Genomic DNA, 72,089 nt, shown 5'->3' with positions numbered 1-72,089 from the left:
GTCCAAGGATTTGAAAGTGTTATATCTGTCAGTTTTTTGGAGTACGTTGCCCCTTTCCTCATTCTACTCGCCGTCACATGTAACAGCTTCACTAAAAATATGAGCGTACGTCAGAAGGTTTGTCGAACTCAGCTCCTCTGAACTGCACTACATTGCCAACAGAAACAATGTCACGTAACGTATTCCTTGTAAGAATTTCGTTTAATTTCCCGAGCGCCTTTCAGCAGTTTGTAAAATTCACTGAGTGAGGCATTTTGTAATGCTTATTTCACTACCAACTTCATTTCAACAGTGTAAGTAAATGCGATTAGTCTAGTAAACAAATTTGTTCCGGCCTGAACAAATAGCCCTCTTTTCAGGAATATGTATGGGGCACACTGAAATATTGAGGTAAGATTCCTTTTCATATTTAAGCTGTATGTAATTTGTCTGTGTGCAATGTGAACGACTGTGACATCTGCTCGTAAAGGTAAGTGCTGCGCTTGTGTTGTTAGGGTAAAGGAAGGCGGATTACGGTTTAATACCCCGTTGACCTCGAGTATATTAGAGCAGAAGCCGGTGTTCGGGAAGGATATCCGCCGTCACCTTATCAAAGGAACTATTCCGGCATTTCTTTAAGCGATATAGGGAAATCATAGTTACCGTAATTTTAGGTGTTCGGAAGAGAATTTGAATCGCTGTTTTCCTGAATACGACTCCAGTCTTTTACCATAGCAGCACTTCACTCGTGGTGTGTTGCTGGGGGCAATAAAGAAAGTGTCAGGCGGGAAGAGGGCGAAAACCGTTAACTGGTACGACGTTTATATTCTTGAACACGAGGGCGGGGGTCACCCAGCTCAACGTCCCCATACAACGGACGAATTACCAGGAATTATCAGTGGCTTCCATTGCACTCACTACACACACAGCAAGGAGATTTTTGGAATTTACATCTACATCTACAGCTACGTGATTACTTTGCTATTCACAATAAAGTGCCTGGCAGAGGGTTTAATGAACCACCTTCAAGCTGTTTCTCTACCGTTCCACTCTCGAACGGTGCGCGGGAAGAACGAGCATTAAATTTTTCTGTCCGAGCCGTGATTTTTCTTCTTTTATCGTAATGATCATTTTTCCCTATGTAGGTGGGTGCCAATAGAATGTTTTCGCAATCGGAGGAGAAAACTGGTGACTGAAATTTTATGAGAAGATCTCACCTCAACGGGAACCGCCTTTGTTTTAATGATTGCCACTACAATTCACGTATGTGACACTATCTCCCGTATTTCGCGATAACACAAAACGAGCTGCCCTTCTTTGAACTTTTTCAATGTCATCCGCCAGTCCCAGCTGATGCGGATCCCACACCGCAGGGCAATACTCCAGAATAGGGCGGACAAGCGCAGTGTAAGCAGTCTCTGTTTAGTAGACCTGTTGCACCTTCTGTAAGTAGGCTGTTAAGGTTTTTATATTGGTAACGCCACCGCCACGTAGCGCTCTGTATGAAAATCACTGACTGTGCTGGGTGCAGTCTGTGCAGTGTTGCCAACTCTAAAAAACCCGAGTCGCTAGATTCAATATCAAAAGTCGCTATAGAGTCGCTAAAACTGATTTTACTAGGGGTGCACTGATAATTTCGTGCTATGAATAATGCAATAAGCCAGTGGGGGGGTTAGCAAAATATTAATACAAGTTGTCTCATACGTAATTGCTATATTGTCTTAATTAAATGACGCATCACTTGAAACAACATACATATAAAATACGCTAACGTTTAATTAAACATGTTATCATAATTGATGCAACACATAAAATGTTGTTTCGATCACAGTAGTCAAATATACTAGAAATATACAACTACACTCCTGGAAATGGAAAAAAGAACACATTGACACCGGTGTGTCAGACCCACCATACTTGCTCCGGACACTGCGAGAGGGCTGTACAAGCAATGATCACACGCACGGCACAGCGGACACACCAGGAACCGCGGTGTTGGCCGTCGAATGGCGCTAGCTGCGCAGCATTTGTGCACCGCCGCCGTCAGTGTCAGCCAGTTTGCCGTGGCATACGGAGCTCCAACGCAGTCTTTAACACTGGTAGCATGCCGCGACAGCGTGGACGTGAATCGTATGTGCAGTTGACGGACTTTGAGCGAGGGCGTATAGTGGGCATGCGGGAGGCCGGGTGGACGTACCGCCGAATTGCTCAACACGTGGGGCGTGAGGTCTCCACAGTACATCGATGTTGTCGCCAGTGGTCGGCGGAAGGTGCACGTGCCCGTCGACCTGGGACCGGACCGCAGCGACGCACGGATGCACGCCAAGACCGTAGGATCCTACGCAGTGCCGTAGGGGACCGCACCGCCACTTCCCAGCAAATTAGGGACACTGTTGCTCCTGGGGTATCGGCGAGGACCATTCGCAACCGTCTCCATGAAGCTGGGCTACGGTCCCGCACACCGTTAGGCCGTCTTCCGCTCACGCCCCAACATCGTGCAGCCCGCCTCCAGTGGTGTCGCGACAGGCGTGAATGGAGGGCCGAATGGAGACGTGTCGTCTTCAGCGATGAGAGTCGCTTCTGCCTTGGTGCCAATGATGGTCGTATGCGTGTTTGGCGCCGTGCAGGTGAGCCCCACAATCGGGACTGCATACGACCGAGGCACACAGGGCCAACACCCGGCAACATGGTGTGGGGAGCGATCACCTACACTGACCGTACACCACTGGTGATCGTCGAGGGGACACTGAATAGTGCACGGTACATCCAAACCGTCATCGAACCCATCGTTCTACCATTCCTAGACCGGCAAGGGAACTTGCTGTTCCAACAGGACAATGCACGTCCGCATGTATCCCGTGCCACCCAACGTGCTCTAGAAGGTGTAAGTCAACTACCCTGGCCAGCAAGATCTCCGGATCTGTCCCCCATTGAGCATGTTTGGGACTGGATGAAGCGTCGTCTCACGCGGTCTGCACGTCCAGCACGAGCGCTGGTCCAACTGAGGCGCCAGGTGGAAATGGCATGGCAAGCCGTTCCACAGGACTACATCCAGCATCTCTACGATCGTCTCCATGGGAGAATAGCAGCCTGCATTGCTGCGAAAGGTGGATATACACTGTACTAGTGCCGACATTGTGCATGCTCTGTTGCCTGTGTCTATGTGCCTGTGGTTCTGTCAGTGTGATCATGTGATGTATCTGACCCCAGGAATGTGTCAATAAAGTTTCCCCTTCCTGGGACAATGAATTCACGGTGTTCTTATTTCAATTTCCAGGAGTGTATATTTGTAACAAAAGAAAGCAAGAACTCAAATTAGGTTACAAAATATATACATACCGGTATGTGAGCTATTCATCGTCGTCACCCAGGAGATCGAATAACTCTTCTGTTTCGTGCTCTGACATAACTGTAGTTGATGTAGAGGGTTGAACGTCGCTCAAGAGATGATGTTGCAGATCGACTGGTCTTGTCGCAAAAGAGTAACTTTTGTTCGTTCCAATAAGCTCCAGTACGTCTGACGGTATGTCAAAAGATGCACCATCTTTATTTTGTTTCTTCAGCTGGTCTCTCAATATTATAAAAGGATTAATTGTCTTTAACGGTAATCTGTCACGTTGTTTAGTTTTTATAATGTTCATAGAACTGAATATTCTTTCCACTCCTGCATTTGAATGCGGTAGGCATAGAACTAGGGGTAAAATACAGGGAGCGAAAGGCTATTTACAGTTTGTACAGAAACCAGATGGCAGTTATAAGAGTCGAGGGGCATGAAAGGGAAGCAGTGGTTGGGAAAGGAGTAAGACAGGGTTGTAGCCTCTCCCCGATGTTATTCAATCTGTATATTGAGCAAGCAGTAAAGGAAACAAAAGAAAAATTCGGAGTAGGTATTAAAATTCATGGAGAAGAAGTAAAAACTTTGAGGTTCGCCGATGACATTGTAATTCTGTCAGAGACAGCAAAGGACTTGGAAGAGCAGTTGAACGGAATGGACAGTGTCTTGAAAGGAGGATATAAGATGAACATCAACAAAAGTAAAACGAGGATAATGGAATGTAGTCAAATTAAGTCGGGTGATGCTGAGGGAATTAGATTAGGAAATGAGGAACTTAAAGTAGTAAAGGAGTTTTGCTATTTAGGGAGTAAAATAACCGATGATGGTCGAAGTAGAGAGGATATAAAATGTAGACTGGCAATGGCAAGGAAAGCATTTCTCAAGAAGAGGAATTTGTTAACATCGAGTATAGATTTAAGTGTCAGGAAGTCGTTTCTGAAAGTATTTGTATGGAGCGTAGTCATGTATGGAAGTAAAACATGGACGATAACTAGTTTGGACAAGAAGAGAATAGAAGCTTTCGAAATGTGGTGCTACAGAAGAATGCTGAAGATAAGGTGGGTAGATCATATAACTAATGAGGAGGTATTGAATAGGAATGGGGAGTAGAGAAGTTTGTGGCACAACTTGACTAGAAGAAGGGATCGGTTGGTAGGACATGTTTTGAGGCATCAAGCGATCACAAATTTAGCATTGGAGGGCAGTGTGGAGGGTAAAAATCGTAGAGGGAGACCAAGAGATGAAGCAGATTCAGAAGGATGTAGGTTGCAGTAGATACTGGGAGATGAAGAAGCTTGCACAGGATAGAGTAGCATGGAGAGCTGCATCAAACCAGTCTCAGGACTGAAGACCACAACAACAACAAGGCATAGAACAGTCATTGCTAGCTGTGAAATCAACGAAAAAGGATTCTCCCCTGCGGAATTTTTATACTGCAAAACCTCACTCCAAAATCGAACAGAGTTAGTAGTGTTATTCCACCTATTATGCCATTCTTGCAGCATACCGTCTATGAAATCGCCACTAAAACCCAATTCTTTGGCTACACCCGATACAGCATTATTTTTATTCACTTTTAGTGTTTCTTCAATATTCAGCATTGACATTTTTTTCAGGATCGTAACGTTACTTGGCAGTCTTTGTTGAATTTCTTTTATGAGTTTCAGACTAAACTGAATGCATCCCTTCTTCAAATAACTTTATTTTCTTCAGACAAACGTGACTCAGACAATTCCTGTTCAAACATAAAGCCAAGGTTCGGATTTGCGTACATACATTCGCTTGGAACTGGTGGTGTCAACAAATCAACAGTAGGAAAAACTATATTTTGTCCGAGTGACTGCATGAGAAATACAAGTGTATCTAGTAATTTAGTGGGGTCATTGTCTTCTCCTTCAAAAGCTTTTATTGCTATTTGTACGTCTTTTAATGCATGTCTAAGGTAAAACATGTAAAGATAATTTGAGTCGTCACAATACAACTTGTACAAAAGATCGGCGCTTGCCGCGCCCGGGTTCGATTCCCGGCGGGGTCAGGGATTTTCTCTGCCTCGTGATGACTGGGTGTTGTGTGATGTCCTTAGATTAGTTAGGTTTAAGTATTTCTAAGTTCTATGGACTGATGACCATAGATGTTAAGTCCCATAGCGCTCAGAGCCATTTGAACCATATTGAACTAAAGATCGGCAGTGAAACAATTGTCTTGAACAATGGCAAGTGAAAAATGTAGCTTTAGTTCTTCCCACTGCTCCAGAATTCTTCGTATTGCTGGTTCAATTGAAAGCCAAAGTGTTGCACAGACCTTCAAAATTTTTAGTGGCTGTTTTCCACAATTTATTGTCTCATAAACCTTTTTATATTCCTCTTGTCTTTTGGGTGAAATGGAGAACCAATTGTAGGTTTTCTGTACAAAAAACTCTGTTTCTAGGTATGGTATTCACTGAGGCGTGCGAAACTGCAAGCTGAAGAGAGTGTCAAATGCAACGGATCAATACCAAATGCTTCAAACCATATTCTCTCTTGAGTTGTTCGAAAAGCCCATTGTTCATTCCAACCATTTCAGAAGCATTATCTGTGCCAATTCCTACCATATTAGCGATTGGAAGTTTGAGATCTTTCAAAGAATTCACAAGAACAGCAGCCAGATTTCTTGCATCTGCAGTTTCTACTACAGCGAATTTGAGAAATGCTGATCTAATGCTTTGGTTGTTTACACTATAGTACCGTATAACGATACCTAGCATTTTAGATATTGATACATCTGTGGATTCATCTATTAGTACACTGTATTTTTGGTTACCTATATCTTCAACCAATGATTGTGTACAATATGGAGCCAAAACTTCAGTTATAATGTTAGTGCACTTTGTACGATGTAATTGCATGTTTTTAGCGCCCTCATCACCGGAAAACACCTTCTTGCACAGTATTCCTAAATGATCTAAGGTTAAAATAGAACAATGTTCAGCAATAAATAAAGAAAGGGTGTCTTCCGCTCTGCTTGCTATTCTAACTGTAGTTTTCGGAACAATTTTCACAGGTAAGGTGGTTTGTGTTTTTTTTTAAATCAATTTTTTGTTTATGCTTAATAGTTTTCGAATGCTTTCTAATATCACACAATTTAGCATAAAACTCTGTTGCACATACTTGACATCTTGCCTTGGATAAGTCTCCAACGACTGGTTTCAGCCACCCATTGAAATCAGGTTCTGCTTCCCACGCATCCCGATATTTCTGAGCGTACTTCTTCTTCTTCTGCGGTAAATCCATAATGTAAGCCACTACAACATAAGTTTCACCAATTTATAATCACTGAAAATACATTAAAACGCAGGCGAACTAGAGGTCGTGAAACAATCTACTCACTCGGTAACTCGATATCAGTCCTATTGTTCATTGTTTAAAACGTAATAATGTCTGAGATACCCCCACCGAATTGTTCTTGCGTACTCCAAAAGTCGCCAGATAAGTCACTAAATAATTTTTGTCGCTAAAAAGTTTTTTTTGTCGCTAAGACGAAGGCAAAAGTCGCCATTTCTAGCGACAAAGTCGCTAAATTGGCAACACTGAGTCTGTGGCTGGTTGGCATTGTTGTAATATTCGCTATTGTAGTGTTGGGCTGTTGGCTGTTAACAGCTCGTAGTGTTGCGCAGTTGGAAGTGAGCCGACAGCAGTGGTGGATGTGGGGAAGTGAGATGGCGGATATTTGAGAGCGGATGATATGGACGTGTGTCCATCAGAAACAGTACATTTGTAAGAATGGATGTCATGAACTGCTGTATATATTATGACTTTTGAACACTATTAAGGTAAATAGATTGTTTGTTCTCTATCAAAATCTTTCATTTGCTAACTATGCCTATCAGTAGTTAGTGCCTTCAGTAGTTTCAATTTTTTATTTAGCTGGCAGTAGTGGGGCTCGCCGTCTTGCAGTAGTTCGAGTAACGAAGATTTTTGTGAGGTAAGTGATTTGTGAAAGGTATAGGTTAATGTTGGTCAGGGCCATTCTTTTGTAGGGATTATTAAAAGTCAGATTGCGTTGCGCTAAAAAAATATTGTGTGTCAGTTTAGTGTTGATCAGAATAGGTAAAGAGCGAAATGTCTGAGTACGTTCAGTTTTGCTCGGCTGTTTGAAAATCAGATAATATAAGAGATTTATCAGCACAGTAATTCAATAATTTTTTTAAGGGGACGTTTCACTTCTAAGTGTTTCGCCAATGAATAGGAGTCTTTGGTTTGCTCTACCCGCAACGTTATCTATGTGATCATTCCAATTTAGATTATTTGTAATTGTAATCCCTAAGGATTTAGTTGAATTTACAGCCTTCAGATTTGTGTGACTTATCGCGTAATCGAAATTTAGTGGATTTCTTTTAGTACTCTTGTGAATAACTTCACACTTTTCTTTATTCAGGGTCAATTGTCACTTTTCGCACCATACAGGTATCTTATCTAAATCATTTTGCAATTCGTTTTGGTCATCTGATGACTTTACAAGACGGTAAATGACAGCATCATTTGCAAACAATCTAAGACGGCTACTCAGATTGCCTCCTATGTCGTTAATATATATCAGGAAAAATAGAGGTCCTATCATAGTTCTTTGGGGAACTCCAGATATTACTTCTGTTTTAATCGATGACTTCCCGTCTATTACTGTGAACTGTGACCTTTCTGACAGAAAATCACGAATCCAATCGCACAGCTGAGGTGATACTCCGTAGGCACGCAGTTTGGTTAGTTGTGTGCAAATCTAAAAATGTGGAATCAATTTGATATCCTCTGTCGATAGCACTCATTACTACATGAGTATAAAGAGGTAGTTGTGTTTCACAAGAACGATGTGTTCTGAATCCGTGCTGACTATGTGTCAACAAATCGTTTTCTTCGAGGTACTTCATAATGTTCGAACACAGTATATATTCCAAAACACTGGGCCTGTATTTCATCTAATTACTCCTACTTCCCTGTTCGGGTATTGGTGTAACTAGAGCAATTTTCCAGTCCTTAGGTACGGGTCTTTCTCTGAGTGAGCTGTTGTATATAATTGCTAAATATGGAGCTATACTCTGAAAGGAACCTGACAGGTACACAATCTCGACCGGAGGTCTTGCCTTTATTAAGTGATTTAAGCTGCTTTGCTACACTGAAGATATCTACTTCTATGTTTCTCATCTCGGCAGTTGTTTCTGATTGGAATCCAGGAAAATTTACTTCGTCTTCTCTGGTAAAGGAGTTTCGGAAACCGTGTTTAATAACTCTGCTTTAGTGACACTGTCATTAGTGACTTCACCGTTGTCATCCCGCAGTGAGGGTATTGATTGCGTCTTGCCGCTAGTGTGCTTTATGTATGACCAGAATCTCTTTGGGTTTTCTGCCAGATTTCATTGTGGAAATTATTAAAAGCATCTCGCATTGATGTACGCGCTATATTTCTAACTTCTGCAAAACTTTGCCAATCTTGGGGATTTTGCGTTCTTTTAAATTTGACATGCTTTTTTCGTTGCTTCTGCAACAGCGATGTGAACCGTTTTGTGTACTATGGGGGATCAGTACCATCACTTATTAATTTATGTGATATATATCTCTCAATTGCCGTCGATACTATCTCTCTCAAATCATTCCATATATTTTCTACGCTTACATGGTCAAATCGAAAGGAGTGAAGACTTTCTTAAAAAGGCATTAAGAGCATTTTTATCAGCTTTCTTTAAATAGAAATACTTTGCGTTTCTTCTTGGTGGTTGTAGTTGTTACAGTATTCAGCCAGCAGCATCGGCCTCGTGGTCGCTAATCCCTTATTCGTCACAATACCCACTATTTGTCCAGGATTATTTGCTGCTAAGAGGTCAAGTATGCTTTCGCAACCATTTACGCTTAGAGGCCCTCTGCTGTTCCCGATCTACATTAACGATATAGGAGACAATCTGAGCAACCCTCTTTGATTGTTTGCAGGTGACGTTGTCTGTAAAGGCAGATGATCAAAACTAATTGGAAAATGCTTTAGACAAGATATCTGATGGTGTGAAAAATGGAAGTTGACTCTAAATAACGCAAATGCGATGCCATTCACATTATTACTAAACGGAATCCGCTAAATTTCGATTACACGATAAATCACACAAATCTAAATGCTCTAAATGTAGCTAAATACTTAGGGATTTTAATTATAAATAACTTAAATTGCAACGATTACATAGTGGTGAAAGCAAATCGAAGACTGCAATTTATTGGCGGAACACTTGGAAAATGCAACAGGTCTGCTACAGAAACTTCCTGCACTGCGCTTCTCTGACCTCTTCCAGAATACTGCTGTGCGGTGTGGGATGTGCATCAGATAGGATTGACGATGGACATCGAGAATTCGAGTTGATAACTACAACTTTATGACTACTTCTCGCAAATGTTGATATTCCTTCTCGTGCTACGTATGTAAATGCACTTCAGCTCCTTTTTTTCGTTGGTGTTTACACCGTCTTGGATATGGGAACCACTGTACTGAATATTTAGCAATTTTCAGCCTGTCTCAGCTTTGCTCCGTGGTTCTCGGAAGTAGTCAGTACAGCACATTTCGTTTACTGTTGTGGTGTGGCATTTTTTGGTCGGTACAAGTCTGTTCGCTTCGGTAGAATCGTGGTGTCAGCGCTGTTTGCTCTTTACTATTTGCTTGTGATAAGTAGAACGTTCACAGGTCCAGCGGCTGTTTGCGCAAAAACAGGCAGTCTAGCGATCTATCGTCACAAGCCTTTAAAACTGAATGGGAATCACAGAGGAGAAGGATGGGAATTCTCAATACGTATTAACCAATCGCGTAATCAATGGGTATTGCAAACTTGCTCGGACACAACGTTACAATACATGCAGAAACAATCAAAATTTAGTTGACAACAAGAGAGCAACGATCGATAGATGGGGTTCATTGTTCTGTACATCAAAGAACTCTGTGCTAAATTTTCGGGCGTGGAGCACGTAAAGATATTGATGGCACGAACAGTAAAATATGTAAAGACGCACACCTTATTCCAGTGTTAGTTGTAACGTAGTTACTTATTCTAGGATTGAGAACAACTGTGTAACGTGAAATGACATGTTTAATGTCGCAATTTTTAGCGCAAAAATACACGCTTTTACACAGTTTTTGACAACATAATAACAGCTGTCAGGATAACGCATCTCACCAACATCAAAAAGTGAAATAATCCTATAACAACAATATTAAATATTAACTCTCAGAAAGAATATTAATCCTAAACACAACAATATTACAGTTTAATTAGAAGTTTCTTTACAAAATTGTTCCTACAGATACGTTATGATGTTGGTCAGTACTACGTAAATTGTCCGATTCCGGTTCAAAGTTCGGTACTATTTAGTATGACAATCAAGTCTACGGTGGATGGTTAGTTATGTGACAAATTGAGCGAAAGATTACCCAAGGTCGCTCGAGTTTACAGTGGACGCAAGCTGGTGAACCATTAAGTTTACGCCTCTGCACGCAGTATTTCCCTTAAGCTGCGACGGGCTGCCGTCTGCTAGGCCGCTCTCTTCCGCTGAAATTCTTTGTTGTTGTTGTTGTGGTCTTCAGTCCTGAGACTGGTTTGATGCAGCTCTCCATGCTACTCTATCCTGTGCAAGCTTCTTCATCTCCCAGTACCTACTGCAACCTACATCCTTCTGAATCTGCTTAGTGTATTCATCTCTTGGTCTCCCCCTGCGATTTTTACCCTCCACGCTGCCCTCCAATACTAAATTGGTGATCCCTTGATGCCTCAGAATATGTCCTACCAACCGATCCCTTCTTCTGGTCAAGTTGTGCCACAAACTTCTCTTCTCCCCAATCCTATTCATATTTCCTCATTAGTTATGTGATCTACCCATCTAATCTTCAGCATTCTTCTGTAGCACCACATTTCGAAAGCTTCTATTCTCTTCTTGTCCAAACTATTTACCGTCCATGTTTCACTTCCATACATAGCTACACTCCATACAAATACTTTCAGAAATGACTTCCTGACACTTAAATCTATACTCGATGTTAACAAATTTCTCTTCTTCAGAAATGCTTTCCTTGCCAGTGCCAGTCTACATTTGATATCCTCTCTACTTCGACCATCATCAGTTATTTTGCTCCCCAAATAGCAAAACTCCTTTACTACTTTAACTGTCTCATTTCCTAATCTAATTCCCTCAGCACCACCCGACTTAATACGACTACATTCCATTATCCTCGTTTTGCTTTTGTTGATGTTCATCTTATATCCTCCTTTCAAGACGCTATCCATTCCATTCAACTGCTCTTTCAAGTCCTTTGCTGTCTCTGACAGAATTACAATGTCATCGGCAAACCTCAAGGTTTTTATTTCTTCTCCATGGATTTTAATACCTACTCCGAATTTTTCTTTTGTTTCCTTTACTGCTTGCTCAATATACAGATTGAATAACATCGGGGAGAGGCTACAACCCTGTCTTACTCCCTTCCCAACAACTGCTTCCCTTTCATGTCCCTCGACTCTTATAACTGCCATCTGGTTTCTGTACAAATTGTAAACAGCCTTTCGCTCCCTGTATTTTACCCCTGCCACCTTTAGAATTTGAAAGAGAGTATTCCAGTCAACATTGTCAAAAGCTTTCTCTAAGTCTACAAATGCTAGAAACGTAGGTTTGCCTTTTCTTAATCTTTCTTCTAAGATAAGTCGTAAGGTCAGTATTGCCTCACGTGTTCCAGTATTTCTACGGAATCCAAAGTGATCTACCCCGAGGTCGGCTTCTACCAGTTTTTCCATTCGTCTGTAAAGAATTCGTGTTAGTATTTTGCAGCTGTGGCTTATTAAACTCATTGTTCGGTAATTTTCACATCTGTCAACACCTGCTTTCTTTGGGATTGGAATTATTATATTCTTCTTGACGTCTGAGGGTATTTCGCCTGTTTCATACATCTTGCTCACCAGATGGTAGAGTTTTGTCAGGACTGGCTCTCCCAAGGCCGTAGGTAGTTCCAATGGAATGTTGTCTACTCCGGGGGCCTTGTTTCGACTCAGGTCTTTCAGTGCTCTGTCAAACTCTTCACGCAGTATCGTATCTCCCATTTCATCTTCTTCTACATCCTCTTCCATTACCATAATATTGTCCTCAAGTACATCGCCCTTGTACAGACCCTCTTATAAAACTAATTAAACCTTTGCTGAACTTTCCAGCAGAAACTTTCCCTATGTTTCTCGTTATGCAAGAAAACATGTACTCACAGTCAGCCCTAGTCTTTGTAGGTGGCGATATACAAGCGCATGGTTGGAGCAGCGTGCATATTATAGTGCCCACTCAGTTCTCGCAAGAACAAGTAACTAATTGGCTGGTTCGTTTCTCCCCAGTTGGAGCTAAGCGTTGCTATAGCTAATTTCTAGCTGGATTTCATCCGCTGTGAACACAGTGTTCACACAAATTTCTTCTCTGCATCGTACAGAGCAAGTGCTCTGTTCTGCACTTGACGCCAGTTCAGAGAAGAGTCCCTGAAAATTTCTCTCTTCTCCTATTCATGGTCGAACTGCCTCCCCCACCTGGGTTCATTCGTCTTCACGTCACTGCCTATTTCGACCAATAGAAGCGTTCCTCTTATTTTGTGTAAACTCTCTCTACCAATCGCAACGTCCCTTGTATTAAACTGTGTCGAAACTTCAGTATTTTTCTCCTTCCTAGTTCGTTTCTGCCAATCGGACGTTTTGTGCCCGTTCTAGGCGTCTAAAGTACATTGACCTTCACGTGTATCGCACTCGTTGGTCATGTGATCGAAATGCATCACTGGTTTGGTTCATATCCCTGTGGAATTCCGAAACGCAACTTTCTAAAGCTCTTTCTCTGTCTCTCTGCAGATGTGCTACTACATGCGTTTCTCCCACCTGAGTCACCTAATTGGGTTGTTGACTTTACGCCTGCCACCCATTTAAGTGGTTTCTGTGGTAACCCCTGTGGCGCGCCTTCGCTTCTGCCTTTGTCCCTCTGGCATTCAAACTCAATCGCCTCGCGCTGCTTGTTCCACGTTACGCTCAAAGACATGCATTATATAGGAATGGTGTGTTAATTACCGTCGATTGACTGTCATCCCATTTTGCATTACGTACTGATGGGCAAATTTGCTCATAACCGCCGAATTCACCTTCTCATTGCGATGCATAAAGCTCTCATGTAAGGTGCCGATCTGACCTTCATTTAATTGCCACCTTACACAGTTTTCGATGGAACTGAACGAAGAATACAGAGACTTTATACAGAGTGGTCCATTGATCGTGACTGGGCCAAATATCTCACGAAATAAGCGTCAAACGAAAAAACTACAAAGATCGAAACTTGTCTAGCTTGAAGGGGGAAACCAGATGGCGCTATGGTTGGCCCGCTAGATGGCGCTGCCATAGGTCAAACGGATATCAACTGCGTTTTTTAAAATAAGAACCCTCATTTTTTATTACATATTCTTGTAGTACAAAAATAAATATCAATGTTTTAGTTGGACCACTTTTTTCGCTTTGTGATAGACGGCGCTGTAATAGTCACAAACATATGGCTCACAATTTTAGACGAACAGTTGGTAACAGGTAGGTTTTTTAAATTAAATTACAGAACGTAGGTACATTTGAACATTTTATTTCGGTTGTTCCAATGTGACACATGTACCTTTGTGAACTTATCATTTCTGAGAACGCATGCTGTTACAGTGTGATTACCTGTAAATACCACATTAATGCAATAAATGCTCAAAATGATGTCCGTCAACCTCAATGCATTTAGCAATACGTGTAACGGCATCCCTCTCAACAGCGAGTAGTTAGCGTTCCGTAATGTTCGCACGTGCATTGACAATGTGTTGACGCATGTTGTCAGGCGTTGTCGGTGGATCACGATAGCAAATATCTTTCAACTTTCCCTACAGAAAGAAATCTGGGGACGTCAGATCCAGTGAACGTGCGGGCTACGGTATGGTGCTTCGACGACCAATCCACCTGTCATGAAATACGCTATTCAATACCGCTTCAACCGCATCCGAGCTATGTGCCGGACATCCATCATGTTGGAAGTACATTGCCATTCTGTCATGCAGTGAAACATCCTGTAGCAACATCGGTAGAACATTACGTAGGAAATAGCATACATTGCACTATTTAGATTGCCATCGATAAAATGGGGGCCAATTATCCTTCCTCCCATAACGCCGCCAAGGTCCCTGATGTTCCACTTGTCGCAGCCATCGTGGATTTTCCATTGCCCAACAGTGCATATTACGTTCTGTAATTTAATTTAAAAAACCTACCTGTTACCAACTGTTCGTCTAAAATTGTGAGCCATATGTTTGTGACTATTACAGCGCCGTCTATCACAAAGCGAAAAAAGTGGTCCAACTAAAACATTGATATTTATTTTTGTACTACAAGAATATGTAATAAAAAATGAGGGTTCTTATTTTAAAAAACGCAGTTGATATCCGTTTGACCTATGACAGCGCCATCTAGCGGGCCAACCGTAGCGCCATCTGGTGTCCCCCTTCAAGCTAGACGACTTTCGTTCTTTGTAGTTTTTTCGTTTGATGCTTATTTCGTAAGATATTTGGCCCACTCACTATCAATGGACCACCCTGTATATTGCTGCAAAGTCAAGAGACATGCCTGGAACGATTTTTGGATTCAAAACCTGTTATTGTTGAATTTATGAAGGAAAATGGAGTGCAGGAACGGAAATTATAACATCCGGAATGGATCGCACATGTGGTGTTTTAAGTGGACTTGACTGCAGATTGCCCACAGTAAGACACTGCAAGGTGAGAAATAAGCTATTTCTGGTTTGATGGAGATGTATTTAGAAAGAAAATCGCATTGTAGAACGGACAAATTTTGACAAACACAGTCGAGTTTCCTAATCGTACTGACGTTAAGGAAAACGTGAGTTGTGAAGAATTCATAGTGGCCTTGTGAGAATTACAAGGATACTTTCCTGAACGTTAAACATATTCGTAATTGCGAATGTCAGCGTCCATCAAACGTAGAACGGAATGATGACAATGCAATTTTGTGGCGAACTGGGACTCTAGATCTTGATTTCCCGCTTTTGCGATCGGTCCCACTGTCGTTTGGCTAGCCGTGCACTACTCCCGGCCACACTCAAACTTCCATATGCGCCTGGAACCTATACTTGTACATCCATAATGCATATTCCTGTAGAGGTGAGGCATTTTACTTGACAGTCGCTTACCCGGTGTCGGCGGGTAAATACGATATTTCTGTGCCTTTGTTATTCTAAATTGCGATTCAAAGTTCCTTTGGGCACGCATGTCCAAAAGGACGTTTGAATCGTAATTTAGAATAACAAAGGCACATAAATATCATAGCTCCCTAAATGTTTTGAGGACGCTGCAAATCTTACATCCGTTTTCAAGCTGTTTTCGAGATGGTTTGCCGCCTCAGTTGAAAACTGTAATGTGCATGTGCTGACATAAGTGACTGATCTGCAAAGTAATTACAATTTTAAAGACGAACCCTGTTACGCTGTAAATGTCCCGGGCATTTGCATTTCTTTCCTCGGGTAGAGATTCAAAATCTCCATTATGACGTCTACACGTTCATCTACACGGATACTCTGCAAATTACGCTTAAGTAGACGGTTCATTCTCTATTATTCCAATCTCGAACAGCGCGCGGAAAAAACAAACGCCTCCATAATAATGAAATAATACTGAAATTCGTTTTGGGTGTGATTTATGTTGTTGGGAAATGTGAAGTATAAATCCAAGTCGCATGCAGAGCAAATGCATTTCCATTCAAATGTAGTGTGTTCGCGGTTGAACCCTCTTTCCACTCCCCAGAGAGCATTCCGTGAGGGCGTAAGGCCATCAGTCTCCTAATCGTCTCAGGAGAGCATGTCCATCTGTCTGCGTCTAGAGTAAATTCCCTTATATTTATTTAATTGTATGGGTATGGCTAGGGCCCCCCGTCGGGCAGGCCGTTCGCCGGGTGCCGGTCTTTCAATTTGACGCCACTTCGGCGACCTGCAGTCGATGAGGATGATAGGATGATGATGGGGACAACACAACACCCAGTTCCTGGGCGGAGAAAATTCCCAGACCCAGTCGGGAATCGAACCCGGGCCCAAAAGATTGACAATCCGTCAGGCTGACCACATATTTTTTTTTTTTTTTTTTGTAATCTCGTTTTTGTTCGTTTTCGCTCGTTGCATTTGCTCGGGGCGGATGTTGCAAGACATCCGTTTCAGTTCCTCGTTGATCCATTAACTCAGTTTTTTTTATTACAGAGGGCACCTACCCCTCTGACCGAACACGCTGAGCTACCGTGCCGGCTGTAATCTCACTTTGTTCGCTTTTGTTCGTTGCATCTGCTCGGGGCGGACGTCGTAAGACATCCGTTGAAGTTCGTTGTTGATCGATTAACTCAGTTTTTTTATTACAGAGGGCAGCTAACCCTCCGACCGAACACGCTGAGCTACCGTGCCGGCTATAATCTCACTTTGTTCGCTTTTGTTCGTTGCATTTGCTCAGGGCGGACGTCGTAAGACATCCGTTGAAGTTCGTTGTTGATCGATTAACTCAGTTTTTTTATTACAGAGGGCAGCTAACCGTCCGACCGAACACGCTGAGCTACCGTGCCGACAACCATTCAGCTATCGGGGGCAGACAGTAAATTCTATGTGCAAGTGTGATAAAGCTTTCTAAGTGTATGCGTAGCGTGTATCTGAACCAAGATGTGGGTACCAGCCTGTTATTCACCTAGTGGGACGTGGGGAATCCCTAAAAATCAGCCGGCCGCTGTAGCCGAGCGATTCTAGGCGCGTCAGTCCGGCACCGCGCTGCTGCTACGGTCGCAGGTTCGAATCCTGCCTCGGGCATGTATGTGTGTGATGTACTTAGTTAGTTTTAAGTAGTTCTAGGGGACTGATGACCTAAGATGTTGAGTCCCATAGTGCTTAGAGCCATTTGAACCTAAAAATCACATCGAGGCTGTCCAGTACTATGGCCCTCATCGTTATTCCACCAGACATATTCTAAATGGGACCGGCGTACTTCCACACCCCGGAAGCGGGCGCTTTAACACACGCAATTATCTGGGAAGGTGTTTATACATTACTGGCCATTAAAATTGCTACACCACGAAGATGACGTGCTACAGACGCGAAATTTAACCGACAGGAAAAAGATGCTGTGACATGCAAATGATTAGCTTTTCAGAGGATTCACACAAGGTTGGTGCCGCTGGTGACACCTACAACGTGCTTACATGAGGAAAGTTTCCAACCGATTTCTCATACAAAAACAGCAGTTGACCGGCGTTGCCTGGTGAAACGTTGTTGTGATGCCTCGTGTAAGGAGGAGAAATGCGTACATCACGTTTCCGACTTTGATAAAGGTCCGATTGTAGCCTATCGCGATTGCGGTTTATCGTATGGCAACATTGCTGCTCGCGTTGGTTGACATCCAATGACTATTAGCAGAATATGGAATCGGTGGGTTCAGGAGGGTAATACGGAACGCCGTGCTCGATCCCAACGGCCTCGTATCACTAGCAGTCGAGATGATAGGCATCTTATCCGCATGGCTGTAACGGATCGTGCAGCCACGTCTCGATCTCTGAGTCAACAGTTCGACGACGTTTGCAGCAGCATGGACTATCAGCTCGGAGACCATGGCTGCGGTTACCCTTGACGCTGCATCACAGACAGGAGCGCCTGCGATGGTGTACTCAACGATGAACCTGGGTGCACGAATGGCAAAACGTCAGTTTTTCCGATGAATCCAGGTTCTGTTTACAGCATCATGATTGTCGCATCCGTGTTTGGCGGCATCGTGGTGAACACACATTGGAAGCGTGTATTCGTCATCGCCATACTGGCGTATCACCCGGCGTAATGGTATGGGGTGCCATTGGTTACACGTCTCGGTCACCTCTTGTTCGCATTGACGGCACTTTGAACAGTGGACGTTACATTTCAGATGTGTCACGACCCGTGGATCTACCCTTCAACGACCCCTGCGAAATCCTACCTTTCAGCAGGATAATGCACGACCGCATGTTGCAGGTCCTGTACGGGCCTTTCTGGATACAGAAAATGTTAGACTGCTGCCCTGGCCAGCACATTCTCCAGGTCTCTCACCAACTGAAAACGTCTGGTCAATGGTGGCCGAACAACTGTCTCGTCGTAATACGCCACTCTTGATGAACTGTGGTATCGTGTTGAAGCTGCTTGGGCAGCTGTACTTGTACACGCCATCCAAGCTCTGTTTGACTCAATGCCCAGGCGTATCAAGGCTGTTATTACGGCCAGAGGTGGTTGTTCTGGGTACTGATTTTTCAGGATCTATGCACCCAAATTGCGTGAAAACCTAATCACATGTCAGTTCTAGTATAATATATTTGTCCAATGAATACCCGTTTATCATCTGTATTTCTTCTTGGTGTAGCAATTTTAATGGCCAGTAGTGTGTTTAACTTTGTGGCCGGGTACCCATCCTGTCGTCGGAATCGTCTGTTGCTCAAGGATGGGAAGTCGAGTCTCTTCCTGCCTGCAAATTTGTGTGAACTTTATACTGCGTGTGGTCGCATTTTAACTGTCCGTGGTACGTGTTATGTGAGGAGGAGAATGGGTCTAGCGTAACATTTTCCTCAACGAACGTTGGAGACCATCTAAAAAGCACGCTCCCGCTGGCCTGTGCACTAACCGTGGTCGTTAATTTGGGTTTGGCTAACGTTTGGGCTGTCCCACAAACTAGTGCACTGTGCATTATGCTATACAGACAGCTATGGACGATGCTTCACCAATACCGTATTTTACGGACTATAAGACGCAGGTTTTTCTTAGAAGAATGGTCCCCAAAATCAGGTGCGTCTTATACTCGAAATTACTAGGTCTTCTACTTTGCTTCCACCGTTTTTCTCGAAATGCGAGGTTTTATTGAGAAAAACTTACAAAAAAATTATGATTCACAGTATTTCCGATCGCTGGACACAGCATTCTTCCATCTTTCGGATAGCGTACGAATTCCGTGGCGAGAGAACTGGGCGTCATTTGTGGGGATCCATGAATCGATTCAATTTTGCACTTTTTCGTATGAAGGGCTTATTTCAATAGTGGTACAAGTCCATTTTTGTTCATATTGAGATGATGATGATGATGAAGTCCCATACTCCATTACAGAGCGTAGGGGAACGATGCGGGAGACCCGCACCGCCGTACTAGTGGAGGCGGTTTGCCATTGCCTTCCTCCGACCGTAATGAGGATGAATGATGATGATGAAGGCGACACAACAACACCCAGTCATCTCGAGGCAGATGAAAATCCCTGACCCCGCCGGGAATCGAACCCGGGACCCCGTGCTCGGGAAGCAAGAACGCTACCGCGAGACCACGAGCTGCGGACCATATTGAGATAGAGACTCCTAAAGTTAAATGAGCGCTGAAAAATTTGCAGTTGAGATACCAGAAATATTCAAGCATATGGCTTCTTGCTAGAGATGAACCTTTCTTTCTGTTTGTTTGGCTCATTCATTTCAGAAGCATTATAGACAGAAAAGTGGAGGTAATGGACTTGTACCACTATTGAAATAAGCCCTTCATATGATCGGAAGTGCTAGTCAGCCAGACTGTATGTCACTGATCGAAAAAGGTGGTAGCCAGTGAGAGCAACGTATGGAGAATACGGCGGGAGGCCTAGGACCTCTAATTTCAGCGTTTTCATGTATATTTTGACGTGTTTTGCGACGTGGGGTCGAGCACTGATCTGCTGCAAAATTACCTTTACGTGTCTATCGCTCTATTGTCGCCGTTTGTGTTTCAGTGCTGGGCTCGGACGCATCGATTGCTTTCGATACTGATGTCCTGTGACTGTCTTCGTCTGTTTCAGGAGCTACGAAAACGTTTTGTCGTCCACCGCCATGCCGGATTTCGAGATCAAAATCACCGTTCTTAAGGCGTTGAAAACATTCTTTGCACGTTCTTCCACTAATAGCTCCCTCACCATTGGTCTTGCCCAGCATTTTAAGAGCCACAGCCTCGGATTTCTTCACGTTAAAGCAGAAAATTAAAACTTCCCGCAAATGGCGAGAAATGGGTACGTAAGTTGACATGCTTAATCGAGAATAACCTTATGACGCAATCACGGCATTATATTTACAGATGCCTAAGCTTATTGTATTACACCTATGACCAACCATCTGAACCCCACTTGCCGCTATTGCCGTCTATTCCAAAACGACGGAAGCAAAGTTGAAGACCTAATAATATAAAAGTGTCCAGTGTTTGATTTAAAATTCCCGCCAATCTTAAAAATCTCCATGTATTCGAAACCTATCTATATCTGACGGCATTGAATCCAACTGGCAGCAGCAGTGCACCGATGCGACGAACGTGAGTTGCGGTGATTCACAAGTTTGCTAACATTGTCCCTCTCCCACCCCGCCATCGCAAACCCAGAACACTGTGTAGCCTACGATGCGTCACTGCAGTCTGTGGTGCCAGTGAATTTGAACTGAAAGTGAATTGTGTTATCGGCAAAGGTACAATATTTTCGTTAATACGTAGTTTCGTAATGGAAAAAAGTAAAAGGTATTCATATGATGCGGGTTATAAATTGAAAGTAATATCACATGCAGAAGAACATAGAAACAGAGCAGGTGAGCGGCCTTTCGGCCCTCCTGCGACAGAAAAAAACCACTCGCTATTGGCGATCTAGTAAAGAAGAAGTGAAAAATATGAGGAAGACTAAATGTGTGAATAGAGGACTGAAAGAAAAATGGCCAAAAGTAGAAAATGCCTTTTATGGATTTTTAAAGATCAATGCGATTTTATAAACTAAGAATTTTTTTAGTTTGGCTTTACAATCTAATAATAGAAATGGTATAAATGTTATTTAACAAAATTGCATAGAAATTAAGGTGCGTCTTATAGTCCGTAGTATCTTGTACTCTGTAAGATACGATAGCTAAAATAAATTTCAACACTGTATTCATTGCAGCTGTCGATCTCAGCTTACACTGAGCAACGTATATCCATGCTATTAAGATCTGTAGAATAACTCAGAACAGCTCCCTGGTAGATTACGTTGCAATTAATTTAAATAATTTTTAGTTATTAAGTTCTGATTGTAGAAATATAAACTGCTGTGATACCATCGATATAAAGAATAATGTCTTTTGTTTCCCTTAAGCGAACAGAAGCACCATAAAACGCACAACATTTTTTTAAAATACAAACCTGCAGTAATTGGTTTACACTCGTGAGCAACTGAATGGTTACACCTCTCATCAACACGCTGTTTCCAGAAACAGCTGACTGTCTCAATGAATACCGTGACTAAATTTATGTAACGTATGCTAAGAGTATGGCACGCTCTTTATGACAGCAGCAACGCGTCGTAGCTTAGTCTCCATGAGACGCCACAAGCGTTGATAAGCCACACCAACAGATGGCCATTCATCTCTTGCCCGCTACTAACGCCCGATAGTATTGCAGATGCCTTAATATTTAGAGATGGGTCGAACTCGTTCATTCCGTGAACTACTTCATTCATTTCACTCTTTGCCGTGAAGCGTTCAAATGAAGTAGTTCATTTATGAAGTACGGAAGCATGGCGAAGTTGCCTAGTTCGCCGCTCAGCTGCGGCTACGCTCGCTTCGCCTCGCTCGTTTTTCTTTTTTTTTCTTTTCTTTTTTTTTTTTTTTTAATGTGTGTGTAGTGTGGACTGAAGAGATCATCCTTGATGACTTATTCTTCTAGGATGGGATGTAAGGATAAAACGAAAACACTTTATTTATTACGCATTCAGTTAGGCTTGGGCACGCAATGGGTCCTTTAGCCTGCTGTCTTTGGTGATGTCTATCTCCTGTGGAGGGTGAAATGTGTCAAGGCTGTTATGTGTGACTGCTTCCTCGTGTTATGACAGATTGCCTATGGGGGGTGAAACGTTATTGACTTCGGTACGCGATACTTGTGCCATCTTGCATTGTTTACCGTTCCTACCGATTGTAATTCTCGAACTTCGTCGCTAAGGGCATCGATCTTGTCAAAAACTCGTAGAGCCTTGTCATGGACCTTCTCTTGTATAGTGGTCTCGTGGAGTGCGGTGCGGATGTCGACGTTTCTTGTCCACCATGGAGCTCCTGTGATCCATCGATAGCAAATGTTTTGCAGCGCTTGGAGTTTGTTGTAGTTGGAGACGCACGTAGTTCCCCACGAGGTGGAGCCATACAACATTGTGGGTTCCACCGTTGCCTTATACAATTGGAGTTTAGTCTTATGGTTGAGATCCTTACTCTTCAGGAACGGAATCAACGACCTGGCCATCTTCTGGGCTGCCGTCTTCTTGTCGTCAATATGCTGCGTAAAGAGTAATTTTTTGTCAAGGTAGACACCGAGATACTTCACTCCCGGTGACCATGGGATAAATTGGTCAGCTATTTGGAGTCTGTCGTTCAGAACTGGTTTCCTCCGTGTGAACAGAACTGCTGCCGTCTTCGTCGGGTTGATCGTTATCTTATTTTGCAGCGCCCAGCGTTCCATTACAGCAAGTTGCCGTTGCATCCTAGCGATTAGCTGGTCCAAGTGTCGTCCAGTTGTCAGAAAGGCCGTATCGTCCGCATAAAAACTCGCCGTAACAAGGGGGACTGTTGGGATGTCATTTATATATAAGTTGAAAAGTAGAGGCGAAATGACAGAGCCCTGCGGAATTCCTGCGGAGATCAGTTTCATTTCGGAGTTTTTATCGTCGACTCGGACATACAGTTTCCTGTCCTGCACAAAGCTGTCTATGAGTCTAATGTAACAATCCGCAATAGGGGTAGTACGATGCAGTTTGACGGTAAGGTTGGGCCGCCACACCTTATCGTAAGTTTTTTCGATGTCAAGGAAGACACCAATCGTGAAGTGCTGCTTGTTGTATCCTTCTTATATCCGTTCGGTGATCCGTAGAAGTTGAAGTTCGGCAGATAACTTGTCCTTGAAACCTATTTGTTCGGGTCGTATAACATCATGCGCTGTAAGCGTGTCATGGAGCCTCTGCAACAGCACTCTCTCGAGCACCTTGCCAAGGGTCGGCAAGAGGCTAATTGGCCGGTAACTGTTGGGTTCTGTTGGGTCTTTACCTGGCTTGGGTATTGGAACTACTCGAGCCGTCTTCCATGCCGTAGCTGCAGAAGGCAGCTGTTGAGAATTCGGGTAAGGAGCACAGTTGGCTTCCTGGGCAACTGTTTCAAATCGGTGTTGCTTATGGAGTCGTTGCCCGGCGCATAATTCCGAGTCTTCCGGATAATTTTACGGATCTCTGCTGGTGTGGTGAGTTGTGGGCGGCTCTGCACAGGCGCAGCACGAAGAGCAGTCCATGCTGCTGTAACAACGGCTTCCTGTTCTTGCAGGCGGACGTCGTTCACGGGGGTCGCTGGTGTAGACATCTGTTCTTGGTAAGTCGTAGCATACAGCTCTGCCTGGGCGAGTTCGTCATAGAGGAGGCCATCTGGTCCTCTGATGGCTCGTTTAGGTGGCCGCTGGTGTCGTATGTTCTTGACTACCTGCCATTCGTTCTTCGTTCGAAGTAAGAATTCATCCATCTTATCTTCCCAGACCTGCTGTCGCCACTCGGCCACTCTCCTGTGCAGATCTCGTGTTAAGACGTATGTTTCTCGTCGATCGATCGGGTTTCTATAGCGGAGCCAACGTCGCCTGCTCCTGTTTCTCTGTGTCTTCAGTTCTTGGAGTAGAGGCGGGAACTCGTCGAAAGCTACTACAGGGTAGACCGTGTGAGTAGTTGCCCTCCGTTTGTCTACCTTTATCTTCTGCGTCAAAGTTTGTACCGCGATGTCGGGCAGATATTGTTGTCAAGATATGTCCGAAATTGACCCCAGTTCAGAGTTTGTGAGGTTGGGGGCGGAAGGTTGGCCGTTGCGTTTTCCACTATACTGATAACAGGTCGGTGGTCAGACGAAAGATCGTCGACGGTGCGGAGCTGGAGGTTCGTCTCAATATTTTTGATGACAGCAATATCTAGGACGTCTGCTTCTTGCCGATCGACGTAAGGAATCCGTGTGGGCTCTCGTGGGCCATGGAGTGTGATGCCCAGTTCTTCTTCCATGGCAATCAAAGTTCGTCCACGAGGGTTCGTACGCCGGGAATTCCACGCGACGTGCTTGCTATTAAGGTCACCTCCTAGGAAGATTTTGTCAAAATTGGTGAAGATACTCCGTAGGTCGTCTGGCTCCAGGTTTTTTCCGGGGCTGTTGTACGCCGCAATGAAAGTGATGTTGCCTGCCGCCGATCGAACCGTTACTGCTGTTGCCTCCAGATGTTGGAGGTGTGGTAATGTTTCATGATGGTGCCGCAGTTCCCTTTTAAGCAGAACTGCGGTCCCTCCACCTCGTTGGCCTTGTCTGTCCGTTCTATAGACGTACATGTTACGAAATCTGAGCTCAGTTGTTGGACGAAGGTGCGTCTCCGATACAAGTGCGATGTCGATTTTGTGACTGTGTAAAAATTCAGTGAATTCTGTTTTCTTGTGTTTCATTCCGTTGGCGTTCCATATACAGATTTTCAGGTTTCTCGTGGTCCCAGGGCGATCCATCTTAAGGTGTTCCAAAGGCCTTCAATACACTTTCGATTAAAGAAAGTATCCCCACTAGTTGTTGCTGCACGGCGGTGAGAAGTTTCGCGACATCAGAGAGCGCTGGAGCTATAGATTGCATCAAATGAGCTGGTGAGACGTAGGTTTCCGGTTCCGGTCGGTGTGGTGATGCTGCGTGGGCGTATGAATAATGCTGGCGGTGCTGTCGAGGTGGAAGTGCTTCAGGAGGAGGCTGTGTTACTGGCTGCCGTGTCGCCGCCGGCTGTTCTTGTGGCGTTTGCTGACGGTGGGGCGGAGGGTGTGGCGTCAGGTTGGAGTTCCGTATTACACGAGTCCTCCGTTGAGAGGGCTGCGGGGATGACCGTTGTGTGTATTTCCTGAGAAGTTCCTGGTACTTCTGGCAGCCACGCCACGTGGCAGGATGGTCCTTTTCACAGTTAGCACATTTCGGCGGAGCCCCTCGGGGATGAGTACATGCTGAAGATCGGTGTTGCCCTCCACATCGAACGCAGCGAGCAGGGAAGCTGCAATAATTAGCTGTATGTTCGAATCGCTGGCAGTGGCGACATTGAACAGGTCCTTCTTGTCTGTTGTAGGTTTCAATAACGACTTTAGTATATGGAAGGTATTTGATGTCGTAAATCTTGTAGTTTTCCTTTTGGGCTGGCAACGTGACACAGTAAGCATCTTGAGGTCGTAATTCCTTCGTCTTGTCGTCTCGATTTTTAAACTGGTGGACGTGGATGACAGGGAAACCCTTCTCTATCAGTGCGTCTTTCAGTTCTTCCTCCGTAACTTCGGCAGGTAGACGTTTGACAACCACTTTGAGGTCCTTGTCCTCCGCGGCCTGATGTGTAAAAAAGTGGATGTCATTCGACACAAAGAAATTGATAGCCCGCCGTTGATCTTCATAGGAGTCAAAGTGATATTTGATCCTGTCTCGTTGGTAGATGGCCTTAAGACTGCCGTCAATATTCGCTTCCAGCGCCTTGTTGAGTTCCATGTAGTTCTCGGTATGGTAAATAGTAACGGGCGTTACTTTGCGTAGTAAGTTCCGGCCAGAGCCATCTGTCCCCTCTTTATCTGCTTCGAGATTGACATCACTCGTCTGGTCCATACGTTCTGGAGCATCTGTAGTATCTTCCGCCGCAATAGCCACATAGCGGTTGGAAGTTTTCATTTCTTCTGGACGTTGTCGCTTCCGAGAGTTGTTCTGCTTAGGAAAAGCATTGAGTCGTTTTCTTTGGCGAACAAGTGTAAAATCGCCCTCTCCGTCGGTGGGCTGCATGGTCCAAACTTCTTCAGAGGAGACTCCCTCCATTTCGTCGTCGTCTGGTGGAGAAAATTGTTCCACGTCGTCTACTTGGTCTTCATGCTGTGAAGGAGGAACTGTACTAGTGCGGTTGTCGTATACTTGCTGACTTTGCAGAATCATGTGTTGTATTTCACGTCTCAGTTCCCGTTGTTGCCGATCGTTCTGTGTTAGCTGATGTCTCTCGTCAGAGGGGTTTGACGTATGTTGTCCTCCGCTCTGCATTCGCGTATCGCTCGTCGTGGTCCTGTCCTCATTATGTTGCCTGTCAGAATCCGTTGTCGTTGCAGGGGTCGTCGCCACTGTATCCGTCCCGTGGGGAGCGGGCGCCGGGACGGCCGGCGGGGCAGGCCCCACCGACCGGCCAGCGGCCGGCCCCGGCGCGACCGAGCCGGCTGGCTCGGACGCGCGCGTTCCGTTGTCCGCACTCATCGGCATCGCGCGCTCAACTCGGATTTGCCTCGCTCGTACAATAAAGCTTCGTAATACTTCATAATTTTACCAACAGATGGCCGAACTATGCAGTAACGTGCACGCAACGTTTCACGCTCTTATAGCGTTTGAGTTAAATAGAGCATGTTCGAAGGGGACAAAGGAAAGATAAACAGAGAAGCCTGTCACATATAAAGAAAGTATTACATTTAATTTTGCTCGACATTTTCTCAGGAAGCGCCCAAGAAAGTCTTTATCTGCCAAATGAAACATGATTTGTTGTATTCATGGATTGAAAACTAGGACTACCAACGAAATCCAGTCCAATTTTATGTTCCTTTTAAAATTTAATCCAAAATAGAATGAGTATGTTTACCACTGTCATAAAGTCTATGTACCTACGTTAAGTAATTATTCAGAAGTTTTCCTGTAGATTTTATTTTTGTTGAGAATAATAACCCTCCAGATTCAAAACGTAAACTGTCACCTGTAGTCATTGGTACGATTTCAGGTAAAATCCCTCTTTCAGTGTTATTAACAAACAGCCAGCCTCTTCGTTTGTATCTTTAATATTCATTTGTCTGCAAGCGCTGCCAACGGTAGGCTACCCGTAGACGCGCCGATGTAGTGGGAGAGGGAGAGGGGAAGAGAGTGAGTGAACTAGAAAAAAGTGTGGAGTGTGCTATCTGTGAAGAGTTTGAAGTACCAGTTCATTGAAAATGTGTGGTTAGTTCACACTTCACTGGAATGAAGCGTTCATTTGAAAGACTCATTCACGAGCTCCCCATCACTATTAGTATTAGTGAGGTCAGTTTATTGGAAGGGCACGCACGCTACCTGATGTTTGGCTAGACGTCCTCGATTAATTTTGAAACAATTCGTGTGGGATGGGCTAGTGCATTATCTTGCTGAAATTTCACGTCATTTGTGGAGTGCTGCAGGTGATGTAGATGATACACGATATAACACATTCTTCTATCAGGTTCTAGTTAAAAAATGTTCGATTAACATACTTGTAAATTACGAGTCTGTGTTAAATTCAATTGAATGCTTGTACTATGTACTTACCTTGCTGGTTTCGACGACTTTCCTCAACCAATTCATTATTAATTGGGGTGCATAATACTAGCTGCTTCATTGCAGAAATCGCAGGAGTCAACGCGAAAAGCCGGTAACAATTTACACCAACATATAGTCTGCATTTTGTGTTAAAGTTTATATTGTTCCAGAACATTCGTATAATGGACAAATTAAAGAAACTGACTTTACAGATCGTGAACTCGAACTAACTGAAAACAACTCCCACCCTACTGCCACCGCCAAGCTCTTAGGCTGGCTGCTTATATGGTTTCTTAACAGTTCAAGTTCTTTGAAAGTACTGTTCAGCAAAGTCATATTAATTGAGTTACAGTTAAAATCGAATGTTTCATAAGAAATTAGAGTTGCAGTTTTGAAGATAATAAAAAATGTGATTTAAAATTACTTTTCAAATTTAGTATCGGAATTCCGTCTGAGAAATGTGACTAACAATACTTGATACAAAATAATTAATATCTCGTTAATTACAACAGAAGTTTTTGATGTTAACATGTTTTGGAGTACTTTACATAATGAGGAGATAGATTTTGAGGTTCAAATTTTACGTTAGATTCTCATTTTGACCAAATGATCGAAATAATAGTTTGTTTAATGCCAACAAATTCTAGAAGTCGTTATAACAGATCCAATTACAATGAATATGATTTGAGTTTTTATAGAAATATAATACTTTGAGAGTGAACGCAACTTTCAATTCTTCAGTTAGCCAGAAATCTACCCAAAACATTAGTTTTCACTTTTTATGAAATAACCAAATTTTAAAAATTAACTTGCCATTTAATGACTGAACTGATTTTAACACTAACGTTTCTACGTGATTATTGTCTCACAGTTACACAAATGAAATAATTAGTTTTTCTGTAAATTTCGTAAAATTGATTATTACAAAAAGATACTTTCCATTTAAAGATTCCTGTTAATTGTATTCAAATGAACTGTATTTGACTATGTGGGAGTGTTACATTTTATACATCTCGTGTTACATTTTATACATCTCGTGTACAGTTCTACTTGATACAATAAATAGCACCAAAAGTTGTATTTTAACATTCGCTATGCTGTGAAATACATATTGTATAATACGTAAAGGCGTGGTACCGAATACTTCATATAAGGGTTCCCCTAGTATGTCCTATCACAACGGGATCAAACATAGGTTGCCACATCAATAAAGTGGATGACGTATCACGGAAACCACTTCCTCTCATGTAAAACACCCCACCTACCGGGGAATACATGTATCACATGCTTGAACATGCTGGCAGTCGGACTGTGTTGTCTCATGTGAACTTTGACATGTGCACCGTGAACCATCAATCAAAACGATCTTTTTAGATGCTCCGAGTGTCCAGTATTGGTGTTCCTCTCCCGAAGCTAACCTCTATGCCCTATGACGTGTGGTGAATAAGGGTAGAGAATGCTGTGTAGTGATTCTTGTGCCCCTTAGACAAGAAGTGGTTACTTCTAGAAGGATAAGTGCTCACCAGTTGTTGATGTCAATAATTGACTCGTTATATGAGTTGATGCAATGAGATCTGTCTACACGCTACTGTAATCCTTGTCAGTCGACGCTTACATCTCCCATCAAGACGCTGTTGCCCGAAACAGCTGACTGAATACCGTGACTAAAATTTATGTAGTGATTCTAAGAGTACTATCGGTAATACAACTACGTAAACATGTCGCAGTGTTATTCGATAACCCTTGAACAAAATTCAAAGATGTTACCAAAGGTCGCTATTTAGATGGAACTAGAATTGCGTTTCGAAGTACATTCCAAGTATCTTATCTTAAATCTTGAAACGAAAGTCTCTTATATCTGACCAGACGTGATCAAGATAACAGTCGAAAAGGCTTACAAACAATTTGCCGTTGTTCACAGCTCAACGCTTCTTCTTACTAAAGACTACATTACTAATTTTCAGACGAACAACTTATAAGTTACAGAAACAGATGTGAACTATCGCATAGCAAGCATATATTGTAAAGGTTTCTCAGAGACGGCTACCAGTCACAGATTTTGTTCACAGTCGTGAATTATTCAATAAAGCAATACGGTTCGAGGTACAAACCTCATCTCCACGTCACAATGGCATTACAACAAACATTTAGCAAAAGTACGCGTAGATATTAAAGTTGCTCATTACCGTCTTGGCCTGTGCTGTGGCGATCTTTCTCCATATGAAATGGTTATCTCCTTGTGGTGTGCCCTGTTACCTCCGTTGCAATGTATCCTTGGATCTTGTTAACAACTAGTACTAGTTATAAGCTAGCAAAGGACACTTTAGATACGTCTACACAATGGAGTCGATCGTGATGACACGTTTTAAGTGTGCTTTGCAAATTTATAAACAGTGTTTAACAACATCCAAGAAGCCACAGCAACGTCGATAACAGAGCACATCGCAAGAGGACAGTCATTTCATATGAACAAAGACGGGCACAGGACATGCCAGGATTCTAAACTAAAACTTCAGTATCTGTGTGTACTTGTGTTAAATATATTTATGCAATGCTATTGTAGCCTGAAGGTGAGATTTGCATCTCGAAACATGTTGTTTTACGAAATAATTCGAGTAAGTGAACAAAATTTGTGGTTGGTACCGGTCTCTGAAAAACCTTTTCACATTTTTCCAACTGTCACTGTCGAATAACAGGCAATTTGGCTTTAAACTGTGTGTAATTTTCCTTAACGTGCTGGTCAATCACAAACTAAAACGGTAGCAACACAGTGATAAGATGATAAAAAAATCTGACATTAGTTTCCTTTGCACTTGTAAATATTTCTCTCTGAGTTTATCTGAACTGACAGGTATTATATATTTTAATCTGCAGTTTCCTTACAGGCCAGTTCTCTGGAATAATAAAAAAAAATGACAAAATATTTTTTTAGTAAAAACACAACTCAAAACAGTGAAGGAACATCTTTCAGAGGTTCGTGAAAGTTGGCTGTTGCATTGCAACCATCACACTTATTTTTTATTGTTCACGTTTTAATTATTTCGCGTACTTGTAGCTGCAGTGTTAATGTTATTTTGTATGTAGTAACTACTGAGAACAGCTTGCTTACCTGTGTGGTAGTCTGTAACGTTTACAGGAAGTACGCTTTGGGTTTTCTGGGTGAACAAACCAATCAGACCGCTACCCACCGCGCTAGGGACGCTGGGTTTGCGTTTTGTATAGACTACTCTTGTCTTCCGCTGGACAAGGAAAGGATGTGTTTCTGGTGTCAAATGCCGCGTGTTGCTGGACACCGGTCGCTGAGATGCTGTTAGGCTGTATGCAGTAAATACGCACTTGCTATATGATCTAATTAGTTATTCACAACGAACTTGTAGTTTACGCTTAACTATACTCTTAATTCACGTCACTAAATTGCTTTAACTTTCACGTGACGGGCTCGCGTCTCACACTTGGTTATCGGTTGCTTGTGATGAGAGTACATTTCGAGGTTCGGTACCGAATCTGTTTGCTATTAATAATTCATCCGAAGGGTAATACGATCAATTTAGTCGCTCTCTCTGTTAACGAGACTTTCTAAGTGCTCTGTGATATGTGTTTTCTTCAGTTTTTTACACTTTGGCTATCTGTGTGCCACTTATTCCCTAGGCTTGAGTAATAGCCTGTACTGTTGTGACTTATTCAGTATGCTGAGAACAGTTATATCAATTTACATTTGAACACACTTTACAGATGTTCTTCTTGTCATGCATTCTCCTTTTTAAACGAATTAAGCCGACTTACATTGAAAAATTGGGTACACAATCACTTGATGTGGAAACAGGTTGGTTGGTTACGTCCAGTAGTAGAACTTCATGGTTTTATCATTGCAGTTTACGTGAATAACCGTAATATTATTCTTTACATTTCTGTGCATCCCTTTCGGCAAACAAGGTAGCTTCTGGAACTGATGCAGGAAGTAGAAACGAAGACTTGTTCTACAGAAAGTGTGCTTCTTTGATGTCTCCTGTTTTGCATGTAATTATAACACGCGGGGAGGACATTCCCATTGCACTGCAAATGGCAAAAAACCATCTTGCTAAAAATACTTCTATGCTTGTGAAATATTTGGTATGACTGCTCAGGTTTACTGGAATTCAATTTTCTTTCGCTGTGCCCACTATCAACTTGACTAGAAGAAGGGATCGGTTGGTAGGACATGTTCTGAGACATCGAGGGATCACCAATTTAGTATTGGAGGGCAGCGTGGAGGGTAAAAATCGTAGAGGGAGACCAAGAGATGAATAAACTAAGCAGATTCAGAAGGATGTAGGCTGCAGTAGGTACTGGGAGATGAAGAAGCATGCACAGGATAAAGTAGCATGGAGAGCTGCATCAAACCAGTCTCAGGACTGAAGACCACAACAACAACGTGCCCACTATAAGTCGTTACCCTTATAAAGTAAATGTTTACTGTCTAGGTAATATTCTATAAACTCCGACAGGCAGATTGTGTTAATAAACTTAATACCTCTACGGATTAACTATCAATCGTAATTCTATTTTCAGGTTGTTTGCAGATGATGCTGTCATTTACCGTCTTGTAAAGCCATCAGATGATCAAAACGACTTGCAAAATGATTTAGATAAGATATCTTTATGGTGCGAAAAGTGCCAGTTGACCTGAATAAAGAGAAATGTGAAGTTATTCACATGAGTACTAAAAGAAATCAGCTAAATTTTGATTACGTGATAAGTCACACAAATTTGAAGGCTGTAAATTCAAATAAATACTTGGGATTACAATTACAAATAACCTAAATTGGAACGATCACATAGATAATATTGCGGGTAGAGAAAACCAAAGACTGTGATTCATTGGCAGAACACTTAGAAGGTGCAACAGGTCTGCTAAAGTGACTGCTTACACCACGCTTGTCCGCCGTATTCTGGAGTATTGCTGTGCAGTGTGGCGTCCGCATCAGGTGGGACTGACGGATGACATCGAAAAAGTACAAAGAAGGGCAGCTCGTTTTGTATTATAGCGAAATAGGGGAGATAGTGTCACAGACATGATACGTGAATTGGAGTGGCAATCATTAAAACAAAGGCGTTTTTCGTTGCGACGGGATCTTCTCATGAAATTCCAACCTCCAGTTTTCTCCTCTGATTGCGAAAACATTCTGTTGGCACCCACCTACATAGGGAGAAATGATTATCACGATAAAATAAGAGAAATCAGGGGTCGCACAGAAAAATTTAAGTGCTCGTTTTTCGCGCGTGCCGTTCGAGAGTGGAACGGTAGAGAGACAGGTTGAAGGTGGTTCATTGAACCCTCTGCCAGGCACTTTATTGTGAATAGCAGAGTAATCACGTAGATGTAGACCACCGAGCGAGGTGGCGCAGTGGTTAGCACAATGGACTCGCATTTGGGAGGACGACGGTTCAAACTCGTGTCTGGCCATCCTGATAAGGATAAATCACTTAAGGCATTGCCGGGGTGGTTCCTTTGAAAGGGCACGGCTGATTTCGTATGCCATCCTTCCCTAATCCGATACCCCCGATGACCTCGCTGTTCAGTCCCAAAAACCGACCAACCAATCTCATAACACTAAAAAGGGCTTGGTAGTCTTACATTTCACTGTCAGCAAATTTACTTCCTAACATAAAAGCAAGTTTCAGTCTTACCATGATACAAGCCTACTCAACTATGTAGTTTTCTCTACAATGGCCTAAGACCACATGGGAACGTCTCCCACATGAGAATATCTCCACCACTTGCCTGGGAGGCGACCTTGTTACAAATGGAATGCGTCATCTCACGTGGATTTTGATGTATTCGTACCCTGCCATCGGCGTCTATCAAGTGCAAGTCCCCCCCCCCCTCCCCCCAGGGCGTCCACAGTTCGTTTTGTCGGTACTTGTGTGACGCGAATGGAGCCCCGAGCTATTGCAGTCTCCTTCCTTTTTCCAGACTGCATTACCGTCCCTGTTCTTCTCCTTCCCTGTCCTTGCTCCTTTCTCCCTGCCCCTCCTTTCCCTCTTGGTAGACTTCTTGATATCGATCTGGCCATCCTCCCGGCTTTGTTTTGGTATCCATCTCCTTTTCTGCGTTTTTGGTCCCCTTGTGGTTTGACCTCCATTTCCAACATTTTCCGTTCAGTGTGAGACATTTGGGGATTTTGGGGATGAACTCCCAACCTAGTGTCCATGGTGCAGGCTCCTTCCCCCTCCGCTCCCTTTTCCCCTTGCACCCTGGCCCCCTTCCTGCTAGGTCACCAGTACAGTAGCCAGTCCATGTGGTGGGACTGTTAAGTACCAATTTGGCTGAGCCCCCTGACAACACAGGGATCACAGTGCTAGTACCTGAGCTGTTAATGCCTCGTGTATGCCAAGGAGTCGATGCTTATCAATTTGGGGCATCAGAACTCCCTCAATGGCCACCGGACCAGATGACCCTCGCTGTGGCTGTGTGGCACCCACGGGGTGAGCCCCTGGTTGGAGTGGGTGGTATATAGGGCGGATGCCTTGCACATGAAGCGACAATAGCTTCAACATCCTGGCTATTCTGTGGCCGTTTCTAAGAGTGATAGAAGACATGACACTCGTTCTTCTGATCCTTCAGCCTTTTTCTCCCTGGCCACCCCCTGGGAAGAGGGTCAAGCTCGCTGGCTTGGGTTGAAACCCATCCCTCGGTACCTGGTTTGTACCAGGACAGATGGCAAAAGTTTTTCCACGACCAAGCCTTTGTTTTTCGTGGAGACGATTGAAGATAAGTATGGCGAAGTGGAATCCATGAGTAAAATATGGTCCAGTTCTTTGCTCATAAAGACATCTTCTGCTGCCCAGTCTGAAGCCTTGTGTGCTTGTGACCATCTCAGTGACATCCCAGTCTCCATCGCACCCCACAAATCTTTGAAGTCAGTACAGGGCATCATTTTCTTCCAGGATCTTCTTCTCTAAACTGACGAGGAGCTCCGTGCAAACCTCGAGCGGCGAGGACTCTGATTTATCCATTGTGTACAGAGAGGCCCTAAAAACAATCACACTGATTCAGGTGCCTTATCCTGGCCTTCGAGGGGGATACCCTCCCAGAGAAGGTAAAGGTGATGGTGCATTGGTGTGACGTAAAATCTTACATTCCACCACCGATGAGATGCTTTAAATGCTTACAGACACGTGTCTTCCCATTGCACCAATGAATCCTTCTGCAGTGATTGTGGGCGTACCCTCCATGAGCGGAGTGCCTGTGCTCCCCTGCCGGTGTGTGTAGATTGTAATGTGCAGCATCCTCCATGCTCACCAGCATGCCTGGTGTATGTGAAACAATGACGGATTCAAGAGTACAAGACCTTAGATCGACTTACCTACACCAAGGCTTGTCAAAAGTATGACCGGCTCCATCCCGTGCCTATAACTTCTATTTTTGCTTCAGTTACGTTGATTCCCCCTCCTACCCCCTCCTCTTCTCGGCCCTGCCCCATTTGCCCCACACCTTCTGCCTTACCCTCACTCTCCCACTCCCCCTCCCCCTCCCCATCAGTACCCATACCCACCCATTCAGGTGCTGCTCCTTCTCCCCTTCTTTGGCAGCCGCCAGTACTGGAGCTCCCTCCTGGGACTCCTCCTCCTGGCACCCCCCTGAAAGGCGATCTGCAGCTCCACATCAGCTGCATGATCCGAGGCCAGTGGGCGCCAAGCTTGCCAGGTGTAGGTTGGTTGGTTGTTTCGGGGAAGGAGACCAGACAGCGAGGTCATCGGTCTCATCGGATTAGGGAAGGACGGAGAAGGAAGTCGGCCGTGCCCTTTGAAAGGAACCATCCCGGCATTTGCCTGGAGCGATTTAGGGAAATCACGGAAAACCTAAATCAGGATGGCCGGACGCGGGATTGAACCGTCGTCCTCCCGAATGCGAGTCCAGTGTCTAACCACTGCGCCATCTCGCTCGGTTTGCCAGGTGTAATTCTGTGCCTGACCTCACTGCAGTCTGCCCTTCTCGTCCTTCACAAGAGAAGAAGCAGAAACAGAAGAACAAGGGCAAGGCTCCTCCAGTACCCCCTGAGGTGCCGCCTTCCCCTCCTCCAGCCAATGAACCAACAGAGTCTGACCCCATCTATATGGACATTAACCCATACTTATCGGAGACGGATGGCAACTCAGTGGCGTCACTGGCTCTGGTCCATTCGGTTCCCATTTGGGCTTCTGCTTGAGAATCCTCCAGCGGGATTGTAATGGCTATTTGTGTAACCTCCCAGAGTTGCAGTCCCTTCTTTCCTCCTACTCTGCTGCTTGCATTGCTCTCCAGGAGACCCATTTTGTGAATTCTTACTCACCCACCCTTTGTGGGTTCCACACTTTGTGTCGAAACCGAATTGGCCCCTTGTGGGCTTCTGGTGGTGTTTGCACCTTGGTCCACATGGACATTTTTAGTAAATGGGTTCCCCTCCATACCACTCTGGAAGCAATTGCTGTCAGGGTCCATCTGGCCACTCCAATCACCATCTGTAATCTCTACCTCCCACCTGACAGGCCGCCCACATCCCTTGCCATAACCACCCTTCTTCAACAACTCCCATCTCCCTTCCTGCTTCTAGGGGACTTTAATGCCCACATCCCTCTTTGGGGTAATCACACGACTACTGCCCTGGACAGGACAGTTGAAGCTGTTCTGGCAGGGCTTGCCTCTGTCTCCTAAACACTGGTGCTCCCACACACTTTAGTGTGGCACACGGCACTTTCTCTGCCATTGACCTCTCCATCTGCAGTCCCGGCCTTCTTCCCTCCATTCAGTGGGGTGTCCAAGATGACTTATGTGATAGCAATCATTACCCGACTGTTTTGACCTTCCTTCAGTATATCTCGCTCCATCACCCTACCAGGTGGGCCTTCTCTAAAGCTGACTGGGGTGCCTTCTGCTCTGCTACCATCCCCCCTGAACTATCACACAGCCGTATTGATGAGTCTACACAGAATTTGACTGCCGCCATTCTTTCCACAGCTGTTTCAGCCATCCCTTCTTCCTCGGGTTCCCTCTGTCGGAAGATGGTCCCTTGGTCGACTCTGGACATTGCTGCGGCCATAAAAGACCGCCGCCATTCTCTTGAATGCTTCAAGCGGCACCGTTCTACTGCTCTCCTTCTGGTCTTTAAACGATTCCGCGCCAGGGCCTGTTACCTAATCAAATTTCAGAAACAGATTTGCTAGGAACGATAGGTGCCTGCCATAGGACCGCACACCCCCTCTTCACAAGTCTGGGCGAAACTCAGACGAATTTTTGGCCATCGTCTTCCCCCCGGCGTTGCAAAAATTTCTGTGCATCGTGTTGTGCTTACCCAACCGGACTTTGTCGCAGAGCATTTCGCTCAACACTTTGCCCAAGCCTCTGCATTGACTCATTATCCGCCCATGTTGCCCTTCCTGAAAGAGCGCTCGGAACGACTGTCTTTGTCTTTCGTTTCTCGCTGCTTGGAGCCTTATAATGCCCCATTTAGCGAGTGGGAATTCGCCAGCGCCCTCGCCCTTTCTCCGACACGGCACCTGGGCTGGATCAGATACATAACCAAATGCTCCAACACTTATTGGTGGCTGACCCTTTTTAACTGCCTGTGGAGTGTGGGGGTATTTCCTACCAGTGGCAGGAAAGAGTTGTTATTCTGGTGTTGAAGCCTTGGAAGCCACCTCTTCCGTTGAATAGCTACCGTCCGATTAGCCTTACCAACACCCTCTGCAAGCTCCGTAAACGCCTGGCGAGTTGGCGGCTGTTTTGGATCCTTGAATCCCGCGACCGGCTGTCATCGTTTCAAGGTGGTTTTCGCTGTGGCCACTCTACAGTAGATAACTTGGTCCATCTGGAGTCTGCTATCAGTCGGCTTTTACCCATTGGCAACACCTCATCGCAGTCATCTTTGACCTGCATAAAGCCTACGACACCACCTGGCATCACTACATCCTCACCACCCTTCACGAACGGAGCCCTCGTGGCGCTCTGTCCGTTTTTATCCGTAACTTTCTTTCTTGTCGCTCTTTCTGGGTCCAACTTGGTTCCTCCTACAGAACTTCCCTTGGCAATAAAATGGGTTTCCACAGGGTTCTGTGCTGAGCGTCCCTCTCTTTCTCATAGCCGTTAATGGACTGGTGACAGCTGCTGGGCCGACAGTGTCCCCCTATTTGTATGCAGACGATTTTTGTATCTACATTGCTTCCTCCGTCATGGGCGCTGCAGAACGCCGTCTACAGGGGGAAATCTACAGGGCGCAGTCTTGTGATCTCTCCCATGGTTTTCAGTTTTCGGTGGACAAGTCGTGCGTCATGTATTTCTGCCGTCGCCATACAGTCCATCCCCATCCGGACCTGTTCCTCAATGACCAACCCCTCGCGGTGGTGGACACCCATCGCTTCTTGGGTCTGGTCTTCGATGCCCAGTTGACATGGCTCCCTCATCTTCGCCAGCTGAAGAGGATGTGCTGGTTCCATCTCAATGTTCTTAGATGTCTGTGCAATACCACCTGGGGTGCAAACCACTCTATTCTACTGCGATTATACAAAGTGCTGGTCCAGTCTCATTTAAACTGTGGGAGTCCTGTCTATGGTTCTGCGTCACCTTCGACATTGCAGATATTAGACCCCATCCACCATTGTGGGGCGCGACTTGCGTCTGGTGCCTTCCGGATTATCCCCATGATTAGCCTTCTCACAGAGGTGGGGATTCCACCGCTGCGAGTTTTGCGCCAACAACAGCTGATATCTTACGCGCTCTGCATTTGCTGCACCCCAGAGCACCCTAATTATGGCTTCCTTTATCCAGACACAGAGATCAACCTCCCGTGGTAACGGCCACGATGTGGGCTTACCATGGCTGCCTGCATTCAGTCACTCTTTTCTGAGCTCCAGCACTTCCCTTTACCACCCCCTTTCCTCCGCTCACACACGTACCCCTCGGCCACAGCTGTCTTGAACTCTCCATCAATTCAAAGGATTCTGTCCTTCCGGAGGCCCTTCACCACCAATTCTACTGCCTCCTTAGTTCATTCAAGGGTTCACAAGTGATTTATACTGATGGCTCCGTGGTTGCTAGTCACACTGCTTACATCTATCCGAGACACACGGAACTTCGTTTCTTGCCAGATGGCTGTAGTGTTTTTACTGCAGAAATGGTAGATGTCTTGCACGCACTGCACCATGTCCGCTTCTACTCAGGACAGTCCTTCATTATCTGTAGTGACTCCTTGAGCAGTTTGCAAGCTCACGGCCAGTGCTTCCCTCGCCACCCACTGGTCATAGCTATCTGAAACCTGGTTGGTAGGTGTTCAGAGAGCGCACAGGATATGGTTACGATTGTGGATGGGGCCGTAAAAAGTTACTGTGAGTTGCACAATCAAACACAAAACTTTATTTTTCTAAGAACCACTTATTTACACATTGCTTTAAAAGAACACAATTAGGCAATACGGCTGAAGGCCTAGTTAAAGAAAACTTGAGATGCTTTCTGGACTGAAGGCCCAAAACCACACAAAAAAACAAGAACGGCTGAAGGCCTGACTTAGAAATCAAAGCAATTTGTAAGTAGGCTGTTTAGGTTTTTATGTTGGTAACGCCGCGTAGCGCTCTGTATGAAAATCACTGACTATGCTGTGTGCAGTCTATGGCTGGTTGGCATTGTTGGAATATTCGCTATAGTAGTGTTGGGCAGTTGGATGCGAACAGCGCGTACTGTTGTTCAGTTGGAGGTGAGCCGCCAGCAGTGGTGGATGTGGAGAGAGAGATGCCAGAGTTTTGAGAGGTTACTATAAGCGGACGAACTGGACGTGTGTCCACCAAAAAAAGGAAATTTGTAAAGATGGTTGTCATGAATTTATAGATATATATGATGACTTTTGAACATTATTAAGGGAAATACATTGTTTGTTCTGTATCAGAATCTTTCATTTGCTAACTATGCCTATCAGTAGGTAGTGCCTTCAGTAGTCAGAATCTTTTATTTAGCTGGCAGTATTGGCGCTCGATGTATTGCAGTAGTTCGAGTAACGAAGATTTTTGTGAGGTAACTGATTCATGAAAGGTATGGGTTATTGTTAGTCAGAGCCATTCTTTTGTAGAGATTTTTGAAAAACAGATTGCGTTCTGCTAAAAATATTGTGTGTCAGTTTAGTGATAATCAGAATAAGTAAAGAGAGAACTGTCTGAGTACGTTCAGTTTTACTCATCTGTCTTTGTATCAAATAACGTAGAAGTTTACTAGCACAGTCATTCATAATTTTTCTAATGGGACGTTACAAATTAAAATTAGAAGGTAAAAATTTTTTTAAAAAAGAGATGCAACTGAAAACAATTAGCGGCTGAAGGCCTACACTACACTTAAAAGACAACTATCATTAAAACACATTAATAAACAATTTTTTCCAACAAAGAAATTTCTTTTTAAACTTACAACAGAATGGCCGAAAGCCTAATTAAAGTAATATTTATTTATTTTTATTTATTTATTTAACCTGATCAGATTATGGCCATCAGGCCCTCTCTTACATCAGACCAGTGTTCCACACATGCAGCATTTCACACATCAGAGTTACATAATGACAATAGTTTAAATGAGAAAATTAGATTACTTTAGTGACAATATGAATAAAGAGTAGTGACTAAGACCTAATAAAGTAAATGCGGCAGTATTTTTAGAACAGGTGGTATACATACGGATTACGACAAAAGCAATAATAAAAACAGTAAAAAAAATCAAATAATAATCATAAACATGACTAAGACCTAATAAAGTAAATGCTAGCAGTATTTTTACAATAGGTGCTATACATACAGATTATGACAAAAGCAATAATTATAACAGTAAAAAAATCAAATAATAATGATAAACATGAGAAAAATTGGCAGTAGTAATGAAGATTTGTGCAGATGTACATTAATATCTTGGTGTGTAAACTAGATGTTTACTAGTATAGCGAGTTTTGGGGAAGGGAGATTTAAGGAGGGGGAAAGTGGGAAGTAATGAGGTGAAGTGCATTCATGTACAGAGGAAGGCATTACTGTTGCTTAAGTAGATACGTCATTAACTGTTTTTTGAAGCCGGACATGTTTTTAAGTTCTCTAACATAACGAGGGAGGTTATTCCAGAGTCGGGTTCCCGCTACTGTAAAGGACTTGGAGAAGGTGACTGAGCGAGGCAGTGGAACAGAGAGGACTTTATTATAATGGGAACGTGTGTTTCTGTCTTGTTGTTCCGACATGAGCGTTAGGGACGAGGAGAGATATGAGGGACAGTTTACATTTATAAGACAGTAGATGAGACAGAGTGGTTGGAAGTCTCTGCGTTTGTCTGCACGCAGCCAGGACAATTTTGCATATGCTGGTGAAATGTGATCAAAAAGTCGAACGTCACAGATATATCGGACACAGGCATTCATGACCAGTTCTAGACGTCGCGAATTTTCCTGAGAGAGGCCTTGTAGGATAATATCGCTGTAGTCAATGATTGGGAGTATAAGCGTTTGTACTAATTTCTTTTTCAGATCGAAAGGGAAGAGTTTTTTATATTTTTGTGGGACATGAAGGGATGCTGATACTTTTTTGCACACTGCAGTTACGTGCTCTGTCCAATTTAGATTCTCATCTATTATTACTCCCAAACTCTTTGCTGAAGGAGAGAAGTTAATATTTGTTTCATTTAGGATAAGAGATGGTACGGATTCCCGATGTTTTGGACTAATGAGCTTAGAGTCACCAACAAGTACCGCTTGGGTTTTAGATGGGTTTAGTTTTAGACCTATGTCCTGTGCCCATTTTGACAGTGCATCGAGGTCAGTATTGAAATCCTTAATAGCTTCCTTGAGATTACTTGGTTTCGCACTTACAAGGGAACCTCCCCATCGCACCCCCCTCAGATTTAATTATAAGTTGGCACAGTGGATAGGCCTTGAAAAACTGAACACACATCAATCGAGAAAACAGGAAGAAGTTGTGTGGAACTATGAAAAAAATAAACAAAATATACAAACTGAATAGACCACATGCAATATAGGAATATCAATGATAACATGCGCTCAGTAGTGCGGTGGTCCCGTGGTTAGCGTGAGCAGCTGCGGAACGAAAGGTCCTTGGTTCAAGTCTTCCCGCGAGTGTAAATTTTACTTTATTTATTTTCGCAAAGTTATGATCTGTCGTTCGTTCATTGACGTCTCCGTTCACGGTAATAAGTTTAGTGTCTGTGTTTTGCGACCGCACCGCAAAATCGTGCGATTAGTAGACGAAAGGACGTGCCTCTCCAATGGGAACCGAAAACATTTGATCGCAAGGTCATAGGTCAACCGATTCCTCCACAGGAAAACACGTCTGATATATTCTATACGACACTGGTGACGGCATGTGCGTCACATGACAGGAATATGTTGTCGACCCACCTAACTCCTACACTTCGCGAATGGGTAAAAAGATTCTACTACCTTGCCCGATTTAGGTTTTCTCTTGGATGTGATAATCACTCCCAAAAATGTGGTGAAAACATAAGAGTTTGTCATATAAACTGCAACAAATGAATGCAACAGTTTCACAGTCGCACAGTTTTCTCTGTGCTCTGTCAAAACATATTTTTAACGTTTTCAAATTTTCCGTGTGTAGACCGTCAAATCCTGCATATGTCCAAGCAAATCTGAACATGTCCTGGAATTTTGGGGAGCGAAGTTGATTATGTGTGAGTGCTTGAACTTTGATAACTGTCTGAAAATAAAAAAGTAAATTTCTCACTCGAGGGAAGACTTGAACCTAGGACCTCTAGTTCCGCATTTGCTCACGCTAACCACAGGACCACGGTGCTCCTCGGCTCATATTACCCTTGATGTTGCATATCTTGCATGGACTATTCAGTTTGTATATTTTGCTTATTTTTTTCATAGTTCCACACAACTTCTTCCTGTTTTCTCGATTGGTGTGTGTTCAGTTTTTTAAGGCCTTTCTACTGTGCCAACTTATAACTAAATCTGAAGGGGGTGCGATGGGGAGGTTCCCTTGTTAGATACAACTGAAGGTCATCAGCATACATATGATATTTGCAATAGGTCAGAACCAATGACACATCATTGATATACAGAGAGAAGAGTATAGGACCTAATACTGAGCCTTGGGGAATGCCTGACACTACCTGCCGCCATTGTGATTTTGTATTCCCAGACAGGACGCGTTGCTGATGAGACAACTTATTGCACGGCTGAAGGCCACAAACAAATTTGAAACAATGGTTGAAGACCAGAACAACAAGTCAGAAAACAATTTAAAATAAACCCCTTCCTTCTTATAAAAATTTTCTTTCAAGGAATACACACGGCTGAAGGCCTTATTAAAAGGGGTTCACATAAATCCTCAGCTGAAGGCCACACATAACGCATCGAGCAACTAACAGCTTAGGCCCTGGATTGGAAACAATTTCAGATAGAACAAATTTTAAGGAAAATATTTTTTTTAAATAAAATGATTCTTCAAAAATTTAACACAGCTTAAGGCCTTTATGTAAAATTTAAAAAGAACTGAATTAATACATGGCTGAAGGCTTCGCACAATACTTCAAAATAAAATGAAAATCACAATATAAAACAAACAGAACAAGTGGTGCTCAGAAGTGTTGCAAGGATCGGCCTGAGAAGGTAGCGCAAGGTGAGGTGAGACAGGCAGCCAAGAGTTGAAGTTAAATAATTGGATGGCAACCCAAACAAGGGATGGCCCACGGACTGACCAACAATTTAACCAATTCCCTTCCATCCGACCAACGGCACAACGATGGAAATATTGGCTGAGGACGAGGGTACGAACAGCACTACGTCTTCAGAAACTGGCATCTAAGAAACAGCCAGGAAACAATAAGCACTCTAAACAAAATATGAACCAAACAACACGCCCTGCCGGACAGCATCAACACGACGAGGAAAGGCACACTGCTGGAAAACTACGCTAACGACCAGGACAGGTAACTGGGGCGTTAACGGTCACAGGGTACAAAATACCGCTGGTGCACTTCCTGGCAAGTAACAGGCAGTTTAATAATTGATCACAATATAGGAAGACGGCTGCAAGATTTTGCCAACTCCAACATATGTTGCTGCTAGCCCAAACGGCTCAGGGAGCAACAACCTGCAGATGAACAACGAGATGTCACAATAATTGAGGTTTTTAACAGATTATGATCACTCAACTTCAGCGTCCAGGTTCAGTGAGCAACGATCTTTGTCGCTCTCGCAGTTTTTTTTTTTTTTTGGTCATCAGTCTACTGACTGGTTTGATGCGGCCCGCCACGAATTCCTTTCCTGTGCTAACCTCTTCATCTCAGAGTAGCACTTGCAACCTACGCCCTCAATTATTTGCTTGACGTATTCCAATCTCTGTCTTCCTCTACAGTTTTTGCCCTCTACAGCTCCCTCTAGTACCATGGAAGTCATTCCCTCATGTCTTAGCAGATGTCCTATCATCCAGTCCCTTCTCCTTATCAGTGTTTTCCACATATTCCTTTCCTCTCCGATTCTGCGCAGAACCTCCTCAATTCTTACCTTATCAGTCCACCTAATTTTCAACATTCGTCTATAGCACCACATCTCAAATGCTTCGATTCTCTTCTGTTCCGGTTTTCCCATAGTCCATGTTTCACTACCATACAATGCTGTACTCCAGACGTACATCCCCAGAAATTTCTTCCTCAAATTAAGGCCGGTATTTGATATTAGTAGACTTCTCTTGGCCAGAAATGCCTTTTTTGCCATAGCGAGTCTGCTTTTGATGTCCTCCTTGCTCCGTCCGCAATTGGTTATTTTACTGCCTAGGTAGCAGAATTCCTTAACTTCATTGACTTCGTGACCATCAATCCTGATGTTAAGTTTCTCGATGTTCTCATTTCTACTACTTCTCATTACCTTCGTCTTTCTCCGCTTTACTCTCAAACCATACTGTGTACTCATTAGATTGTTCATTCCGTTCAGCAGATCATTTAATTCTTCTTCACTTTCACTCAGGATAGCAATGTCATCAGCGAATCGTATCATTGATATCCTTTCACCTTGTATTTTAATTCCACTCCTGAACCTTTCTTTTATTTCCGTCATTGCTTCCTCGATGTACAGATTGAAGAGTAGGGGCGAAAGGCTACAGCCTTGTCTTACACCCTTCTTAATACGAGCACTTCGTTCTTGATCATCCACTCTTATTATTCCCTCTTGGTTGTTGTACATATTGTATATGACCCGTCTCTCCCTATAGCTTACCCCTACTTTTTTCAGGATCTCGAACAGCTTGCACCATTTTATATTGTCGAACGCTTGTTCCAGGTCGACAAATCCTATGAAAGTGTCTTGATTTTTCTTTAGCCTTGCTTCCATTATTAGCCGTAACGTCAGAATTGCCTCTCTCGTCCCTTTACTTTTCCTAAAGCCAAACTGTTCGTCACCTAGCGCATTCTCAATTTTCTTTTCCATTCTTCTGTATATTATTCTTGTAAGCAGTTTCGATGCATGAGCTGTTAATTCGGAATTGTGTGGATGATGCTTTTCCGAAGATGGTATATCGCCAGACTCATATATTCTACACACCAACGTGAATAGTCGTTTTGTTGCCACTTCCCCCAATGTTTTTAGAAATTCTGATGGAATGTTATCTATCCCTTCTGCCTTATTTGAGCGTAAGTCCTCCAAAGCTCTTTTAAATTCCGATTCTAATACTAAATCCCCTATCTCTTCTAAATCGACTCCTGTTTCTTCTTCTATCACATCAGACAAATCTAAACCCTCATAGAGGCTTTCAATGTATTCTTTCCACCTATCTGCTCTCTCCTCTGCATTTAACATTGGAATTCCCTTTGCAATCTTAATGTTACCACCGTTGCTTTTAATGTCACCAAAGGTTGTTTTGACTTTCCTGTATGCTGAGTCTGTCCTTCCGACAATCATATCTTTTTCGATGTCTTCACATTTTTCTTGCAGCCATTTCGTCTTAGCTTCCCTGCACTTCCTATTTATTTCATTCCTTAGCGACTTGTATTTCTGTATTCCTGATTTTCCCGGAACATGTTTGTACTTCCTCCTTTCATCAATCAACTGAAGTATTTCTTCTGTTACCCATGGTTTCCTCGCAGCTACCTTCTTTGTACCTATGTTTTCCTTCCCAACTTCTGTGATGGCCCTTTTTAGAGATGTCCATTCCTCTTCAACTGTACTGCCTACTGCGCTATTCCTTATTGCTGTATCTATAGTGTTAGAGAACTTCAAACGTATCTCATCATTCCTTAGTACTTCCGTATCCCACTTCTTTGCGTATTGATTCTTCCTGACTAATGTCTTGAACTTCAGCCTACTCTTCATCACTACTATATTGTGATCTGAGTCTATATCTGCTCCTGGGTACGCCTTACAATCCAGTATCTGATTTCGGAATCTCTGTCTGACCATGATGTAATCTAATTGAAATCTTCCCGTATCTCCCGGCCTTTTCCAAGTATACCTCCTCCTCTTGTGATTCTTGAACAGGGTTTTCGCTATTACTAGCTGAAACTTGTTACAGAACTCAATTAGTCTTTCTCCTCTTTCATTCCTGGTCCCAAGCCCATATTCTCCTGTAACCTTTTCTTCTACTCCCTCATCTACAACTGCATTCCAGTCGCCCATGACTATTAGATTTTCGTCCCCCTTTACATACTGCATTACCCTTTCAATATCTTCATACACTTTCTCTATCTGTTCATCTTCAGCTTGCGACGTCGGCATGTATACCTGAACTATCGTAGTCGGTGTTGGTCTGCTGTCGATTCTGATTAGAACAACCCGGTCACTGAACTGTTCACAGTAACACACCCTCTGCCCTACCTTCCTATTCATAACGAATCCTACACCTGTTATACCATTTTCTCCTGCTGTTGATATTACCCGATACTCATCTGACGAGAAATCCTTGTCTTCCTTCCACTTCACTTCACTGACCCCTACTATATCTAGATTAAGCCTTTGCATTTCCCTTTTCAGATTTTCTAGTTTCCCTACCACGTTCAAGCTTCTGACATTCCACGCCCCGACTCGTAGAACGTTATCCTTTCGTTGATTATTCAATCTTTTTCTCATGGTAACCTCCCCCTTGGCAGTCCCCTCCCGGAGATCCGAATGGGGGACTATTCCGGAATCTTTTGCCAATGGAGAGGTCATCATGACACTTCTTCAATTACAGGCCACATGTGCTGTGGATACACGTTACGTGTCTTTAATGCAGTGGTTTCCATTGCCTTCTGCATCCTCATGTCGTTGATCATTGCTGATTTTTCCGCCTTTAGGGGCAATTTCCCACCCCTAGGACAAGAGAGTGCCCTGAACGTGTATCCACTCCTCCGCCCTCTTTGACAAGGCCGTTGGCAGAATGAGGCTGACTTCTTACGCCGGAAGTCTTCGGGCCGCCAATGCAGATTATTTATCAAAATTTAGGCAGTGGTGGGGATCGAACCCGGGACCGAAGACGTGTAGATTGTGAATCAAAGACGCTACCCCTAGACCACAGGTACTTCGCAGCTAGCGTCTCATGATCCGACAGCATGTGAACGCTGCCAGCGGTCGCGGCCTGGCACCTCGCCACAGAGACTTCCTAGCTGCTCCTTCCCAACCGACTAACCACCACACACATCCCCACCACCCAGAAATACTAGCGGTCACACCAAAGATAGTACGACAGTTCTAGTATCGATACGCACTGCTGCTGCCACTCAAGGAGGCAAGCCAGCAACTTCATTACACCAGTAAGTAAGAAAGAAACAAGTCGCCACTCGATGTGACAAAATGCCAAAGAACAAACGGCTTGAACGCGAGCTGCACATGGCTCACTATCCACGACTCCCTTTCTCTCCTTGATCAATGTGGATGCTCAGTGGTTATCATTTTGACTGCAGGCCATGTTGGGATCCCTGGCAATGAACTTGCCGATCGACTGGCTAAATTGGCTACTAACAGGCCATCTCTTGCTATTGACATTCCGGAAATGTGCCTTCGCTTGGCATTACGTCGTCAGGTTTTGGGACTTTGGAATGCAGAATGACACACTCTTTCTTCGCCGAACAAGCTCAGGGCGATAAAGGATTCTACTAGAGATGGGTAGTTCGCGAACGAATGGATGGAAAGGAACGGTTCACCAAGATGAACGAAAGGACCGAGGAACGAATTCAAAGGAACGATCGGTTCATAGTTCACTTCGGTCGCGGCGGTCACTTCGGCAGTTCTCGTTCCAGCCTCGGTCGCGTGCTCGTCTCAGTCTCGGTTTCCCTCGGCAGCACTCGTCGTTCTTCGCATGACCAGTTACACTGCCGACTGCTCCTAGTTAGTTCAGTATCCAGTTGTTCGTTTCGTTGACTGCGCTCGCCCATTTTACGTGTGTTACAAACTGTTCTTGCACTTGGGTCTGGCTATTCAGCGTACACGACCGGTAATCAAAAAGTATTTTATAGGTACGTAAGTTACATAAAAATCACATTGTATGTAATAGCGTTCTCTCTTCCCGAGCACGGGGTCCCGGGTTCGATTCCCGACGGGGTCAGGGATTTTCACCTGCCTCGAGATGACTGGGTGTTTGTGTTGTCCTCATCATTTCATCATCATCCAGGAAAGTGGCGAAATTGGACTGCGCAAAGGTTGGGAAATTGTACGGGCGCTGATAACCGCGCTGTTGAGCGCCCCACAAACCAAACATCATCATCATCATCATCTATGTAATAGGTATGTCTTTTCAGGTAACAAAAGGGCATATCAGCTCACTTATTATATCGATGAACAGCAGAAGACATACTTATAACAAGGCAAATTTTCTTCCCTTAAAACTTCCGGGCTGATAGGCCGTGGTCGAAGTATAAAACTGTCTCCTGACGTTTCGTCTCCAACTGCGAGAGACATCCTCGGAGGTAAAACGGCAAACTGCGAGACTGCAAACTCGCAGTTTGCCGTTTTTACCTCCGAGGATGTCTCTCGCAGTTGGAGACGAAACGTCAGGAGACAGTTTTATACTTCGACCACGGCCTATCAGCCCGGAAGTTTTGAGTGAAGACAATACCGGCCGTGAAAGCTTACATTGTATGATCAAGGTTAGTTTTTTTTTTGTTATTCATATATTTTTTTGGTTTCATCGACTTGATTTAGCAACTAACTTTCAATAATATGCTTAATTTTTAGTGTAAGAAAATTCATATAAAACGATGTGTATCTTTCATATACAAAACATTACATTTAGGAAGGCTCTAATTATTTTTAAGTTTGGTAGTTTCCAATTTGCATTACCTGCTAGTTTGTTTTCTTTGGAAAAAAAGAAGTGGGTTGTGGGTCATTTTGGCTCAGTAGCAAAAGCGGTGCCTCTCCATTTGAAAAGATATATTTTGCCATAAAATCGTATTTACTTATTATCTCAAAAACATTTGTTCAGAAGGAGCTTTCAAGCCAAAAACTTTATTACTGCGAACTTAATTACTATTATTATTATTGCTGCATTAACTTTAATAATGCAACATAAAAACCTAATTTTTACTAAGCGTGTGACGCAAGTATGATGAGAAAACCACATTTTATTTTATGCTTCCGTAAAGTCTACTTCGCCTACGAACTCAGAGACAATGTAAAGTATATATAGGTGTTGTGTATTGACAAGACAGCCAGTCCACAGTGAAGGGTAACCGAAAGGCACGCGTTTACACACGCCGACTGGCGTTAGGTCTGAAACAGGATACGTAATGAATGCTATAAAGAAAAGCACGTAGCTGCTGGAATACTTAACTTTAATCCATCATTTGTATACAGCATTCTGGATGATACAAGTGAGACTCTCTCTAGAAATGGTTAATGGCGCCTTGCTAGGTCGTAGCCATGGACTTAGCTGAAGGCTATTCTAACTGTCTCTCGGCAAATGAGAGAAAGGCTTCGTCGGTGTAGTCGCTAGCAAAGTCGTCCGTACAACTGGGGTGAGTGCTAGTAAGTCTCTCTAGACCTGCCGTGTGGTGGCGCTCGGTCTGCAATTACTGACAGTGGCGACACGCGGGTCCGACATGTACTAATGGACCGCGGCCGATTTAAAGCTACCACCTAGCACGTGTGGTGTCTGGCGGTGACACCACATTCCTCCCCCGCAAATCGGCGAACGGTCGTGTTATAAGGCTTCCGCCCGCCGTGGGGAGGGCCCCATGTTGACGTATGCGTAGAGGTGAGGAGCCTAACAACAGGCGAGGCTGTGCCACCCGCACCCGGCCATTCGGTCCGAGGGGAGCTAGGAAACGCCTCAAAACCTAGTCCAGGGTGCACGTCAACATGCGGATTATGCGCCTGTAAAGAGACAGGAGGGGCCGAAGGGTCGACCTCCATTGCGTCGGGGTATCCGACGCGCGATGACGCCATGTGGTCCGGAGCGGGCAAGAGTTCCATGGCGGATGACAGCTGGTCACGGGAAGCGATCGGCGGCGCGTGACCCAGGGAGGCGCTAAGCGGCTGCAGCGAAGCGTCCACTGCGGGCGGCGCCGGCGGGAGAACAGGCGGTGGCCGCGGCGGCGGCGGCGCGTCGCCATGGGGCAAAATGGAAGGCATCGTCGGTAACACCTGGGGACGAGGCGAGCCAGTAGACGGGTCCCCAGGGCGCTGACCGGACGGCACCGTCGCTGAAAGGAGACGGGGAGCGGCAGAACCCGTGCGACGACAGAGGCGCAGCTGATTGAGATGCCGACGCACCTCACCAGAGGCCCCCAAAACCAAATACATCGCGCGGCCGAGGCAGCGAAGAATGCGCCCTGCGAGCCAACGCCGTGAACCGCGATAGATGCGATAGAATACAACGTCGCCTGGAGCAAAAGCAGGAGTCTGCCGCTGCCCAGGAACCTGATGCGGCGGATTCCGAACCAAGTACAGTGCTGACGAGCAAGGTGTTTCGTACGCACTATACCCCAACGTCCTTGGTGGAGAAGCGCTAAGACAGAGGACTGTAACGAACGTGGGACCACGACCCTGGACTGATCATTATCAGACCGCAACAACAAAACACCACGTCGTACAAAAAGTCTCTCCTTGTGAGCAAAAAATCGGCGAACCAACGGATCCTCGATCTGTGACTTTGACAAGGGCCATTGCGTGGCAACAAAACGCAAAACGGTAGCAAGGACAGGGTCGGCAGCTATGGCTGCAGCTACACGACGAAAATCAATCGGAAACGATTCGACCACGTCATGAGTTTCCGCATCAATGAACATGCAAGCAAGTTCGGAAGAATCGAATGCTCTATCCTCAGCAACAGGCAAACGGGACAACGCATCGGCGTTTCCGTGCTTAGCAGTGGACCGATACAAGATATCGTAGCGGTACTGCGAGAGGAAAATAGACCAGCGAATGAATTTCTGCACTGTACGTGGAGGTACAGGCTTGTTCGGATGAAAAAGTGATGTCAAAGGTTTGTGGTCTGTGATGATGGTAAAGTGACGACCATACAAGAAATCGTGAAACTTGCACACCCGAATGGCAGTCTTTTGAATTGGTACAAACCAAGATGCGTGTTAACCACCAATACGCGCTGGGATTCTTCGTGCACTGGTATTTGCAAGTACGCATCTGCTAGGTCCAACTTTGAAAAATATTTTCCCGGGCTCAGTTTGTCAAAAAGATCTTCTGGGCAGGGCAAAGGAAAAGTTGCAGTCACTAGTTGTGGATTCACTGTTGTCTTGAAGTCCACACAAAGTCTCAATTTTCCGGAAGGTTTTTGCAAAATTACTAAGGGTGAGGCCCAGAGAGAAGCCTGCACACGTTCAATTACACCTTGTGATTCTAAATCTTTTAATGTTCTAGCGACCTCATCACGCAATGCGTGGGGAACATTGCGCGCTCTGTAAAATTTCGGTTGCGCGTTGACTTTTAGTTCCAAATGTGCTTCATAGCTCCACGCAACCAAGGCCCGGTGCAAAAATGTCTGCAAATTCCTCACATAGATGAGTAACACTGGCGGAAGGCACAGTCTGGTTCACTGATAGAACCTGATTTACGATAGACAAGTTAAACAACTGAAATAAATCTAAACCAAACAAGTTCACTGTAGAAGAAGAACGAAGAACGTAAAATGACACAAGTTTTGTTTGTCCCTTGTATGTTGCAAGAAGGCTGCACTGTCCTAACACAGGGATATGCTGTCCTGAATAACTAGTGAGCTGAACATTTGTGGCACGCAACGGAGGTGCGCCCAGTTGTTTGTACATGTCGTGATTGAGTAGTGAAACTGCAGCTCCGGTATCGAGCTGGAATGGTATCACGTCGCCATTAATTTCCAAGTTGACAAAAAGTTATTGTCCTGCTGACGACAAGAGCGACTGTCTCGCGCAACGTGAACTGTTTCTGGGACAGAAGCACTGGCGACTTGACGGGATTGCCGTCGACGTCGACGCACACTTCTTGTGGGACGAACACAGTCACTGTTAGAGAGAGGAACACTGGGCGGAGTGGCATTAACTACATGAATGTCCATGGGCGAAGGTTCACGAGCCTGAGTATCCTTGGTTCGATTCCGGCGTGAAGCAAAGGGCCTGGAATGGTTGTGAGTGTCCGATCTAAGCTTTTTCTGGCAAACTTTTTGAACATGACCTTTCTTATTACAGAAAAAGCAAATAGCCTGGCGTGACGGGCAATTCTCACGCGAATGTCTAGTAGCACACCGCGGGCATGATTTCAGCACTGCATTTGCTTGCTTGCACGGGACACGTGGCTGCGCGGACGTGCGCGAGGGCTGTTTACAGCTCCGTGCAGCTCGCCCGGCGGGCCGGTTAATGTGACACACAGCTGGCGAAGTTTCAAATGATTCCTGAGCAAAGTCAAGTGTGTCTTGCCTATCCAATATGTCTATCACTTGTTGAAGGGAGGGATTGACTAGTTTCAAAATCTGTTCCCGTATACGAACATCAGAAACGTTCTGTGCAATTGCATCACGCACCATAGTATCTGAATAAGGGAGTCCACATTCACACTCAAAAGCACAATCCCTTGTTAGGCCTTGCAAAGTTGCAACCCACTCCCGATTAGTCTGACCGGCCGTACGTTTTGTACGAAAGAACGTATACCTTTTTGCAACGACATTGACTGTTTCTTTGAAATAGGCATCCAATGCCGACAAAATTTCTTCGTAGGACAGAGTTGCTACGTCGTGTCGGGGAAACAATTTCACTATCACACGGTAGGTGGACACACCTACACACGAAAGCAAAAACGGCTGCCGCTCATTACCTTGAATTCTGTAGGCGGCGAGATGGAATCCAAATTATTGTGACCACTCCGTCCATGTTTCCTCGGCCGCATCGTATGGCCGAAACTGGGGTGCAACAGCATGTTGTGGCGGCGGTAGCGGTGAAGCGGCGGCGGCCGCATCGTTTTGCAGTGCACGTTGACCCCGGACGAGCTGTCCAAGGGCATCCAATAAGGCCTGCGTCTGCCGATTCTGTAAGCGATAAAATTCGGACAGTACATCTGGAGATTGTGGCGAAGCCATTACACAAGTAAATTAGTGCAGCAATTGGTACAAACGCGATTTAGCTCGTCGCCAAACAGTTGTGTGGACTGACAAGACAGTCAGTCCACAGTGACGGGTAACCGAAAGGCACGCGTTTACACACGCCGGCTGGCGTTAGGTCTGAAACAGGATACGTAATGAATGCTATAAAGAAAAGTACGTAGCTGCTGGAATACTTAACTTTAATCCATCGTTTGTATACAGCATTCTGGATGATACAAGTGAGAATCTCTCTAGAAATGGTTAATGGCGACTTGCTAGGTCGTAGCCATGGACTTAGCTGAAGGCTATTCTAACTGTCTCTCGGCAAATGAGAGAAAGGCTTCGTCAGTGTAGTCGCTAGCAAAGTCGTCCGTACAACTGGGGCGAGTGCTAGTAAGTCTCTCTAGACCTGCCGTGTGGTGGCGCTCGGTCTGCAATTACTGACAGTGGCGACACGCGGGTCTGACATGTACTAATGGACCGCGGCCGATTTAAAGCTACCACCTAGCAAGTGTGGTGTCTGGCGGTGACACCACAATAGGGTGTAAACGATTATTGTTTACAACGTAGCATAGCTATGTAGTGGAAGTCGAAACGAAGAATTTTATACAAGACACTTGTGGTCTATTAAGTTGAGAAACAGGCACCAACAGGTTTACAAGACTACATGTGGTATAGGCCATGCGCGTCGCGTGAGATTTTCATGTTCTTTTCTCCAGTTCTCTACACATCGTCATCGATTGTTTCACCATTGTTGCTTGCATTAGCTTGTTATTTCTTCACTGCCTAATTATTACATGTTTGTCTGTTTGTTGTATCTGTATCTGTTATGAGTAAAAACTCTGTACTTCAGGGAGGAGGCATGTGCCCCCTCTTGGTGCCCTCCATCCTTCAGTCATCTACACTACTAGTTTCCAGTTTTTCATAAGAACCATATACCAAGCACAAATGAACGGTGAACGAGTAAAAATGAACGGTTCCCAAAAAAGAACGATCAGCAGTGAACTAGTTCCCAAGGATGAACGAGTTTGCCCATCTCTAGATTCTACAACTATGTGGCAGTCCTCCTTCCGGGCCTCTGTCGTCCTTTGCCGGCTCCACGTCAGCAATACTTGGCTGACTCACGGCTATCTCTTCCATCGTGAGGACCCCCTCTTTGTCTTTGTGGATCGATGTTGACTGTGGTTCACCACTTATTCAACTGTCCCAACTTAACGGCCCTGCGACGGACTCTTAGCTTTCCTGACTCGCTACCCCTGGCATTAGCTGACAGTGCCTCAGCGGATGATCTTGTTTTACGGTTTCTTTATGATAAGATTTTTTAACGCTTCATTTAAGGGTGGGACCTGCAGCCTTATCGGTGGGTGGAGGGGATGGCAGGCCGTGTTGCTCCCCCTTCGCCCCGACTGGACTGGCTTTGACTGGGCACGGTGGTTCACTCCCGCCCTCTGCCTTCCCACTCCTTTCCTTATGGGATCTCTTTCGTCTTGAGTGTCTATCTTGTCTATCTGTGATTCTTCCTTCATGCTCCTGCCATTCGTCGCTTTCTTTCCCTCCTCTCTTCTTCTTCCTTCCTTCTCTGTCAATCGTTTCTAATTTTATGGTCATTGTAGTTCCCTCTTATAGTGTGAGGTTTTATCGGTTTTAGTTTCTCCAAGATCGGAGGGACTGATGACTGCATAATTTGGTCCCTTTCTCCAATCCACCCAACCAACCAGATGGAAGATTTTTGTCATGGCTGGCTCTCCCAAGGCTATCTGTAGCTCTAATGGAATGTTGTCCACTTCCAGGGCCTTGTTTCGACTTAGTTCTTTTAGTGCTCTGTCAAATTCTTCATGCAGTATCGTATCTCCCATTTCATCTTCATCTACGTCTTCTTCCATTTCCAATACTGCCCTCAAGTATATCGCCCTTGTATAGACCCTCTTATACTCCTTCGCCCTTTCTGCTTTCCCTTCTTTGCTTAGCACTGGTTTTCCATCTGAGCTCTTGATATTCATACAGGTGGTTCCCATTTCTCGAAAGGTTTCTTTAATTTTCCTGTATGCAGTATCTATCTTACCCCTAGTGATATATGCCTCTACATCCTTACATTTGTCCTCTAGCCGTCCCTGCTTAGCCATTTTGCACTTCCTGTCGATCTCGTTTTTGAGACGTTTGTATTCCTTTTTGCATGCTTCATTTACTGCATTTTCATATTGTGTCCTTTCATAAATTACATTCAATATACCTTCTGTTATCCATGGATTTCTACTAGCCCTCGTCTTTTTACCTACTTTATCCTCTGCTGCCTTCACTATTTCGTCTCTGAAAGCTACCCATTCTTCTTCCATTGTATTTCTTTCTCCTGTTCTTGTCAACCGTTCCCTAACGTTCTTTCTGAAGCTCTCTACAACCTCTGGTTCTTTGTTTATCCAGGTCCCATATCTTTAAATTCCTACCTTTTTGCAGTTTCTTCAGTGTTAGTCTACAGTTCATAACCAATAAATTGTGGTCAGAGTCCACATCTGACCCTGGAAATGTCTTACAGTTTAAAAATTGGTTCCTAAATCTCCGTCTAACCATTGTATAATCTATCTGAAACCTTCCAGTGTCTCCAGGCCTTTTCCACGTATACAACGTTCTTCCATGATTCTTAAACCAAGTGTTAGCTATGATTAAGTTATGCTCTGTGCAAAATTCCTCCCCCCCCCCCCCAGTCCATATTCACCTACTACTTTTCCTTCTCTTCCTTTTCCTACTATAGAATTCCAGTCCGCCATGACTATTAAATTTATGTCTCCGTAAAATTTCCGAATAATTTCTTTTATCGCATCATACATTTCTTCAATCTCTTCCTCATCTGCGAAGCTAGTTGGCGTGTAAACTTGCACTATGTGGTAGGCGTGAGGTTCGTGTCTCTCTTGGCCACAATAATGCGTTCACTATGCTGTTTGTAGTAGCTTACCTGCATTCCTATTTTTTTATTCATTATTAAACCTACTCCTGCTTTACCCCTATTTGTTTTTGTATTTACAACCGTGTATTCACCTGACCAGAAGCCTTGTGCCTTCTGCCACCGAACCTCACTAATTCCCACTGTATCAAACTTAAACCCTTCAATATCCCTTTTTTAAATTTTCTTATCTACCTGCCCAATTAAGGGATCTAACATTGCACACTCCAATCCGTAGAACGCTAGTTTTGTTTCTGATGATAACGACGTCCTCCTGAGTAGTCCCGCCCGGAGATCCGAAAGAGGGACTATTTTACCTCCGGAATATTTTGCCGAAGAGGACGCCATCATCATTTAACCATACTGTAAAACTGTATGCCCTCGGGAAAAATTATGGTTGTAGTTTCCCCTTGATTTCAGTCGTTCGCAGTACCAGCACAGCAAGGCCGTTTTGGTTAGTGTTACAATGCCAGATCAGTCAATCATCCAGACTGTTGCCCCTGCAGCTACTGAAAAGGCTGCTGCCCCTCTTCAGGAACCACACGTTTGTCTGGCCTGTCAACAGATATCCCTCCGCTGTGGTTGCATGTGTGGTACGGCTATCTGCTTCACTGAGGTAAGCAAGCCTCCACACGAATGGCAAGGTCCGAGGTTCCATACATATTGTAAAAATGGATGCACCTATGTAAGTTGCGCATCTCCTGCTTAACCACTGGAGCGATTTCAAGAAAACTTGATTCACATATCACTTACTGTCTGGAAAGAATCACTGTGGAGGTAACCACCTACCTAACAAAGGTTCAAAATGGTTCAAATGGCTCTAAGCACTATAGGACTTAACATCTGAGGTCATCAGTCCCCTAGACGTAGAACTACTTAAACCTAGCTAACCTAAGGACATCACACATATCCATGCCCGAGGCAGGATTCGAACCTGCGACCGGAGCAGCAGCGCGGTTCCGGACTGAAGCGCCTAGAACAGCTCGGCCACAGAGGCCGGCCCTAACAAAGGTGTGGGGGTGAAAAAGAAGTGTAGTCCAAGAGATTTCATTCATCCAGTATTTGGGAATGAGCGCACTTAGTGACTTGCAACAAACTTTACATGTGATCATAGATGATGAAAGGAAAAATGTTTATCGCTAACTACATTTTCGCAGTTCTTGCAGCAAAACTTCAGCATCATGGGTGACGTTTCGCTTTATTACTCCTTTACTATTATATGTGTTCGCAACACCTTTCACAGACAGTGTAACATATGCTGCTGCATGTACATAGAACATTATATCATAGTAGGACACACATTTCAGGAGATATGACGTCAGAAACATTGAGCTAAATGAAAATAAAAGTGCAGGACAAAATTCGTTAGTGACAGAGGTGAAATGTGTATACAAAGTATACAAATATGTGTGATATATATTAAAGATATTTCACATTTGCGTATGTGGGCAAAGCTGCTGATAAATAACTCTTACTAAACCCCTGCTTCGATTTCAATCAAACTTGGTACACATGTTTGTTATTATCTGGAAAGAAATGCTGTGTGTGTAAGGACTAGCAATATTTCCTACGGGGGGGGGGGGGGGGGGGGGGGTCGGGGGCAATAACGTGGAGAGCAAGAGATGGACAGACAGAGAGGGAGAAGAAGGGAATGGACACATACTTAGGGGAAGGGGAAAATGGACAGAGAGAGGGGGGGAGAGGGAAATGGACATAGACAGGGAAGAGGAGGAGATAGACAGAGATGGATGGAGAGGGGGAGGAGATGGACAGAGATAAGTGGAGGAGGAGATGGACTGAAAGAAGGGGAGAAGGAGATGGATGGAGAGATGAGAGGAGGGTATGAACAGAGAAAGTAGAGAGGAGATGCACAGTGGAGACAGAGATGAACTGAGAGAGGGGTAGAGGAGATGGACAGAGAGAGAGGACGAGGTATACAGAGAGAAGGAGATAGGCAAAGAGAGGGGGAGGAGGAGACAGGCTAACAGAGGGGGAGGAGAGGACACGCCGGCCAGTGTGGCTGAGCGGTTCTCGGCGCTTCAGTCTGGAACCGCGCGACCGCTACGGTCGCAGGTTCGAATCCTGCCTCGGGCATGGATGTGTGTGATGTCCATAGGTTAGTTAGGTTTAAGTAGTTCTAAGTTCTAGGGGACTGATGACCTCAGATGTTGAGTCCCATAGTGCTCAGAACCATTTTAACCATATTTTTTTTTTTTTTTTGAGGAGAGGACAGGCAGAGATGGGAGGAGATGTGCAAGGAGAGGGGCAGGAGGAGATGGGCAAGGAGAGGGGGAGGAGGAGACTTGCAAAGACAGGAGAGGAGATGGGCAGAGAGGGGGGAAGAGGAGATGGGCAGAGTGGGGGGGGGGGGGACAGAGGAGTCGAACAGAAAGACGAGGAAGCAGGAGGTGGAACAGTGCCCAGTACTTAGCTAGTAGAAAAAAAGAAAATGTTTTCGCATGGGGACTTGACTTCTCGACCCTCATATTACCGTGTTCCATTGGAGACAGATCAAGCAGGCTAAGGTAACATGTCGACACTCAAGAGAGTGTGGTGGGTTACAACAGCGGTATGTGGGAAAACATGAATGTCAACACACCAGATCGACGTATAATTTTGCAGGAAAGATGTGTACGTTAACCACGCGAGCGCTCCTGCTGTCATACGAAATCGCACCCCAGGCCATACGTCCAGGTGTAGGTCCAGTATGTCTAGCACGTAGATACGTTGGCTGCAGGCCCTCAGCTGGTCTGCTTCAGCCCTACGCACGGCCGTCACTGGCACAGATGCCGAACCACCCTGCCGTCCACCGAGCTCTCGCTTGACACCACTGAAGCCACAAATGGCGTTCGCTTGATGACAGTGAAATGCACGCTACAGGGCTTCTGGCGCGGAGCTGCCTTTGAAGAAACCGGCTTGTAACAGTTCGTTGTGTCACGGTGTTACCAACTGCTGTTCAGATTGTGCAGATGCAGTACGATGCGCCCAGACCCATAAACCGAACACGATGATCTTCCGTCTTGCTAGTGCCACATGGCCGTCCGGAGCCCGGTCGTCTTGAGACCGTACAGTCTCGTGACTACAGGTGTCAGCAATCATGTACAGTGGCTACAAGCCTTCCAAGTCTTTCTGCAATATCGGAAAGAAAACTTCCTGCTTCTCGTAGCCCTCGTTCAAATTCACTGAAGTACAGATACTGGTGTATTTGTCGCCTTAAAGGCGTTCTTGACTAACAATAACTCACCACGTCCAATCTCAAAGGTAACCAACGCTCGCGACGTTTGCCACATGTATTACCGTTACAGTATGTGTATTACCGTTACAGCGCTACTAACGCCATTCTCATGCGACTTTTGATCAGATATCGTCTTTCAGATGTAGAAACTCACCTACCAATTTCCGTTTATGTGGCACAACTAGTTTTTGCGATTTTTTCCCCGACAGCCCATAATGTAACGCAGCACGAAAATGCACCCTTGCCTCCCCATAATCTTATTTGACTTGGTTCAGTTGCAAGCTACTTTCGAAGAACGATTTTTGAACAGTTTTGCTACGATATCTGTCTAGTACTGTATGGTAAAAATCTCCTAAATTTTACAACAGAAGAAAAATACATACGAATAAACGGGAGCTCACAGTCGTTTCAGCAGTTAAATCAACTGCCTTACTGGATGCTAGAAAAGTAACGTCATTCAAATTCTTAGTGGAGCCGTGACAGATGTTATTGCAAGGCGCTCCTTGTGACCGAGTGGAATGTTTTCTTCCGCAGCACGTGACTTGCGTGTGATTTTACTGCCGCTTTAAACCCGGATCGTGAGTCAGAACTCGCCGGCTGTTTGCGTGCGAGTAATGCCTTGTTGACAGAATCAGGACCAGAAGTTTCCATTCCTGTACCTCTGCTCATACTAACAAACGAGTAAGGTGTAAGCACTTACGTTATATTCCACAATGAATTTTGTTCCCTTCAATTAAAAAAAAGAAGCTTTGGAAGGTGTTACTTGCATAATATGGTAAATTGGTGGGCCTGTTGTTATACGTTACGTTATTTTCATGTAACTGTGATCTTCAATCCGAAGACTGGTTTGACGCTGCTCTTCACAGTCGAAGGTGCAAGTCTCTTGTTGTCAAGCTTTGCTCTCCCACCCTATTCCGCCCTCTATTACCAAATTAACTGTTTCTTGATGCCTCAGGATATCTCCTGTAACCCATCCCTTCTTATATTCACGTTGTGATATAAACCCATTTTCTCTCCAAATTGATTCATTACCCCATCTATATTCAGCAGTCTCCCATAACAACTGCAAATTTCAAAAGATTGTATTCTTCTCTTGTATTTACTGCTTGTCGTCCGTGTTTAACCTCCATATAAGGCTCCGTTTCACGCAAATACTTTCAGATAAAAACTTCCTAACTCGTAAATTTATATTCGATGGCAGCCAAATTCTTACGTGCTATACATCCTTTTCTTGCTGCTGCCAGTCTTCATTTTATACCCTCTTCGCCTCGCCATCGTCAATTATATTGATGCCCAAATAGCAAAACTCATGAAGTACCTTTGGAGTCACATTTCGCAATCTATTTCCCTCAGTATCACCTGATTTAATTCGTTTAGACTCCATCACCCATTTTGTTTTTGGTTCGTTTGATTTTCACTACTCATTTTGAAATTTCCTGGCATATTAAAACTGTGTGCCGGACCGAGACTCGAACTCGGGACCTTTGCCTATCGCGGGCAATTGGTAGAGCAGTTGCCCGCGAAAGGCAAAGGTCCCGAGTTCGAGTCTCGGTCCGGCACACAGTTTTGATCTGCTAGGAAGTTTCATATCAGCGCACACTCCGCTGCAGAGTGAAAATCTCATTCTGACTACTCATTTTGTTCAAGTCCTATACCGAGCCTCGCAAAATTACAGAGTAATCTGCAAATCTCAAAGTATATATGGAAAACCCGTGTCATGCTCGGCAAATTGTTATTTATTTGATCACAAGCGGGTTTTCGGCTTCTGACTATCACCTAAGACGCTGAAAAAGGATTCAAGGTCAAATAAATAACCAACGGAAAAGTGCTCCTGTCTTAGCACAAAAAAGGCGGATATATTAAAACGAAAGAGAAGAAGCAGCCGCCTTAACCCTCATTTCGCTTTCGTCACTAAAAATTTTGGCACGTGAACGTACAGGGTGTTTCAAAAATGACCGGTATATTTGAAACGGCAATAAAAACTAAACGAGCAGCGATAGAAATACACCGTTTGTTGCACTATGCTTGGGACAACAGTACATTTTCAGGCGGACAAACTTTCGAAATTACAGTAGTTACAATTTTCAACAACAGATGGCGCTGCAAGTGATGTGAAAGATATAGAAGTCAACGCAGTCTGTGGGTGCGCCATTCTGTACGTCGTCTTTCTGCTGTAAGCGTGTGCTGTTCACAACGTGCAAGTGTGCTGTAGACAACATGGTTTATTCCTTAGAACAGAGGATTTTTCTGGTGTTGGAATTCCATCGCCTAGAACACAGTGTTGTTGCAACAAGACGAAGTTTTCAACGGAGTTTTAATGTAACCAAAGGACCGAAAAGCGATACAATAAAGGATCTGTTTGAAAAATTTCAACGGACTGGGAACGTGACGGATGAACGTGCTGGAAAGGTAGGGCGACCGCGTATGGCAACCACAGAGGGCAACGCGCAGCTAGTGCAGCAGGTGATCCAACAGCGGCCTCGGGTTTCCGTTCGCCGTGTTGCAGCTGCGGTCCAAATGACGCCAACGTCCACGTATCGTCTCATGCGCCAGAGTTTACACCTCTATCCATACAACAGTCTGGAACCGCGCGGCCGCTACGGTCGCAGGTTCGAATTCTGCCTCGGGCATGGATGTATGTGATGTCCTTAGGTTAGTTAGGTTTAAGTAGTTCTAAGTTCTAGGGGACTGATGACCTTAGAAGTTAAGTCCCATAGTGCTCAGAGCCATTTGAACCATCTATCCATACAAAATTCAAACGCGGCAACCCCTCAGCGCCGCTACCATTGCTGCGCGACAGACATTCGCTAACGATATAATGCACAGGATTGATGACGGCGATATGCATGTGGGCAGCATTTGGTTTACTGACGAAGCTTATTTTTACCTGGACGGCTTCGTCAATAAACAGAACTGGCGCATATGGGGAACCGAAAAGCCCCATGTTGCAGTCCCATCGTCCCTGCATCCTCAAAAAGTACTGGTCTGGGCCGCCATTTCTTCCAAAGGAATCATTGGCCCATTTTTCAGATCCGAAACGATTACTGCATCACGCTATCTGGACATTCTTCGTGAATTTGTGGCGGTACAAACTGCCTTAGACGACACTGCGAACACCTCGTGGTTTATGCAAGATGGTGCCCGGCCACATCGCATGGCCGACGTCTTTAATTTCCTGAATGAATATTTCGATGATCGTGTGATTGCTTTGGGCTATCCGAAACATACAGGAGGCGGCGTGGATTGGCCTCCCTATTCGCCAGACATGAACCCCTGTGACTTCTTTCTGTGGGGACACTTGAAAGACCAGGTGTACCGCCAGAATCCAGAAACAATTGAACAGCTGAAGCAGTACATCTCATCTGCATGTGAAGCCATTCCGCCAGACACGTTGTCAAAGGTTTCGGGTAATTTCATTCAGAGACTACGCCATATTATTGCTACGCATGGTGGATATGTGCAAAATATCGTACTATAGAGTTTCCCAGACCGCAGCGCCATCTGTTGTTGAAAATTGTAACTACTGTAATTTCGAAAGTTTGTCTGCCTGAAAATGTACTGTTGTCCCAAGCATATTGCAACAAACGGTGTATTTCTATCGCTGCTCGTTTAGTTTTTATTGCCGTTTCAAATATACCGGTCATTTTTGAAACACCCTGTATTTGCTACGCTTTATCCCGTGTGTCCTTGTGTTTACGGCTTCCTGCCCAGCATATCCCTCACTGCCACTGTCTTTATGTATCTCTCCCACACTGTCTCCTTTCTTCCACTGATTTACAGCATATCCACCGTCACCGTCTCCTCTCTCACTTACACTGTCTCCTTTTGTCTTTCCTTCCCACAGCCACTGTTTCCGCCGCACCCCAGACTCTAAAAATTCACTTATTTTTCCCTCTATACCCATGTGTTTAACATTTCGGTCCAAAATGCGCACCATCCTATACCCATGTCTGGAACGGTCCAGACCCCCCCCCCCCCCTCTCCTCCTACCCAACCACCTAAGCCTATGTACGGTCTCCACTTACCTGTATTCTTCACTTCCAGTGCCTCTCTTTTCCTCCCACTAGTTCTATCCCCATCCATCTCTCTTTCTCTTTTACTCACATTGTCTCTCTCACTGACCATCTACATCTCCTCTCTCTTTGGCTGCCAGTGCTACAGTCTTCATCCCTCCCTCTCTCTCTCACTCTTTCACTGTCAATTTCTCGTCCCCACTGTCACAGTAATCTCTCTTTCACTGTCACTGACTGTCTGCTGCTTACACTCAGCACAAAAGAGCGCGACTGTATTCGCATGACAAAATTTTTGATGGGGAAGGCAGAGTGAGAAATCAGGCAGCTGGGTCCTCACTTTTGTCAGAATTTTTTAACTCCGACAGGAGAACTTTTCCTCTCGTTCCCTTCTTTTCGCTACTAATGCAGGGTCTGCTCCTTACATTCATTAGTAAAGTTTTGACAGTTTATTTGTCATCTTTGACGTATCTAAATAACTAATAAGAGGTCAACACAAGTCGTTTGCCTTACGTTTTTTCTGGATACTTTGCTCATCGATTGCAATTCCCCGATTTGTATCTTAAAAGAGTAAAAGTGTTATTACAAATATTTTACTGAATTGGCAGTCTTTCAAGTTTTGCATAATTTATGGCAGACATTTTCATTTATTTTCAAGTGTGTTAAGACTATTTTTAGCCCATTTGTTTGTCAGTGCAGTACCACTGTAGCATATTTGTATGGGTGTGAAGTGCCCGTTACAGAGTCGTGTCATAAAATTTTATTGGTGAAAAAATGTTGATTAGAAACATTGTTTGTTGATCTCAGAACACTTGCGATGATCCTAGAATCCTTGACACGTGTCACTACGTCAGTTAAAACAACATTTACGGCTGAGACCACTTATTACGTGCATATTTTAAGTGCATAAACTAGGTAAATTTGAAGCTCTAATTCCGGTATCGGATAATGATTTTAAAAAAAGTTTCGAACATCACCGAGAATATCATCTTAAGAACATGTAGTAAAATGTTTCACAATTTCCCATGAATAAAAATTACGAAGTAGCCACGCCCACAATTGGTACTTTTTATACCAAAAATCAGGGGTTTTCTCAGGAACCGCTCATGAACAAATGGTGCTTTTATAAGCCACCTAAGGCTCACCCTAGTCCACACCTAATGCAAAAGAAACAACCGATTTGCTCAATTTGTCTGGGCTGGGGGAAGTGTGTAATGTTTAAATTTTGACTCTAAGCTATATTTTGCTGAGCGTTAGCCGTTTCTGATTTTATATTGTTGTCATGTTCTGTCAACCACCGACGGAAAACTCGGTTAATGTTGTGGGTTGCCTCCTGCTCAACAAATTACGAGTGCTCATGTAAAGTAATGAACACATTTTATGTCTTGAAATTTGCCACCTGAAGGTGAATGTGACCCAATCATAACGCAGTCTGCCTTTCCCCCCAACGACAGAAGATGGCAAGCCCGCGCAAAGCACTACAAAAAAAGTGAAAAAGTTACTCGGAATTAACACGCATACTGAACACGTGATGAAACTGTTAACCACATGTAACACAACCTCGAAGTATTAAAAACCGCACCTCGTAAGTCCTGTTTGTGCAATAACAAATGTCTTTATCGTCTGTTACCAACTTTGCCTTATAACCTATAAGTACAGGGCTATTACAAAAGATTGAAGCGATTTCATAAATTCACTGTAGCTCCATTCATTGACATATGGTCACGACACACTACAGATACGTAGAAAAACTCATAAAGTTTTGTTCGACTGAAGCCGCACTTCAGGTTTCAGCCGCCAGAGCGCTCGAGAGCGTAGTGAGACAAAATGGCGACAGGAGCCGAGAAAGCGTATGTCGTGCTTGAAATGCACTCACATCAGTCAGTCACAACAGTGCAACGACACTTCAGGACGAAGTTCAACAAAGATCCACCAACTGCTAACTCCATTCGGCGATGGAATGCGCAGTTTAAAGCTTCTGGATGCCTCTGTAAGGGGAAATCAACGGGTCGGACTGCAGTGAGCGAAGAAACGGTTGAACGCGTGTGGGCAAGTTTCACGCATAGTGATGTGAAAGATTCAGTGTTTAAACCTCCTCTATTAAGAAACGTGCCAGAACTGCGAGCTCGCATCAACAATGCTTTCGAACTCATTGATGGGGACATGCTGCGCCGAGTGTGAGAGGAACTTGATTATCGTCTTGATGTCTGCCGAATCACTAAAGGGGCACATATCGAACATTTGTGAATGCCTAAAAAAACTTTTTGAGTTTTCGTATGTGTGTGCAAAGCATTGTGAAAATATCTCAAATAATAAAGTTGTTGTAGAGCTGTGAAATCGCTTCAATCATTTGTAACAACCCTGTATTTAGTCTGTGTAGTGAATGCAATGGTTCGCAGAAACGTGATCTCAGCAGCTGAAAACCTCGGAATAATAGCGTCAGCTTCAACTTGTCTTGTTTGCTGAAAATCATTTGTAACACAAAAAAAAAAAAATGAACAGGGAACGCATGTGCAATGTAACACTGAATTCAGGTCCAAACAAAACAAAAATCACGCCGCCCCATGAAAGTATGTGAGAATTCTAACATGGATGCAAATACACATGGGTGAAATTGGTAATACCAGGAAAAAGGTGTGTGTTAATGCATCCACGAAATCTTAATGCAATGAAAAACAGTATCTTTTACCAATAGATCGTTATACACTTTTGCCATAATGCCCGGCGTATTTCTTGCTCGAACAGTACACGGGTGGACTGCCGCTCCATAGTGCCCAGCAGACAATATTTCGGCAATCAGACATGTCGCCATCGTCAGGTGCGCTGACGACCTGAGCTCCTGAGGGCGGGCGGCCGCCCTAACTGGCTGGCTCTCCTTTTGTGACTTCCTCACTGTCGCTGTGAGGAGGTTCGAGTGGAAGTTTGTGGCCTGTTGGCCTTTACTCCCCTGGGAATCTTGTGGAGTCTTCTGTCTGTACTGTTGGTTGGATCTATACTGGCATGGAGTGCCGATGTCCTATTTCTTGAGTTTGTCGATATGACGATTTTTCTTCTTCTTCTTTCTTGTTGCTGAGGGCTCTCCCTCGGTTGGGATACTGGGCATAGTGTATCCTGCTTTTTCATACTCTCCGTTGACCAGAGCGAAGATGATGTAGCGCATTTGCCACTCTGTGAAGATAGGGAAGGAATTGATCAGATCGTAATCCTCCCTAGAAAGACCAACAAGGCCTTCTGGATACTCAATTGGTTGGTGTGGGGGGGAGGTTTAGAATGGTTAGGTGGAACGGAAGGATAAGGGTTGTCGTGGTGGGGGTATGTACCATCGCGAAGCGAGTCAGCGATCTTCTTCGTCACAGCGCTTGCGCTGTACATGTCTGGAAGCGGCAGGAATGGGACTTCTTCCCACTCCTCTTCTTGCGCTGCTGCTTCGGTGTCCTTCTTGTGCTGTGTCGCCTCCCCTTCGGCAGGCTCGTCTGTCTGCGTGGCCACCGTCGCGAACTCCTTCTCACGTGGAGGAGTCGTCTGGGTGGCGGTGTCCTCTGTTGTGGCGGAGACTTCTTTGGCTGAGCGAAGCTCCTGCGTCAGCACAGCAATCTGTCGCCGAGCCTCGCCCAGTTCCGCCAGCATGGCCGCCCTCTCTTCCGCCGTGGTGGATTTGAAGGCGGACATGGCTTCTTGTACGGCGTCGTTGAGGCGCCTGGTGACGACGTCTTCCGTACAAGTGACCACCTCTTCGTGTGTGGTGGTCACTTGCTTCTGCGTCTTCTTCTCCGGTCCGCGCCAGTTTCTTCTATAGGCGCAGGAACGGGCGCTGGCCGCATGTGCGCCGCCGCAGTTGGCGCAAGTGCAGGGGGCGTCCTTCTGCTTCTTGCAGTCGCGTGTGTCGTGTGCTTGCGCACACTTCAAGCACGCAACTGCGCCGCTGCAGTGCTTGGCGACGTGGCCAAGCTTTTGGCAGCGAAAGCACTGTGCTGCAGTCTTCCTCTTCTTCTTGCCGGAAGTCCCTGCTATCGTGAGCAGCAACTCCGCCAAGGCAGCAGCTTTGCGTCCCCTTCCGCGTCCCGACATCTCGAGTACCAAGAGCAACAGCGACAATCAGCTATGCGTCACTCACCGCAGCGTGAGCGGGAATGGCCGCCCTAAATCCCCTCCCCCCACGAGGCGTCCTCTCCGCGGTCCGCGCCCGCGGCCACGCGTCAGCGTTCCCTGTGGCGTCGGCGTCTGTGGTGGCGTCGGCGTAACTGCCTCGTCCGCCCTGGTCGCCCGTTCGTTTTCTTTGCTGAGCCTCTTTTTAATTAGACTCAGTGCTGCTTCCCATGCCTTGCTGACGTTATAGCCGCAATCTCTGTTGCTGAGTCCGTCCCTGGTATGAATTTCGATGGCCTCTCTAACGACGCTGTTCCAGTATTTAGATGTCTGTGCCAAGACCCTGATATGTTGGTAGTCCATTTCGTGATTTTCGGACAAACAGTGCTCTGCAACTGCCGACTTGTTGGGGTACATAAGTCGAGTGTGCCTCTGATGTTCTCGGCAACGATCTTAGATGGTGCGCACTGTCTGTGCAATGTAAGTCTTCCCACACTCACAGGGAATCTGGTATATGCCGGCCTTCCGCAAACTGAGATCGTATTTGACACTTTCCAATAATGCTCGTGTTTTATTGGGCGGGCAAAAGACAGTTCCTACTCGGTGTTTCCTCAATATTCGTCCTATTTTCCCCGACAGTGCGCCAGTATACGGTATATAGGCGGTGGCTATCTCTTCCTCCGTGACTTCGTCCATCTCCACACGCTTTACTGTAGAGGTGGGATGGAGAGTGCCTCTGATCTGCCATTCCGAGTACCCGTTTTTCCGAAATACAGTTTTGAGGTGTTCCAGCTCATGGGGCAGACTCTCTGCGTCCGAGATGGTGCGCGCCCTATGCACCAGTGTTTTTAGTATCCCATTCCTCTGCGAAGGGTGGTGGCAGCTATTTCCATGCAAATACATATCGGTGTGCATTTTCTTCCTGTATATCCCATGGCTCAGGGTTCCATCCGCTCTTCTTTTGACCATGACGTCCAGGAATGGTAAGTTTCCTTCTGCTTCGGTCTCCATAGTGAATTTGATGTTCGGATGTATGGAGTTCAGGTGTGTAAGGAAGTCTAGGAGCTTGTCCCTTCCATGGGGCCATATCACGAACGTGTCATCAACATAACGTAGAAAACAAGTAGGTTTCCATTTGGATGACGCCAAAGCTTCCTCCTCGAAATATTCCATATAGAAATTCGCGACCACAGGCGCAAGTGGGCTCCCCATTGCGACTCCTTCTGTTTGCTCATAGTATTCTCCATCATCATCATCATCATCATCATCATCATCATTTAAGACTGATTATGCCTTTCAGCGTTCAGTCTGGAGCATAGCCCCCCTTATACAGTTCCTCCATGATCCCCTATTCAGTACTAACATTGGTGCCTCTTCTGATGTTAAACCTATTACTTCAAAGTCATTCTTAACCGAATCTAGGTACCTTCTCCTCGGTCTGCCCCGACTCCTCCTACCCTCTACTGCTGAATCCATGAGTCTCTTGGGTAACCTTGCTTCTCCCATGCGTGTAACATGACCCCACCATCTAAGCCTGTTCGCCCTGACTGCTACATCTATAGAGTTCATTCCCAGTTTTTCTTTGATTTCCTCATTGTGGACACCCTCCTGCCATTGTTCCCATCTACTAGTACCTGCAATCATCCTAGCTACTTTCATATCCGTAACCTCAACCTTGTTGATAAGGTAACCTGAATCCACCCAGCTTTCGCTCCCATACAACAAAGTTGGTCGAAAGATTGAACGGTGCACAGATAACTTAGTCTTGGTACTGACTTCCTTCTTGCAGAAGAGAGTAGATCGTAGCTGAGCGCTCACTACATTAGCTTTGCTACACCTCGCTTCCAGTTCTTTCACTATGTTGCCATCCTGTGAGAATATGCATCCTAAGTACTTGAAACCGTCCACCTGTTCTAACTTTGTTCCTCCTATTTCGCACTCAATCCGTTTATATTTCTTTCCCACTGACATTACTTTCGTTTTGGAGATGCTAATCTTCATACCATAGTCCTTACATTTCTGATCTAGCTCTGAAATATTACTTTGCAAACTTTCAGTCGAATCTGCCATCACAACTAAGTCATCCGCATATGCAAGACTGCTTATTTTGTGTTCACATATCTTAATCTCACCCCGCCAGTCTATTGTTTTCAACATATGATCCATAAATAATATGAACAACAGTGGAGACAGGTTGCAGCCTTGTCTTACCCCTGAAACTACTCTGAACCATGAACTCAATTTACCGTCAACTCTAACTGCTGCCTGACTATCCATGTAAAGACCGTTAATTGCTTGCAAAAGTTTGCCTCCTATTCCATAATCTTGTAGAACAGACAATAACTTCCTCCTAGGAACCCGGTCATATGCCTTTTCTAGATCTATAAAGCATAGATACAATTCCCTGTTCCACTCATAACACTTCTCCATTATTTGCCGTAAGCTAAAGATCTGGTCCTGACAACCTCTAACAGGCCTAAACCCACACTGATTTTCATCCAATTGGTCCTCAAGTAATATTCGCACTTTCCTTTCAACAACACCTGAGAAGATTTTACCCACAACGCTGATTAAAGAAATACCTCTGTAGTTGTTACAATCTTTTCTGTTTCCATGTTTAAAGATTGGTGTGATTACTGCTTTTGTCCAGTCTGATGGAACCTGTCCCGACTCCCAGGCCATTTCAATTATCCTGCGTAGCCATTTAAGACCTGATATTCCACTGTATTTGATGAGTTCCGACTTAATTTCATCCACCCCAGCCGCTTTATTGCACTGCAATCTATTGACAATTTTTTCCACTTCCTCAAATGTGATGGCCGGCCGCGGTGGTCTAGCGGTTTAGGCGCTGCAGTCCGGAACCGCGGGACTGCTACGGTCGCAGGTTCGAATCCTGCCTCGGGCATGGGTGTGTGTGATGTCCTTAGGATAGTTAGGTTTAAGTAGTTCTAAGTTCTAGGGGACTTCTGACCTAAGATGTTGAGTCCCATAGTGCTCAGAGCCATTTGAACCATTTTTTTCAAATGTGATCCTATTTCCTATCCCATTCTATCTCGAAATCTGAAACATTACTGATCGCATTTTCACCTACATTGAGCAACTCTTCAAAATATTCCCTCCATCTGCCCAAGGCATCCACAGGATTCACCAGCAGTTTTCCTGACCTGTCCAAAATACTTGTCATTTCCTTCTTACCTCCCTTTCGAAGACTGCTAATTACACTCCAGAATGGTTTTCCAGCAGCTTGACCCATAGTCTCCAACCTGTTTCCAAAATCTTCCCACGATTTCTTCTTGGATGCTGCAATTATCTGTTTGGCTTTGTTTCTTTCTTCAACATAACTTTCTCTGTCTACCTGGGTTCTTTTATGTAGCCATTTTTGATACGCCTTCTTTTTCCTTTTACAGGCTGCCTTGACTGTATCATTCCACCAAGCTGTTTGCTTCATCCTACTTTTACACACTACTGTTCCAAGACATTCTTTAGCCACTTCTAGTACTGTGTCCCTGTACCTTGTCCAGTCCTTTTCCAATGATTGAAATTGACTACATTCAACTAACTGGTACCTTTCTGAGATCGCTGTTATGTACTTGTGCCTGATTTCCTTATCCTGAAGTGTCTCCACTCTTATCCTCCTACATATGGACCTGACCTCCTGCACTTTCGGCCTCACAATCCCAATTTCACTGCAGATTAAATAATGATCAGTCTCATCAAAGAATCCCCTGAATACACGTGTGTCCCTCACAGCCTTCCTGAATTCCTTATCTGTTATTATATAGTCAATGACAGATCTGGTTCCCCTGCCTTCCCAAGTATACCGGTGAATGTTCTTATGTTTAAAAAAGGAGTTTGTGATTACTAAGCCCATACTGGCACAGAAATCCAAGAGTTGTTTCCCGTTCCTGTTGGCCTCCATGTCCTCTCCAAATTTACCCATAACCTTTTCATACCCTTCTGTTCGATTTCCAATCCTGGCGTTAAAATCACCCATGAGCAGAACACTGTCCTTGTCCTTTACTCTAACAACTACATCACTGAGTGCCTCATAAAAACTATCCATCTTATCTTGATCTGTCCCTTCACAATGCGAATATACTGACACAATCCTAATTTTCTTGCTAGACACTGTCAAATCTATCCACATCAGTCGTTCGTTTACATACCTTATTGCAACTACGCTGGGTTCCATTTCTTTCCGGATGTAAAGCCCTACACCCCATTGTGCTATTCCTGCTTTGACTCCTGACAGGTAGACCTTGTATTCTCCCACTTCCTCTTCTTTCTCAACCCTTACCCGAATGTCACTAACAGCTAAAACGTCCAGCCCCATCTTACTTGCAGCCTCTGCCAGCTCTACCTTCTTCCCAGAGTAGCCCCCATTGATATTAATAGCTCCCCATCTCATTACCATTTGTTTGCCAAGTCGTATCTTAGGAGTCCCTGGTTTGTCAGTTAGAGGTGGGACTCCGTTACCTCCAAAGGTCCGAGGCATTTTGCTCTGATTGTTGCCAGCATCACATTTAAAGTACCAGGGAAGCAGGTTGCTAGCCTTACTTGCCCCGAGTCCCATTGGGTTTTACTCCTAACGGCTGAGGGACTAACCGGTGGATTTGGTAGTCTTTGCCGTATGAGCA

This window comes from Schistocerca cancellata, chromosome 2 (genome assembly GCF_023864275.1).
Source record: "Schistocerca cancellata isolate TAMUIC-IGC-003103 chromosome 2, iqSchCanc2.1, whole genome shotgun sequence".
Lineage (NCBI taxonomy): Eukaryota > Metazoa > Arthropoda > Insecta > Orthoptera > Acrididae > Schistocerca > Schistocerca cancellata.
This window is presented reverse-complemented; position numbering follows the sequence as displayed.